This window comes from Octopus sinensis, linkage group LG4, assembly GCF_006345805.1.
Source record: "Octopus sinensis linkage group LG4, ASM634580v1, whole genome shotgun sequence".
Classification (NCBI taxonomy): Eukaryota; Metazoa; Mollusca; class Cephalopoda; order Octopoda; family Octopodidae; genus Octopus; species Octopus sinensis.
The window spans coordinates 36,647,682-36,719,770 of record NC_043000.1 but is presented as its reverse complement, the minus strand read 5'-3'; the positions used below and the strand labels follow the sequence as shown (position 1 = coordinate 36,719,770).

The 72,089-nt window shown below is 37.2% G+C and overlaps 1 long non-coding RNA gene across 1 annotated transcript; it reads right to left on the bottom strand.

The window, feature by feature from the left end:
* Positions 1-25,528: 25,528 nt before the first annotated feature.
* On the bottom strand, positions 25,529-51,326 carry LOC118763223. The gene is made up of 3 exons (XR_004998973.1): positions 51,234-51,326; positions 41,844-41,849; positions 25,529-25,540 (listed from the first exon to the last, which is right to left on the bottom strand). It is a non-coding gene; the product is annotated as an uncharacterized LOC118763223 (long non-coding RNA).
* Between the last annotated feature and the right edge of the window lie 20,763 nt (positions 51,327-72,089).

Genomic DNA, 72,089 nt, shown 5'->3' with positions numbered 1-72,089 from the left:
GCGAGTCTGCTGCCGTAACCACTGGGCCATTGCGCCTCCACTATAAACACATACACACGACGGGCTTCATTTAGTTTGTGTCTGCAAAATCCACTCACAAGGCTTTCATCGGCTCGAGGCTATTGAAGGAGACATTTTGCTCATGGACCCACGCAGTGAGACTTAACCCGGGATCATGAAGCTGGAAGCAAGCTTCTTACCACACAGCAACGCCTGCGACTATGGGTAACATTTTTCTGATGTTTCATTCTCCGTTCTCCTTCATTACCGTTAAACAGTTATCTATTTTCTTTATTTCCCTCTCTCTTAACCATATTTCTTTGATCTTTATGATGTCGGTCGTCTTTGTAGTTGCTCGACTTCCTAGAAATAGGAAACAAATGTCCATAAAATTACACTTTAACATCTTTAAATAAAACTTAAATTATCGTAACTGGAACATCTTTGATCACGTATCTGCTTAATCAGCGCTAACCTAGGGTCAACAACTTATCTTCCATATTTGGTCTCATTTCTCTCGAATCTTTCCATAATTAAAATCAATACAATGCAATTAATTTAATTACTGTGATTGCAACTAAGTATTTAATATTTATAGGTGTTGTGGAGTAATTAATATCAGCTCTAAAACCCTGTATTGGTTTATTGAAAGAGAAGCCGAGAGATCTAGGTCTGCTCGCTACTACTGTATACAATTACCAAACATATGGTACACACCAACAAGTCACCCACCTAACAGCGAGAATCAAAACAATGGCGCACATATTTATTCTGAATATGTTCCGGCAGATTTCAACTTTAATATTCAAATTGCTGCCGTATTTCGTCGACGTAGAACAGCTTTCAGACAAATGTGTTAATAACTTTCAATTCATTGATATGAAATTTTGAGACACTGGCGTTTCGTGTTGGTTGTATCTCTTCAGTCAAAGCTCTGCACAGATCAGTGAATCGTAACAAGAATTGTGCCCCTTGTTTTCTCTTTTTCTAGTTTCAGTCACTTGACTGCGGCCATGCTGGTGCACGTTCTTGAAGGAATTTTAATCGAACGAATCAACCACAGTACTTACTTTTTTGAAGTCTGATACTTATTATATCGGAATCTTTTACCCAACTGCTAATTTACGGGGACATAAACACACTGACACCGGTTATCAAGCGGTGGGTGGGTGTGACAAACACAGTTACAAAAATACAAATATGTACGCACGACAGGGTTCTTTTAGTTTCCGTCAACCAAACCCACTCAAAAGGCTTTGGTTGACCCGAGACACTTGCCGAAAGTGTCAGGCAGCGGAAGTCAACCGAGAAACATGTGGTTGGGAAGCATCTACAAATTAGCAAGCAAATTATTTACTGATGCATAGCTGATCTCTGCCAACTCGATGATAAATCGTTATATGCACGGAAACCAAAACCAATAATTTGCATTATCTTATTCTTAATACGTTACGCTATATTTAAAGGTGAATACATCGTTGTCTGTTGTTTATTTTTTGCAGATAACAACCAAGTCGAAACACCGCGGTGGTTTATAGTCCCCTCACTCCAGTGAATCGAGTCTGCTATGGACACACATCTGTCTGATGGGAGAAGTTCTCCAATGACGAAATACAGCAGCGATTAAGCCTGTCGATGTTCGAACCTGCTCGACTGTGTTGAAAACGAATATATACGTCATTTTCATACTAGCAATAGCTATCTGTAATTACGAATGCTTTGCGGTAATCTGATACCGTCCATTCTGAAAAGGAAATAATAAGAAACGCAATTTAGTACAAACATATACAAATGAGCGTAGCCCAGTGGTTCAAGTATTGGATCGATTACCATTAGGTCTTGAGATCGATAGTCGCTCCCAGTTTCATGTTATGTCCCTCAGCAAGCCAGCGTTTCATTTTATAATGCTCTAGTCGTCTCAACTAAAAACACTCAACTGAGCACTCGTGTTGCTCTCTTGCTCCTGTTATTTCATCCAGAATGATTAGCTTGCTAATGGCAGAAAGACAGAGAGGATGTCTACATCTGCTCGCGATGACAGACATCGAAGCTCTTTGTAAAAACACGTGACATACTTCCAAGTGACCCACGGTTTTAAGCGACACTTTTACTAGTTTAGTATCGTTGATGTCAACGGAGTTTATGTGGCACGAAAAAGTTATCTAAAAATATGATCACGTCGAGAATATAGTAATCAACGACCAATATTTCAGTTTTCCCAGGAAACGGAAGAGAACTCTGGGCATGATTTGGTAGTACGTCAATCGTGTATGCAATGATGCGTTCTTCGCCTCTTCGAGAAGTATACGGAAGACTTCACTGAGGAGATAAGAATGAGAGAGAAACGTACTGTGAATTGTATTCCATGTTTGTTAGAAAATTGCTATTATTAATCGAGGCATAAAACATACTAAAATGGTTTCAAATTCTGGCACAAAGCCAGCAACTTTTTAGGAGGGAGTAAGCTGATTATATAGACCCTATTCCTCAGCCGATACTTAATTTATCAAGCCCAAAAGTGATGAAAAGCAAAGTCGACCGCTGTGGAATTTGAACTAAGAACGTAAGGACGGACGAAATGCCTATTTCTTTATTACCCACAAGGGGCTAAACACAGAGGGGACAAACAAGGACAGACATAGGTATTTAGTCGATTACATCGACCCCAATGCGTAACTGGTACTTATTTTAGCGACCCCGAAAGGATGAAAGGCAAAGTCGACCTCGGCGGAATTTGAACTCAGAACGTAACGGCAGACGAAATACCACTAGGCATTTCGTCCGGCGTGCTAACGTTTCTGCCAGCTCACCGCCTTTAATGCCGCTGATAGTTTTCTCGGCGTGCTAATGATTCTGCCAGCTCCACCGCCTTTAAACATGTCAATATTAACTCATTGTTTTCTACATGGATGGTGTTTTTGAATTGGTTAATTAATAAGTCTGGAGACATTTATATTCGTCTAATGTAATCACGTTTTATCTCAAGAGTTTTCCTCTTATCTGATCTGACATTCAATCTCAACGTAAATCTATGCAATTTGTTATTCTAAAAGTTAACCAAACTCTTCTTACAGTAAAACTTAACGAGTTTGGATGATAAGTTCGTATTCCGTGGGGAGAAGTGAAATTCAATGTTTCGGGACAATACCAGCATTTCAAAGAATATAATTTTTCAGTGCACTGAACTAATTTTCGGCAAATAAAATCTCAAAAGAGCACAACGTTACCAGAGGCTAGTGTCTTGTTACTGAATTCCATCTGCTTGTACCACGTGATCGTAAATGTAAAGTTTTATTCTATCAAATTATGAATACTCAAAAATATGACGACATCCGAACATTTCTTCATCTTTATCAAAGAATATTCTCTGAAGTTGTCTTGATAAATATATGCGATGTCTAAGTTTATTTCATTACTAATTCATTATTAATAGCATATTAATTACAGCGTCAATTAATTTGCTTTATACTTAATATCTTTTCCCAGCTTATGTATTTAATCAGACTAGAACATTGTAGACAATATTTGGCAATCTGTGAGCCCTAATTAATTAGGCCTCTGTTCGAAAGCTTCATAGCAAGGGCCAGTCTGGCGTTTACGGAAGCAATTTGACGAAGACCTTCATTCACAATTTGCCTTTAGTGAAGGCTGGCTGTGTCAACCAGTGAGGTGTTTTCAGTTTCTTATTTGAAATAATTTATTTCCCATTTGTGAACAATTCCTTTCGTAAAGGCATACACGTCAAATCATCCCATTTGCCGCTAACTCCAAGATTGCAAACGAAAATCGTTTTTATGCTTAATAACCCCCAATGAAATTATATAGTTTGAAAGAAAATATAGCAGATAGAGTTTACACACCATCCTCCTTCCCGCGCACCATACTATCATCACATTTTTAATGACACTGCTCCCCCTACCCACCCATCCGTACTATCATTTCTCCAAAACATCACAGAGATGCTCTGCAATATAATTACCATTACCAATTCTGCTTTCAGCACCAAACACAACAACACTGATACAATCAGCGCCATTAACATCGCCAATACTTTCACAGCCAAAACCTGAAAAATCTTGCCAATATTTCGGTCGTAGCGTATTGCTCAAATTTCCTTCGTTTCTGCCACGCTAGGTCCGTTCTCTCTCTCTCTCTCTCCCTCCATTATCCCTCTTACCCTTTCTTCATTCTTCTCATTTTCCTTTTTTCTCTCTCAATCATTCATTATTCCTTTTCTTCCTTACATCTTTACCATGTCCCTCTCCCTCTTCATTCTTTCCCCTCTTTCATAGTTTTCCTATTCCTCTTTATTCATTAGTCTTTATCTCATCTATCCACCCACCCCTCTTTCTTCTTCCCCTATTACAAACACGTACATCATTTCCAACACTTCGCAGTCAATACGATCCGTCTTTATTCCATGGAATCTTCTACATTCTACAAACGTTATAACTCCAACTCGCATGCAATCACACCTATTAACACACTATTGATAATTTCAGGTAAAAATAATCTTCTTTTCAGTTGTTTTTCTTCTTTGAATTCTTACAGTTCTTCAGAACGGAATTAATTATGTTTGACAGATAAATTAACAGCTCTCTTTTTTCTTGGGCGCTACTGAGTGCTAAAACACATTTCAACAGATCAAACCTACCGAAAATTCCAATGCTACAAACGAATAAGAAGCACAAAATAATGTTCTTGTTGCTAATATTTAACTGCGGGTCAGTGCTGATCAAGGGAATATATAATCAAGTACATTCCACCGAAGAGAGCAACAAGTCTTTTGAGAAGGGTGGCATCTAGAATTGTATTATCTAGTTTTATATATAGTTGGAATTTACTAAGAAAAAAAAAAAAAACAAAGCAAAAGACGAGGACGGGTGTGTAAACAACAAAAGAGGTATCAGTTTAACGCTCGGGAAGGTGAGAAAGTATTTTACGTTTCGAGCCAACGCTCTTCAACAGAAAGGAACACAGGAATAAAAAAAAAAAACAGAGAGAGAAAATATAAAAACAAAAGTTTGTAACGAAAGGTTTCGATTCTTCTAATTTAAAATTATACTCCAGCGGTTTTGTAGATATATATATATCAGGGCATCTGGATGTGGATAATATATGAGTGTGCGTATATATATATGCAGAGGAAACATGCGGGCACAGAAGTGATGCTGTTCTTAACTGAGCCTAGAAAAGTATAGTACATGAAAAAGTAGTTTAAAATGACCACCACCATTGAAGTTGGGAATATGCAAATATTGCAGTTGTATTCAGTTCTTTGAAGTGTAAAGCAATACACCCTCTTTAGATTCTACGTGGAACTTCCTGTATTTTCTTCCTAGAGAACACTATATGGTCTATGACGAAAATGGTTGAAGTACATTAAATGGAAATGGAAATGAGACCTGTTTTTCAGCATTTGAAATTTTTCATCTACTTTCCTCTCGTGTTACTCCAAGTAGAGATGAACTGACGTTTAAACAGACAGAAATATTTTCTCATCTTTAGGGAAAGGTGACTAGGATGTACTTTAACTCGAAAGGTAAAAGTATAACAGGTAATCGTATCCCGCTAGCACAGATAAATGGTTAGGTGGACTAAGGGTGGGGTTTGTGATATTCCAATTAAAACAAAAAAAATTAACATCCTCTCTACAGACAAAAGCTTCGGAATCTACGCTCATAAAAGTTTGGAAGTCCAGTATTTCTGGGACTTTATACTTCCCAAAAGTACACAAAATTAAATTCATCTTCCACACACTCAGCATAAACCATTGGCTGGATATGAACACATTTAGCTAATCACGCATCGAACTTAACTAAATTACCAGCATACCGCCGAAAGACTTCTTGGTCATATTTTCCCTACTTTTTCCCATCCGAATCCAAAAGGCGTCTTTTAAAATTCGAATTTCAACCTGAGTTGCAATATTTTAAAAGCTTCCACTTCTTGTCCTGTACATTTCGAGATCAAATTAATTAAAAATATCATCATTACTGTATATTAACTACACTATTTACATTTGACGGATATTTGCCCTCATTTTGTTTGTTGTTAACACACCGTTTCGGTTGATATACCCTCCAGCCTTCAGATGAAGGCTGGAGAGTATATCAATCGAAACGGTGTGCTAACAACAAACAAAATGAGGGCAAATATCCGTCAAATGTAAATAATGTACATAATTCCTCATCTCTTAAATATAGAACTATATTATGACTTCTGGTCCACATTTTCCTGCTCACCCACTTTTGTTACAGGCAACACTTTTCCAGAGAAAAAGAGTAATTGTTACTGAGAGGAAGAACACCTTTTAAAAATATATAAGCTAAATATACCTATTTTCAAAATGTTTCAAAAAGTTTTAAAATAAATTATATGATTTAGCAAAAGTTAAATTAAAAATGACAATAAGGGATCCGAGATAAAGAAGAAGAATGTAAAATAACGCAGAATCAGAATGAGGCCAGGTAGAAAGCAACAGTTTGAGGTGAAAGGTGTCTGGTCCCCTTCACATATTCGAGAAACACCTAAAGCACAGTCATTGTTCTCAAAGATAAGGCTTCGAATGTGCTTAACTCCGTCAGGACAAACCAAACACCATTTGGCAAGTGAAGTGATGAGTTTCATGTTGCCAAGTAGTTGGTGCTTAACACCTCCCTTACTCCTCACATCGCATGCAGTGACAATTATCAGGAAAGAGTTAGAAAAAAACGAGCAGAGGAATAACAATAATTAACTTTGTATAAGAAATTAGAACAAATAAGATTTCGATGACTTAAATATATTTTGCGATTTTTTTGTTCCTTTCTTATTTAAATGCAAAGAATGATTTTTTCAAAATCATTTAAAAACATTTTCTCCATTAATACGTTTGACAATGATTAATTTTATAACCCAGTTTCATTAATTTATCGAAGTTTTATTATATGTTTATTTTTCCTAATGTAATTTACACACTTGAATTTAGCTCTAAGTCTTATTTACGTTTATTATTTGTATGGATTCATTTTCTGTTTTCTATGACAATAACCGCAGAAATTTTATATCTAACAGTTGAAAAAATAAATCCTATTCTGAAATACACTATTCAATGAGCTTAAATTGGTGTATGCTTCAAGAATCCTCTAATTTTTAAAGAACGTTGGGTATTTTTGAAATTGAATTCCAATGAAAATTTCTTTAATTTTCACCTAAACTTGCAATAAAACTCGCAAATTTTTGCACTTAAAATTCCCGCCAGGAAGGGTTTCTTAAATACACACAATATCGAAAATATTGGAAAATCAGAATTTTTTTTAATGGAAATGCTACAATCGAAAAAGGTTTTTTAAAATGCACACCATATATACATTGAGATGAACCTTAGGAGAAAGAGTAAAACTCCTTCCAAATCATATAGACTCACAAAGCCGGTTTCCCGGTTCCTATGGCGGTTTCCCGGGACGTCGGCTCATCGCAGGGTTGATGCTCATTTTTGAGTGGACTACAGCAACGAGAAACGATGTGTCTTGCTCAAGAACTCAACGCATTGTCGGGTCCGGGAATCGAAACCATAACCTTACGATCAATTGTAACTCAACCGAAAACAAAATATGGAAGAAGTTCACCTCTGTCAGCGCTTCTCTGCAGTTTTCAATTTATTTTTTAGAAAGCTCCCAATGTCACAAAATTTATGAGAGATTACCCTCAAAAACTATCAGTTTCTCTTTAATCATTATTCGCTTCTACCGAAAGAAGCATATTTTCAGTACCAGATTCCTCGCATTTCGATATTTTAAGAATGCTGTGTAGTCAGGAAGACACTGACAGAATAGAACCATACTAAAAATAAAAAATAAATACTGGGGTCAGTTTGTTCGAATAAACCCTTCAAGGTGGTGTCACTGCACAGCCACAGTGTAAATGGAACAGATTAAACAAAACTTTATATATGTTATTGTTTCCTAAAATAGCAGTGATAAGATGGTTCAAAGAAATTTACCTGCTACGTAATTACATATATATTTTAATGTTTCATAAAATAACAGTGATAAGATGGTTTAAAAACAAATTTAAAAGCTTAGTTCTTTACGAAGTGGACACTTTCTACTCTATAATTTTTACCTACGGTACCAATCTTGACAAGATTCGCTGCGTTCAAATATTTCAATTAAGCTAAATTATAATAAACGTTTCTTCACAGAGATATAATTTAAAGACAAATACTATTTATCCAATTCGACCATTTCTGGCCTTGTAAACTATTTCTACGCCATTAATTTTGAGGTTGACAAAATTCGGTTCCGCTTTTGGGCATCTTAGCCTATAATTGCATGTGATACACAAGAGGTATTTCTCTAGCGTCCCTGCACCATGTACAAAGCACATTCCCAATGATTTTCAACCACCAGGTTCAATTGTTTCCCATGAAAAGCAAGATTAATAATACTAAGAGTATGCGATACAAGTTTGAAAATAAGCATGGACGTTCAGGACAAACTCTGGACGGACAAACGGTTAAATTTTTAGATGTTACGCCCCAACATTTGGAACACATTTTATCATCATAGTGTATTTATTCGACTAATTTGCCATTGTAATATCTCAAAATATAGCAGAACACTGATCTTTTATCACTTTTAATTTGATCATGGATTGAATTAAACAGAATCCGTTGTGAAAAAGTAAACGTTGACAATGTGTGTGTGTATATATAAACCGAAACATTATATAGAAGAATGCAGAATTATACATCATGAAGTATTTATTACAGCATATTCACACACACACGTATATACATACATACACGACACGCTTCCACACAATCTACCAAATTTTCTCGCAAAACGAGTTTCTTCACCATCTATGTTAAACAGTATTTTTTTTATATTTCCTTGCTAATCGTATATGTTTAGTTTTGAATAAAAGGAATCTCGAATCCATTATAAGCCATAAACTTTCCACAACCTACTCAGTATCAACATCGAGAAGAATTGATTGTAACCTTGCATTCAAATTGTGGCACAAAGCCAGCAGTTTCGGGGGAAGGGGATCAATTACTTTGTTCAACACAGGAAAATAGACCTCTTTTGTAGTTTGAACTCAGAAAATAAAGTCGGTCGAAACGCCGCTAAACGTTATGGTCTGCTTTCTACCGGTTCCGCCTGCTCACTGCCTTAGAACTAATAGTAATGATCCTTTCTATTGTAGCCACAACGCCTGAAATTTATGGGGAGGAGGCTAGTCGATTAGATCGACCCCAGTGATTCACTGGTACTCAATTTATCGACTCCGAAATAATAAAAGGCAAAGTCGACCTCGGCGGAATTTGAACTCAGAACGTAGAGGCAGACGAAATACCTATTTCTTTACTACCGACAAGGGGCTAAACACAGAGAGGACAAACAAGGACAGACAAACGGATTAAGTTGATTATATCGACCGCAGTGCGTAACTGGTACTTAATTTATTGACCCTGAAAGGATGAAAGGCAAAGTCGACCTCGGCGGAATTTGAACTCAGAACGTAACCGTAGACGAAATACCACTAACCATTTAGCCCGGCGTACTAACGATTCTGCCAGTTCGTCGCCTTCGAATTGATGGTAATAATAGCGTATTGGGAAGGCAGTAAGTCGACAGAGACGTTACCGAGCCAGTCAAAATACCAAGTTGTATATCGTCCGTCTCTACGTTCTGAGTTCGAATTCCAGCGAAGTCACTTTTACTTTTCATCCTTTCGAAATCGATTAAATAAATACCAGTTGGCCATAAATTGCTGCCCTTGTGCCAAAATTTGAAATCATCATTAGCGTATTTTTCACGCGCTTTGCTCTGGATCACCGACGATCGTCAGAATATTATTCTAACAAATAAAATCGCCAACGTCATATTTAAAATGTACAAACTTTTAAAATTCCTAGTCGGCTTCGTGATGTATTTTTCATCTGCATTGAGGCTTGGTTTCACTTTTGGTATCGGTAAATATTCTTTCGATGATATGTCGACTTGAGCAGAGCTGACCTATACAGTATCGCTATCCCAGGGCTGTCTCCCCTTTTCCTTATTTAACAAAATCAGTCAAGATCATTTATTTTTCACGTCATTAAGAGTGTTGTATTATTTGATTTGAATCTCTTGCCTCATTACATGAAATTCTAGATGAAATATTCTGCAAGAAGATGGGGAGGTCACAGTGCATAATTTGGACCAGTGCATAATTTGGACCAGTGCATAATTTGGAGTTAACAACAACAGCAACTTGTACTTCTGCATCTCAATATGGCGCATTGGGGTTCGAACCGCAGTCCTTGTAATATATTAAATACTGTACTATTTCTGCCAATTCATTAAAGTAATAAAGTGAACAAAAGGACCAGAAAGGAAGGAAACGAGACCATTTATCCTCCTAGACGAAATGTTCTGCTAATCAAACAAAAGTTTATTTCAATTTATTTTTAAAGTTTAGATAACCAGACAGACTTATGATTGATCTTATAAAAGATTTCATACCCGCAGCTATTTAAACGATACGCTATTAACCATGCGCCATTTAATTAGGTTTCTTTTTTAATTTCTAACAGTGTATTTTAAATAAGCTGAGTGTTTTTTTTCCTCCCATTTGAATATTTCTGGTAAATATCTTTTGCTTTTAATATTTCCTTTTTCATTTCACAAAGTCTTTGAAACTAGAAAATTTTCGAGATATTAAAAACATAAGTAATTCCTAAACAACTATTTTTCTATATTTTTTGAAGACAGCTTGAACTAAATGACTCCGAAAACAGAATATAAAATATTTACACATTTTCAGTGAAAAATAAAATTCTTGGCGTCATGTAATTTAAAATTACAAAATCCACAACAAATATTAATAACATCATTATTATTATTATTATGTTGTTTTCAGACTAAACAGTGTTTCACGTATAATTCATATTTGTCACAGTTAATCCCTCGGGGCAATGACAAGTACACACGCTTTCAAGAATAATGACCGGTTATTAGAGAGAAAGATGGAAGATGCCTAGCAGGCAACAAAAGCTCATTCAATAAGATGCATTGTTTCACTCTAAAAATGTTAAGTTATTGAAAAACTAGTTAATAAGTTATTGTATTTTGTGGCATGGAAGACATTACTTCGCAGAAGACAAACCGGAGTTTTCGAAAGGAAAATAAGATGTTTTTTTTTAATATATTTACCGGAATCTCATTTAAACGTACAGTAACTACCCAGCGGGTACATGCTAATAGCCTGTTATCAGACAAAACTGGAGATTGAACCAGCAGACTGCTCATGCCCGTTGTTGCGTGAAGTTACCAGATAATGGATAACTACCCAGTGGCTTGCTGACGGGTATTGCAGTGCACGCCTGTGATTATTAATGCCACACATAAATGTACCCCTTTTGCCAATGCTATCCAACTCTAAGCCACCAACTTCGACTGCCCTCAACGACCCCATTAATTTCACAAAAGTACAACTTATCAAGTAGCGTCCTGAAAGAAGCATGGTGACTTTTAAAGCTTTTACGAAAAAGTGAACCTTAGTGGAATTTGAATCAAATGAATTAAAATATATTTCACAGTATGCTTAGCAGAAGGAGATGAAAAAGTTGGATGGAGAAAAATACAGTGAAGGAGAGAGTGCGTGTGAAAGAGATAGATAGATAGAGTTGTCACCATATTAACTTAGAAGTTAAAACGCGGGAATTTTGAGTGCACGTCTGTCAACACAACACAACACAGCTAAAAAACAAAATAGATTTTCGTTATAAAACATTTGTTCTGGTTTGGGCTGTGTGTGTGTGTGTGTGTGTGTGTCTCAACATTGAGACACTGCAACAAACACTTCAGAAAATTACTTTCGCTATGACAGAGTTTTTGGTGAGAGAGAAAATCAGAGAGAGAGAGAATGTATGTGTGTGTGAAAGAATTAATATTTATTAAAAGGTTGTTGTTGACAATGAAATACTGTGAGGAAGAAAGAGATGTAGACTGTTGTCACGATAGTAACTAACGTGACTTGCACTATATAACAGTCTACTACTACAAGAAAGTACGTGCATGACTGACAAATAATTTGATCGGCAGCGTAGCCACGGTTAAAGATATTATAATAATAATAATAATAATAATGGTGATGACTAGCCACAAGACAGATATTTTAGATAAAATTCGTCTGGATAATCCGATATATTTTACGTGATATATCGAACCACTAGAAAGATGAAATACAAATTCTACTGCGGTAGAATTTGAACCAAGAATATAAGCATGACATGACTAAATCTAAGAAAACAACTCTACCGCGTCTGTTATATAACATTCAGTTCTCAGTAGTAGTAAACCAGTTCAGCCGTAACCGAAGATTAGTAAGAATTTTTTCTTTCCATGAAATATTATAAGAATATAAACAATAAATTGACACCTATACCAGTCGTGGAACTGGACGGCACTGCATCATACCAAAGATCCAGTCTTTCCCATCTAAAATAAGAACACAGTACTGCAATAGTCTGGGTTTCAAGGTACCGCAATTGTTCAACATCCTTCAGGGCAACCTTAGAGATCTACATGGTTTTCAGGTGGAAGTTTTCAAGGAACGTCTGGACAGGTTTCTATCTAAGATACCAGATGAACCCACATCGCGGCAGGAGACGCAAAAACGAGCAGTTCCGTCCAACTCGCTACTTTATCAAAAACAATACCGAAAACAAAACCGAGTGGTGCACCAGCATAGCCTCGCCCCGGGATGAAACTAAAAGAAAAAAAAAAAGATAAGTAATTATGCCATTTTCTGTTAAAACGGTAAAGAGTAATTTCAGCAGGTTTAAATGCTATTTCTTGCAGATTTCTGTGCGACTGTGTAAAGACGAAGTTGTTTAATCTTAAAACAGACGAGTAGTAGATCACGTGGTATAGAGAACGTTGAGATATCGCTAGTGTTACAGTCGGTTCTCTTTACTGAGCCAATACTCCAGAGGAAAAGTTGAACGTTATTCAAAATATAGTTAATCTTCCTTATAATAATAATGATAATAATAATAATAGTGTAACAAGGCAGAGAAATAATATTAGAATATCGTTTGATCTCTTTGAAAGATTCGATTCTGATATTCAATATCGTTTAATATACACAATTTACAAAAGAACATATTTATCTCTCACTGGACGGAATGCGTTTGCGTAGAAACTACCTATAGCGAAGCGGTAAACACACACACACACACACACACACACACACACACACACTATACATGCGTGTGCATACATACACTATGTATATATATACACACACATACTCATGTATGTGGGCGTATAAATGCGTGCATACGTATATACTCACGCGTTATCGACATGTATATGGATGAAATACTTTGGATGTATATATATACTCTATATATATATATACACACACATATATACATACACATTTCACATGCACATACAAATATAAATACATAGGGATATACATATACGTATGTATATAAATATATATATATATATATACACATATATACGCACACATATATATATACACACGCACATATATATATATATATATATAATATATATATATATATATATATTATATATATATATATATACACACACACACACACTCACATATATTGTGGTTGTCTACTCCTTATACAGAGTTTGACCACCTCCTACACCTGCACCTTAGCACCATCATGGCATCTGATGTGGCTTTTTAAACCAGACAATGTTCTGAAAAGACACCCACACAGATTTCCCATCCGATTCGGACCACCTAGAGCTGCAGATAAGTTCTGATCTTTGGGGAACTTTAAATGTTTTTGACGCCTCCGTTACACATACACACGTACATACACACGCACATACACACACATACAATACATACACACAAACATACGCACACACACTCATGCATACATATCCATGCATATAATGAGAAAGTGAGAAGGAAGGATGAAAAGAACTGTTTGTTGTTGTTGTCCCCTTAAACGCACTGCAACGAGTGTCGTTGATATCAAACGATGGATGTAATGATGGCTGGTTATCTCCAAGTTAAAACCCTACTGAACTCCGCCTCATCTTCTGTCACTTTGGGTTTAATAAAACATGTCAAGTAAATCGGTATTTCTAACAATTGTCTTACATGTGCTGAGATTTGTTCAATTCGCAAAATTACATCGCTATTTATATATATGTGAGGAGTTATATAGAAAAGGCGGAAAGATGACTGGATAAGACGAGGACTTAACTTCAATCCGCCACTGAAGCTGTTTCACTTCGTATCCTTCAAGGGAGAAGGTATGAATGTCATATAATCATTTTCGTTCTCCTAAAATGTTGAAGATTTTGTGTCCGTTTGAAAAGAAAATTATCTGTTATCGTTTATTTGTTTCAGGCATTTAGCATTAACACACGAACACCAGTTGTCAAGCGGGGGTGGGGTACAAACCGAAGCTCAAAAACACACACACACAGTTTCCACGCACCAAATCCACTCGCAAGGCTTTGGTTAGCCTTAGGCTACAGAAGACGCTTCCGCTGCGCGGTACGTCTGAATTTAACGGCATGTCACTGTGAAGCAAACTCTTTATCTTGTTCTTTCTTGTGAGGAGTTTGCCAGACCATGCAAAATCGTCTAAGCCAGGACTGGCCAATCTGAGGCCCGCGGCCCGAATGCGGCCTGCGGACTTTTACCTTGCGCCCCGCATGAAACCTTCTTGAAATGGGTTTATTTAAACATTTTAAGAAATTTATCAAAAAGTAAATATTGTGACCAAAAGTAAAAGAAAGACTATTTTTGCAATGATATTTCATGTTGGATCAACAATTATTCATTCATTATTGTAATAATAGCATGAGAAAGCAAAATGCCACAAGCGGCCTTCAAAAAGCTTTATGTGATTAAAGTGGCTGGCAATGTAACTCGAGTTGGCCAGGCTTGGTGTAAGCCATGCTAAGTGGAGTCCATTTCACTTTTGGAGAAAGTAAAGGTGTTACATCTACCAAACCACCTTCCTGGTGAGTGGTCCTCCTAACTCGTGATTATATGGCCCCCGAATACCTTTAGTGGAGCCGATTGTTGCAAACCAGGTTCTTGGGCGGAGGATAATTTTTTTGTGTTGGACCGCAAAAGGTTTACCGTGACCTGATAACTATTACTATGTTTTCGTTAATTTGTTTTGGTGTTTTACTCTCACTAGAAAACACGGACAAACTCTCGACTCTCCTTGTCTTTGACCCAGCGACATATACAAGGAGGAACAGCTGAAAGGAGAGAGGGCAGCGCAGCACTCAACGGTACCCACTTTCAACGAAGTAGATTGGAACAACGTGAAATGCGGTGCCTTACATTAGGACACAATGTTGCACCCTACACACGAATTGAATCCACAACATTATGATCATAAGCAGTAAGCCCTAACCATTAGGCCATGCACCTTCACAGCCATATGTATTATTAAGGTTTTTTTAAAACTCATTTACCAGATTCTACCAGAATAAAGGAGAATTATATTTGAAGCATTGTAGTTAGTAAGAATTTGTTAGGGACTGGAATATGAGAAATCGGGTTTAAGAAAACAACAAAAAAGACATCAGAAAACCTGAGTGAAAAAGTGTATTGATGTAAGAGAAAGTGCGACTAACTAAATAAGAATGGTGAAATTGTAGAAAGATTATGTCTCGATGCACACACACACTGAATTTGAGAAGAACGAAGGAAAACCGGGTAAGAAAGATATATAAAAAAAAAGTTGTTTGATATTTGTACATCATATGCACACATACAGTGGCACAATCCACTGAAAACGATTGAACTTAAAATACAAGTTTCATTCAATAACGAAATGAATAGCTAGATAAATTAGAACACTTCTCAAGAAAGAAATCATCAAAGTGAGTGTATTTTTTGTGTCCCAGATTTATGAATAATGCAAAATAGGCGGTCGTGATTAACGTAAGTGGAATTACTTGAACAAAGACTAGAAAACTATGTCATCGTCTTCTGCCGATTCCGTGCTTAGTTCCTGCTCTGCGGCCACTTCAAGAAATCAATATATATTAACTCTACAGAATGCCCGTGTGTTTTAACCCTGATGACCGACGTGTTCTTAATCTTGCAGAAATAAAATACTATGATAATATTAAGAGAGAGATCTTTATTGATACAAGGAGAAACATAACTGAACGTAACTTTGAGCTGCTTAGCACTGTTAAACAGACAGCAAATCAAACAGAACCTCATGTGTTGCTTTTAGAATTTTCATGATTAGGATTACAAATATTGTTTGATTGCATAATGACAGCGAAATCGAAGACAATCAGGAGTGCACCAGACTAGATGTCTTTAACGTTATTTTATTGTAGTCTTTGAATATTCATCTCTGAATCCGGGTTCAGTCCTCAGCCTCGACAAATCCCTCTCCAAAATAGCAGACAAACCACCGACACCTTATATAACTGCCTGTGATTTGAACTCAAAATGTGATGTGATGTGTCGTAAATAATGCACAACAGTTAGTTATGTTAATAAATACTTTAAACGAATATCAAAACATTAACAGATCGATATTTCACGGCCACGAGAAATTCTATGAATCAATAACTGGCGCTTTGTCAATTACGATGACAAAGATTCCTGCCCGTGAAATTAACGTGCAAGTGGTCCAGAACTTCAGAGATACGCCTACTTCTAAAGTAGTTCTCAGGGCGATTCAGTGGGACAGAATGCGACAAAGCTGAACTTTTGACATAAAGGTACAACCTACTTTTGCCAGCTAAGTAGACTGGAACAACGTGAAATATAGTCTTGCTCAAAGACCCAATGCAATGCTGGAAATCGAACTCACGACTTTACGATTGTGAGACAAGTACCCTAACCCCGAAGCCACGCAACTTTACTACTATGAAAAATAATCAATAAATCAATTACGAAATATATCGATCTAAAAGAACAACTTAAGCATTGTTTACATATAAAATTGACATTGTTGTCTGGATAAGAATCTCTGTTCGCAATTGTGATTCTATGTTCAAAGCTACTGTGCGGCACCTGGACATTAACCTTGGGTCATCCAAGAGCATATTAACTGATAGTTTGTAGACGGAAGATGTTTGGATGCCTCGCTGGAAGGCCCTTTCCTTTATTTGTAACCTTGGGGCATAAAATTAATACGTCTCCCATTTTCACAGTTCCCTCGTGTCTCTGCTTGCCTATAGTAATGTCCGCTACTGCAAGCATTCGAGCCTGTGGATCACTGACTCACTTATCCCGCCAGCATCACAGACTCCAATTGAGGATCACAGAAGCCGCCCATTATCATTTGACGAAGCCATAAAAACAAACATAAAAATATCGGCTGCAACACATTACCTGGCTTTCTTGACGCAGAGTCGTTAGTAATTGCATTTCACAAATCACGGCCTCGTTCCGCGAAACCTTTCTCACCTTCGTCGTACATTAGTTCTCAGTGTTTATATAATTAATATTAGATTTTTATCGTACCATCAAACGGGATAATTCCAGCGCTATCCATGTCGCATCTTATAGATGAAGAGCATTTCCATTTTCCTTACTATCTGTTTGGTTATTCAGGTTTCCTTTAATTCTCATCTAATCAGATATTTCGAGGTTCTGTCCCGATTCTTGGAAATTCTGCCGTTAATGCATGTTAGCAATAACAATTAATATCGCTGATGTTTAACTCGGATTGCTGAAACGTCAGATAGCCGAGCGATTAATGTCGAGGTTGCAGGCGCTAATTTACGCTGGAATTTGAAAGAAAACATGCTTAGTTTCGATTTTCCGACGCAACGGTGAAATGTCTGTGCCTAAATCACAAGAAAACATTGGAGACAGATTTGAACTCGTGGCTCCTTAGTTAACAGCTCATTATATAATCGCCTGGCCATTATATTCCTTATTACTAGTTGGCCTCCGTTAGGCCAGCAAGGAAGTAATCATGAAAGTCAATATAGGTACAGTTGACGTCTAAAATTTAAATGAATATCGTTGGGTCATACCTGTTGACGGAAATCTATATCGCGCCGATGTCATTTTGAAAACTCTTCCTTAATAATTGCTAAATTTCATTTTACTCTCATTTTTACATGGCGCAGTAGGAAAACAAACGGAAATGATTGCTGTTTTTTAGGCGATAAATGGGACCACACACGAGCATTATTATCCACGTGTCTTCTGACTGCGCACACACACCCCATAAATACAAAGAGAAAATTTATTGAATAGTTAGCACCGTTTTATTAAATAACAAAATATATATTCGCATAGGCAGAGACGTAGCGCTATTTTAAAGAAATTTGCTTGACAACCACGTTGTTTCTGGCTCATTCATTTGCGCACCCCCTTGGGCAACTGAATTCTACTTTGGCTCGGACTTGACCTGTGAGTGAAATTGGTGAGTGTGCGTGCACACACACATTCAGTCGGTACACGTATGGCAGGTAAGTATTGGTTTCGACAGTCGATTGCAACCTACTCCATATACATTCAGTTCAAAGCCAGCTAACATCACTTACTAAGCCTTATAGATATTTTGACTCCCAAAATGTCAGTAGATTAACAAGATCTGTAGTGTTGAGAAGGCAGCGAACTTGCTGAAACGTTAGCACATCGGGCGAAATGCCTAGCGGTATTTCGTCTGCCGCTACGTTCTGAGTTCAAATTCCGCCGAGGTCGACTTCGCCTTTCATCCTTTCGGGGTCGATTAAATAAGTACCAGTTACGCACTGGGGTCGACATAATCGACTTAATCCGTTTGTCTGTCCTTGTTTGTCCCCTCTGTGTATAGCGCCTTGTGGATAGTAAAGAAATAGGTATTTCGTCTGTCTTTACGTTCTGAGTTAAAATTCCGTCGTGGTTGACTTTACCTTTCATCATTTCGGGGTCGGTAAATTAAGTATCAGTTGCATACTGAGGTCTATCTAATCAACAGGCCCTCTCGCCTTAAATTTCGGGCCTTGTGCCTAGAGTAGAAATGACCTGTAGTGTTGAGATATTTAATTACGGTACTTTACGTGGTGAGTTAAAACCTTGCCGTGGTCAACGTTACCTTTGCTATTCCGTCATGGATGAAAATGAGAAATTTTAGTTCCAAATCAACACTCAGTAGTCTTAAAAGAAAAAACAAATTCATTCTGTGTTTCTGTCATAGACTTCCTACTTTTAAGGATAAGAAGGTGTTATTTAAAATTAATGTGACTACAACATTTTAGGTAAGTCAGTTCTTAGTTCAAGCAAGTTCCGAATGGAAACTGGGGTCTGAATCTACTCAACTAATTGTTTTGTTCCTATATTAAAACTCAAAATTTTCACTTTCAAAATAAATAAATAACATGTGGAGCGCCTGAGTAAACGACCGAATGCATAGAGTTACGTCCCTTTGCATTCTGGATTCGAATCCTTCCAACTTCCAGTTGACAGTTTTATTCTTTCTGATTCGATAAAGTACTGAGGTTTGTTAACTTAACGTTCTCTGCCAATATGCTGGTCATTCATCAAAACTTATTATCCAATAAAATGTTACCATTTAGTCATAGATATTCAATTCTTCATAGCTCTATATCGTTGTTTCTGCTGCTTCGTAAACGGTTTCGTTTTGGTTGGTATGAAGCTTTCTTCCAGGTCTCATGGTTATGGGTTCAGTCCGTGGCACCTTGGGCAAGTGTCTTCTGCTGTAGCTTCTTGAGTGTATTTGGTAGAGAGAAACTGAAAGAAGTCTGTCGTTTATTATATAGATAGATAGATAGATGTGTGTGTGTGTGTACCTCACTATCGTTTTACAACCGATGTTTACATCACCGTAACATAGCGGTTCAGTAAAAGACACCGATAGAAGAAGTACCAGGCTTAAAAAAGAAAAGTATTGGAATTGATTCGGTTAACAATTCCAGGCGTTGCTCCAGCATGGCTGCAGTCTAATGACTGAAACAAGGAAGAGGCAAATCTATGCATTTTCATTTGTTTATTAATTTATTTTCTCGAACACAAAATTAAGCAACACACACACACACACACATCGCCAGACACGCATAAAAGAACACACAAACACATACAAAGCACACGTATACACACACACACCAATTCCACACAAATTTCTATGCTTTATTCCGCTATTCCATTTCCAAGTCCGTCAATACCACCGTCGTTTCGTTCCGCTAAATGCTGTGAAGTAATTTATTTTGTGAATTACCAAAAATATTTAGCTTTGATTTTGCTATCAGTTCTCTCTGGTCGGCTTCCCAGGCGATGCCAGTGATTGAAATGGCTTTTATTGTGTCTACACACTACACTTAGCCTCTCTCTCTTTCTCTCTCATACACATAAACAGTCTCCCTCCTTCCCTCTCTACAAATTTATTTTTTATGGTGGCCAACATGGTTTGTCTGCACCACAGAGAATTTCCTTGATGGCCATGCTGTTTATTATTTTTTTATATAAATGTTCCTGTTTTTCGTTTTTACAACAGCGATGTTGATAGAACAATGGATGGATGGATAGATGGTAATAGGAAGAGATTTTTCTTTCCTGCTGCTTTCCCCAATTATTATTACTACTACTACTACTACTATTATTATTATTGCCTCTTTTGTGTAAAAAGCGCAATATAGTTTTTTTTCTCTTTTACCATATATATATATATATATATACACATACATCAAGTGTGTGTATATAAGCTTTCATGTCTAACTCCAACCGTTCTTTGCTGTTTTTATCAATTTCTGACTTTGGGCTGTAAATTTGTACCAATCTGAGCAGGCCTTATAGAACTATTTTAGTTTGGTTCTCCGCTATAATGGTCTTTTTTTACTATCAATCAATCAATTTTTCTCTCTCTCTCTCTCTCTCGTATATATCAATCTACGTACCTGTTAGTCTATCCATACCTATGTATATCTAATCTATCTGTAGTTATAACTATCTGTAGAGTAAATATGTGCTTGTATGATGTAAAACATTCTTTTTGTAAAGTGTTCTCGTACATGATTTTGCTATTTGTCCACTCCCCGCCTGCTTTTATTTGAACAGCGCATAGTTAAATTAGCTGTTATATATTTTATTTCACGCTATTGGTTTCATGAATAACTTCACAATGTAGAGTCAATCTCTAAATACAAAAATTAAAAGAAAAAATACAGAAAACCTGGAAATAGAATTTTGGTCAGTTCTTCAAATTCATCTATATGTAAACCATGATATACAAAACTGTTGCGTCTTAGTAAATATTTCGGTATTTTTCAGCAACACACACACACACTACATATATATATATATATATAAATGTATGTGTTAGTCCACCCTGTTTGCATATTCAAACATATACTAGTTGTATATAGGAATCCTGAAAGTAATACAAATGTGAGTATAACCCTTTATTAGATGTCGCAGGTTGCTCAAACTGCGCATATTCGTAAAGGTTTCTTCTGTATATATTTAACACATAAAGCGCGACGGGCCACGACCGTGTCCGTCAGGCACTGGTCGATAGGCCACTATTGAGGCATTTAATTTATGGGCATTTGTTGAGGTCTAATATCACTAAGACGCTCCGATAACCTCCAGAATCTCATCAGATAATAGGTCAACTGATGACTTTTCAGATGATGCAAAGCTTGCCACCAATATATACTAAGAAGATATTTTAACTATTTTTTCTTTATGTGTGCATGGTAGTCTCATTTTCATAAAATTTGCTCAGCAGTCCAAACTGTCTTAAGTGCAAATCCCAGCGCTTTGTGGGTTAATACAAGTTATGTATTGGCGTCATTATTAAATTTAAATTTCGAATTCTCTTTCAAAGAATTTAGAATTACATTATTATACCAAATTCTTCATAGCCACTTTCACCTCACCTTTGTCCTCGAAGACCTATTTTAAATAGACAAAGCAGGTGACTGCTGGAGGGTATCAGGTCCGCGCTCTTTGGTGGTTGAAGGACCAATGACCAGCTCAATTTTCTGATTACCCGATTTGTTGTCAAAGAGATGTTTGTTCGCGCATTGTCTTCGCGAATGTTGATTGTTTTCAGTTTCTTGTTCGAGATTTTCTTTCCGGTGCCTTCTCTATGCTTTTCAAGTGTCTCAATGTACATCCCACAGTTCACTGTACAGATGCATTTCAAAACAAAAAAAAAATCTTCCAATACAGTCCTCACGATTTTCTCTTACGATCGCTGACTCCTGGATTTTAGGTCAGTGTTGCATCACTTCTCCATGGCTTATGGACTAATTTTTTATTACTGGATCAAAAATAATTACATCCCTATTTCCTTATCTGCGACCTGATCGGGAAAAACGCAACGCCATTAGTTTCAATCGTTTCAAGCAGATTGGTGAGAATTTCCATTCTTTTCTCATTTAAATGGGGTGTCCATATCGAATTTCCTAATTCGTACACATTCCGATACCTGAAATCTTCCACCATCTTTTGTATTGCATAATGACTGTGATACAGTTGCAGAGCAAGTTTACGGATTGCAATTCGTCCGTCAGCACTCATCAAGTCGCCCACTCGCTGGAGATTTGTGTGAACAGCCGCAGTTGATGGTCTTCCACTGAGTGGTTTATCTCTTCTTCGATGCACACCTCCAGACATAGTTTATTCTGTTTTCCTACAGCCAAAATGGTAGAGGAAAATTAATTGTCATAGAAATGGGGGCGTCACAACAGGGGTAAGTGTTTTACTGAATCTCTCTTTCTCTCTCTCTCACACACACACAGACTATATATATATATATATATATATATATATATATAAATATAGAATTTACGGATTTTTTCTCTTACGAGGTTTTTCACGCTGACTACTGATAATTTCTTTTAAAGATTTTATCCTCAATTGTTAATTTATATATATATACAAACACACACGCTTACGTATGCATAAATATATGCACACCTATGCTTAAATATACATATTTATACATCTCTGCATATTTATAAATATACAGTAATAGTAACAGTAATCCTTAAATGCAGTCTGTAAACTGCATCGCTAAGCGTGTTTCCACAAGTCAGATGTCTCTTGAGATCACAGGCCGTATTCCTTGGATGATTACGGTGTAGTCCGTAGTCTATGGGCGGCATAATGGAATAGGAACTGTATTTGCATATTCAAAACATTCTTCGTAAACAAATTTAGGTTATATATATATATATATATATATAGTTAATCCAAACATGAAAGCACAAAAAAACACAACAACGCGAGGACGTGGAACAAATATAGTATTATTGGACGCTCAAGAAAGAAGGAGGGTTCAACGTTTCGAGCGGAGCTCTTCGTCGGAAACATAGAAGGAAAGATCCAGAGAAGGGAAGACAGAGGAAAAAATCGCCAACGGTACACACGAGGTCACATTTTGAATATATATATATATATATATATATATATATATATATATATATATTTGACGACTCCACTAGAATGGATGAAAGCTCTACTATATGATATATAAAAACATGTCAGATACAAATAAATATCTGTAAATATAAAACCATCCGAATTTCTGAGTACGTCATTTCTTCTAATATAAAATACCTGTACATCATCTCCAAACCTTATATATATATATATATACATACATACATACATACATACATACATACAGGCACACTTTAAATATCATATGCATACGTATTTATATACAATATATATCTATAAACAAGAATATATAATAATAATAATAATAATAATAACTATTATTATTATTATTGTTCAATCCAAGGGAAAAATAATTTCCTTCAAGGGGATAGAAAACATCCAATTTTCGCTGGTTCTTCAGTTAAAAGCCACCACATAGTAGAGAAAAAAATCAGAACTTAAATGGAGATTTCAATATACAAATATCAGAGGAAATAGAGAAATACAATTGACATATTATAAATTTATTAACGATGTAATATAAAACTATATTATAAAAAGATATAACAAATAATTAAAATAAATATATATATATCCTACGATTTGTTTCAATTCATATTCACTATGTGTGTGTGTTTGTAGTGTATGTCCCAATTTTTTATATCTGTGTTGATGATTAGTAGTATGTCCAGGAATGGTAGTTGGGTTTTATTGTATCTCATGGTGAATCTGATTAGGATTTTGAAATCAATAAGTTCGTTCAAGTGTGTGCGTCCACAAAATCAGGTTTGTTCCAATGTGTGCGTCTACAGAATCAGTCAGTCATCAAAGTAAGATTTCCAGTTCTCTAGTAAATATTTGTGGAAACCCAAGCTATATTTTCATTTAGATTGTTCATATATATGAAACATCATGTATACCATGATTGGATTGGCGTAAATCTGAGCAACTTTTGTACCCATCGCAGTCGCAGATAGCTTGTAAATATCATCGAATTCAAATGTTGTTTTCGATAATGAATTTTAATGCTTCAGTGATGAAACATTTTTCAGTTCTGGAATTTTTATGAGGGAATTTCTCAAGCCAGAAATCTATTGCCTCTAGTTCATAATGATGTGGGATTGCGATATAGATGTTTAACACATAAAAATGATACAATAGTAAATAGACGTATCTTTGTTTATGGTTTTGGTGAATTGACATTATCACATGGACGTAGCGGAGAACCTACAAAGATGTTTAAGACCAGTCAATCAGGTCCAATACATATACTAATTTGAGCCATGGACTCCCAATGAAAATAGGACGAGCTTTCAGGACACTATTTAACATGATTATTCAATCAGATTAATAATCTATTGTCAGTTTCTTCCAAGGTTGAATTATCCATGACTGCTCGTAGCAAACCTGGAGGTGACATTCAGATCATCTTTTCGTATGATAAGCATATCGATGAACTGAACCCAACAGATTGGGTTTTATATCACGTGTTAGCATCATGTAAAATCTATTTCGGTACGCTTTACACTCTTACATTACGTTGTGTACACATGTATATAAGCGCGTACACGCACTCACACACACACCTCTCTCTCTCTCTCTCTATATATATATATATATATCAAAGAAGAGAAAAACCAGCTTACAAGATTTTCTGAAGGGTGCTAACCCCGAAATAAAAGATGAAAAATGCAATTTATTTCTTGTATCTTGCACTGTTTTGGCTTTCAAAAATTCAGATCATCTATATATATATTAGACAATACTTTATACAAACTATACTACAACACATAAAAACGCACGCACACATACTTGTGTGTTTTGTACATTATATACTTCCATGCAGCCTTCCTTGCCACGGCTATGAATCACTGGATTGCCTTTCTTCTTCACATGTTTTCTTTATATACAGACATCTGAAGAACGTTAATCTCGTGTTACTCTTAGATTATACATACCCCCAACTGTCTCTTTTCACCAGAGTAATTTAATCAATCAAATCGATCAGTGTCTTTCTTCTTTTGAGTAAAAGCCTTCTTTATTTTATTCCATCAGTTTCTGTCTCATGTTTCTAATTTCCATTCTGTGTCAGAACTATGTCGATCATTCCTACATCACTATTCGTTGTTGTCTGCTATTTATCGGAATCCTTTCTCAGATGTTTTGTGATCCCTTTCTTGTCTCTAGTGGAATTTGGTTGGGGCATGAAGACGATTTCAACGATTTCATAAATTTGAATATGTCGTTCAAATTATTTTTTAAGCCAATTTTGTGGTTTTCTTCAAAATAAAACCGTTTATAGCAAATTCTATGCAAAATATTGGCTTCAATGGATCAGAACTTTTTGCCATCTCAGGGAAGTATAGTACTTGGAAGATGGATGTTCGGTAATTATAGACCTCCATCAATAAATTAAGAAACATGTTGGTTCTACGCCATAACACGAGATAAACGATGAATAATTCCTTTGGTTATACGAGACGAGTTTATGTCTTATATAAGTTACTTGGCGTACAGCGGCTGACCGGAATTAGTGGATGGGATTAAAATTTGAGTGATTAAAGACGAAATATAGTTTGTCATCCTATGACAGATGAATAAGGAATATACTGAGTACACTTTTGCTTATGTGTGGTGGAGGAATAGATCAGAATGTAATATTTTCTATTTCGAACGACGTAGATGCTGCCAGGCACTAACAGTATCACTGAAAATGGTGACGGAAATTCTGTTGGATCAAGGACATAATTTCTATTGAAGCAACAACTAACCCAAAGTTGAAATAGTGAAAGTACCACGAAACACAGAGAGAAACCATTCCATCAGCTGCACAGTTCTAACAGCTGCATCATCTAAAACTTCAATAATGGTAGCAAAATTCCATATGTCGGCAGTTTGGGAATTGAAAACGATGATGTGTTGCAGCAGAGAAGAAACACATTCCCTACTCTTATAAACTGACATACATTTCACATTGGAGGGTAAATATAGGAATTCTCTTTAGAAAAATATTCTTTTAGAGTATCGTTTAGTGAAAGAACTAGTTTCTATGTACTTTATCGATCTTAGATTTTCCATTGATGGCTAATTTTACTAGAACGAATGTAGTCAAGATTGCTTGTTGACTTTCCCTTTCTGACACTTTTAGAAGAAAATACAGTAGGAACAATAGTCTAATTACACCTTTAAGCCGAATACGTTGTTGTTGGTGTTGTTGCTCTGGGTGGTGTTACAGTTGTTTGTTGATAGTAATGGTTTCTATTTTGGGTAATCATTGTTCAATAATGTTGTTGCTGATGTTGATTGATGAGAAAGCAATCGACGACAACGATGACGACAACCAAGATGGCGACTGCAGAATTTGTGAAGATATAAATGTTATATTGTTTCAGGAGCCATTGTTGTTGCTGTTAATCTTTACTGCTTTTATCACAGTTGCTGTTGTTGTTGTTTATTAAGAATAGTGATGTCGTAATTAAAATTGAGTGACTTCTTTTTTTCCCGTCAACCGTACGTGTTGTCGTTTCACTTTTCTCCTGTCATCAGTCACGGCTTCTCACATTCCTGCTTCTGCTACTGCAGTGTCGCTGCTGTTTCTATTAAAACACATGTCACTTACATTGAGAATTGTCGACTCTCATTCATAATTCTGTTACAGAAGCCGATGTTTAATTATACTTCCAGATACAAATATGTGGCGAACACACACGTTTAACCCATTATTACACAAATATATGAACATAGTTAAACCACACTTGCAATTACAACAGATGTTACTCAGGGACGAATATTTTCGTGCCGAAACACAATGTGAATGTTATTCAGTTCTGCTTGTGTTGGAATCTGTTTCCCTTGTTGCTCCAGCGTTGTCTCAGTTTGGAATATATATTAATATAATTTCATTTTTGTACTTGCAGAGAAACTTGATCTTCTTTCACTTATTTGTCAAGTGTATATAGCGTGAGGTGATGATGTATTTTTCTACGATGCTAAGGAGAAAATTCTGAAATATTTGAAACAAGAAGATACGTATTGTGTTCTAGGCTTTCTCCCTCCCAGATGCGCTTAGACAGGAACGTTACTTTCTTCTGTTCATGTTTCGGAACGACTTTATGTTCTTTTTTGTATATTTTATACACACACGCGCGCGCGCACGCACACACACACACACCTTTGAAGGGTCCGTTGCTTACTAGATGAAGTTTTCTTTTTGATCTGATTTGCAGTAGCTTTAGTTTTTTGCTTTATAGAGTAATTTCTATGCAGTTTACACTTAACACATGTAGACACCAATATCATCAACCACATGGTCTAGCTTAACACGCCACCTCCTCCGTCACCGCCTCAGCATGATCCTGCCACCGCACACTACGTTTGTAGGTAGGGCGCCTGTTGCTTTGATCTTCCTGGTGATCATACAGAATACATTTATAGCAGAAATAAAAGTGATAGCGGTGCTAGTGTTAATAATGTCAGATTACGTGTCAAATTAGCTGACATTTAAATAATAAATGGTGAACTGTAATATGTTAATATAATTCCGTGTACATGTATCACAAGATCAATATACATGCTGAATGTTCCATAATTATCTAGCTTTAATAGGGAAGATTAATATGTATCCCTTGGAATTTCCACAGGCGCAACTAGTTTATATTCACTTATAAACACCTTTACATTATAAAATACTTACTACAAAATTGATTGGGTTCAGATTGTTATTTGATTTATTGTACTAAAAATGATTTATTTAAAACACATCCGTTCAGGAATGTGTACAGTTCGCATTTAGCTAAATAATTGCTCATGCTAAAATTGCTTTTGAAATCCTTGCTAATGGATTTTGCATGCAGTGTTGATGTATTTTTAGAAATTCTCGCACCTGTGTACAGGTTGATGGATATTTTAAAATTTCGCGATTTTGTTCGTTCAGTTTCTTCTAACAACCGACGTCGTTTTACTTCGCATTTGGCATGGATAGCCTACTAATGTTCTAAGTATTTTCTTTTACTTGTTTATGTCATTAAGCTACGGTCACACTGGAGCACTGCTTAGAAATACTTTTAGTTAAATGAATCGTTTCCAGTACTTTTTCTTTTATTTTTAGAGTCTGATACTTATTCTATCTGTCCCTTTTGTCAAAACGCTAAGTTACAGAGCCGTATCTATACCAACAACAATTGTCAAGTGGTGAAGGAGAACAGACACACAGACACATACATATTGAGATTCACGCACACACACACACAACGATTTTCTTCTTTCAGTTTACGTCTACCAAATCCATTCACGAGTTTTTGGGTTCCACGAGGCAATAGAAGAAGACACTTGACCAAGGTGCCACCCAGTGGGATTCTGAACCCAGAACCGTCTGGTTGATTAGCAAGCTTCTTATCACACAGCCACGCCTGACCCTAAGTTATGTATACCTCCAGCGCTTTCAGGAGGTCGAAAGCTTAACTGTTCATTAGTCTGTGGAAGATTATAGAAGTTTACAACAATTGGTTACTGAAATGAAATTTTTGATTAAAGCGGCAAATATTCTTAACTGGTAATCTTGAGAAACATTGAAAGACCTTTTAATCTGTCGATAATTTTAGTTATAATATGCTGTGATTTTGCTTAAACCCTTTCGCTCCCTATGGAACAGAAGGCATTGCCGATATTTTATCAACAATTCTCGACGTTGGGCAGTCTTTTCCCCTCTCCAATTGGATCCCTTCCTTTTCAGCTTTCTCAATATTCCATCTCCGGCTATTTTCGGAGCATCATCTCTTCCGCCTCCCTTGCGGGTCCCATGTTAGAGCCTGACGTGTCGGGTTTCTCCGCGCGAAGACATTCCTCTCCCTGGTCTTGTTGGTTTTTAATTGTCATCAATGCGTCTGTAACTTTGGTTTTTGTTCTAGGTAGTGGTGTTAACCTTAGAAAACAACATTCTCATATTTGGGGAGAGGTGCTTCATATTATTCTACCCTCCTCCTTTTACCTGTCCGGCAGGAGACCCCAGAAGTCGCCTGCACTCCACTGGCAGAGTCCTCAGGGATAACTTTTGGGGCAATTTGAAGAATTTTCTCCGGAACATGCTTCTATATTACCAACATAGAATGTGCACCAAAAAGCAAGAACAGAGTAAACTTTGCAATTTCGGAGTGAATACCATCGAGTTCAGTTCAAATTATTGAATAAATTTCTTTTCGATAACAAAAAACAAAACAAAACATTTGATTCATTAGTCACATATTTGATTTAGTGATGGTCAGAATATAAATGTCTGAAGGTCAGGAAATTATTTTTATGTTCTGTGATTAAAAAGTCTGTTTCTCAAGACCTCCAGCTAACAATATTTGCCGCTTTAATCCAAAATTTCATTTAAGTAACCAGTGGTTGAAAATGAACAGTTAATGAACAGTTAAGCCTTCGACCTCCTTAAAGCGCCGCAGAACTTTACTTTTCCAATCGATAGAAACCATTTATATCTGCCCATTTATATCAGCGCGACAAACATCTGTTGAATAGGCATACTTGGCGAATATTGCACGAAAATAATGTAACAATCAGTTTTCTTAAAGAACATACCATGATCTAGATATTCAGTAACAAATTGTGTCCACCCGGTCTTAAACCACACTTCAGTTTGTTAAAAATGGAATCCTTGAACGCCTTTCTACCCAATTTTCTCTCAAGTACCACCATCTAAACCACCTGTCAGTTGTTGTAAAGTTTTCTTTAAACATTTCCATTTCAAAGTCTGGCATTCTGGACCATCAGCCGTCCATATATCGGAGCGTTCGCTTCACGAATATTGCCGAACCAAATTTAAACGCTAATTCTAATTAGTTATTTGAGAGCAGATTGTAATGTTAACTTTTATATTCTTTTCAATGTTTAAGTCAATAGATTTTCGGTGATTGCGGCGCTCAATATTTATCGATAATATCTTTTCCAATTCTTGTATTAAACTACTCTATATTTTACTAATGTCTAAGAATTCGCTAGGGTTCATGTATTGATATAAAGTGACACACCTTGATAAACCCATAAACATTCACAAATATGAACAGTCTCACACACTCCACTTCATACACACATGCACACGTATATAAAGATCCGTAAAAATCAGTCGTATATTAAAACTACAATATTCAATATAGCCTAAGTCGTATTATATGCGCAGAGAGAGGCATACAGAAAGAGACACATGCTTACATATGTCAGGTAGTCCATCGGTGTCCGATGACGACAAAGTTTGTGTTTTCAACAATGAGAGCGCATGTGGCTCCGCAGTTCAAAACTGGAAACACACAGGCGCTCACAGATGTCACAGCGATAGTCTATTGACTGCATTGATGTGGATGCTGCCCTGCTATGTCATTTATTTTTTTTTTGGGGGGGGGGGGAGCAACATCGAGGCGTTGTCAACGGTCCTCTTAGAAGGCTGTTGGTGAAATGAAGAGACCTGCACGTTGATCTGTCAGCGGCAGAGATTTCGAATTCGCGTGGACTAGTGCCGCCCCATTTGAGATTACTTTTCAGAGTGTCTTTGTACCTCAGTTTCGGCCTTCCTCGTTTGCGTGAGCCCTGTGTGAGCTCGCCGTACAACAGCTGTCAGAATAAACAGTTGTCAGCCATTCAGATGGCATGGCCAGTCCAGCGAGCCAAAACCTTCAACAGCATTGACTCAATACTTGTTGAACAAGCTCTCTCCAGCACTTGTTGGTTTGCGACACTGCCCTGCCAGCGAATATCCATGATCCTGCGCAGTACCCTTGTGTGGAATTGTTCCAGCTGTTTGATGTGCTGACGGTATGGGATCCATGTTTGACATGCATAGAGTAATTGAAGAAACGACTGCAGCCTTGTAGATCTTGAGCTTTGTCGATAGCCTGATGCCATTCTGCTGGAAGACTTTCACTTTCAAGTGTTTGGTTGGCTTTGTGGATCCTGGATAAAATTTCGCTGTCCAATGATCCATCGGCTGAGATTGTGCTACCAAGACACTTGAAACTCTCCACACACTTAATGGACTCCCCTAATGGAAATGTTCGGCTGGAGGCGGATTGTATTCGGTGCTGCTTGGACTAAGACCTCCGTTTTCTCAAGAGCGTCGATGCTTCTGCAAAGCAATCAACAATAGTCTGCAGGAGACTTTCCTTGTGTGCCATAAAGGCACAGTCATCTGCAAGTTGTGTTTCAATGATGATGTTTTTCAAAACAGCGGTCTGAGCGGTATATGATGTATATACCCAGGTCCTGGTCTTTCACTGTGTAAAGTAGGACTTGTGTGAAGAACAAGTGGAAGAAGACGTGAGCGAGTATGCAGCGCTGTTTCACGCCATTGGAAATGTTGAAAGAGTCGGTGCAGTCACCATTGCAAAGAACGAGACCGGTTATATTATCATGAAAGATTTTTATCAAGCTCGTGAGCTTGTATGAGCAACCCACCTTAATCAGGATGGTCCACAAAACTTATCTGATGATTGTCAAAACCATTGATCAGGTCTGTGAACACAGAGTACACATCAATACATTTCTCTTTGACTTCACACACATCAAACACCATATCTACGGTGTTATGGTCAGGGCGGAAGCTACACCAGGTTTCAGGCAAATTTCTCTCACAGACGCTAGTTATGAGCATGTTGAAGAGTCAATATTTTTCCAGCAATTGAACACCGGGAAATGTCCCTGTATTTCCCGAAGTCTGTGGTCCGTCCAGCAGTCCTCTCCACGCATTGCCCTGGTAAGAGTACATCGCTGCTGTCGCGCCGGTGGTCGATAATGTAATCAATAAAATGCCAGTTTTGAATGCAGATTCATCCATGGTGTTTTATACTTAGCATGGTTGTACTCAGCGCATTCGTTCAGCAAAAGCATGCCATTGCTTCTTCATTTTCCCACCTCTATGCTTCCCTATAACAGCTCTCCACCGCTCCTAGTCCCTGCCGACTCGGGCTTGGAAGTCGCCTAGTATTACAAGCTTGTAGGTACAAGTGTGTCACGTAGCGCAGTATCCTAGTCAGTATAGGACTACTTTCTGATCTCTTCCGTGCACATCACTGTAGGGGTGTACACGCTCATGATAGTGATGAAGCGTTTGTCGCTGAGAGGGAGACCAATTTTCATAGGCATTTCATTTACGGTAATGGGAAGGCTGGGAATCTCTTTCAGAAGACTGGACTTGATGGCGAATCCAACTGTGTATTTTGTCCTCATGTAGGGCCTTGTGTCTCTAGATGAAAGTGTAGCCGCTGCCTGATTCTGTAAGCGATCCTTCCTCAGCCAGATGAGTTTCACTGATTGCTGCTTTATCGATATTATATCTGGACAATTCTTTGACAATGAGCGCTGTTCTTCTCTGAGTTTGGAGACGTTGTATCGATCCATGTTCCATGTCCCAATGATTAGGTTATCTTCAACTGCAAATGGGGAATTCTGTCAGTCGCGGTTACCTGATCAAAATGTTTAGGACAAACGTTCTTTAGGCCACCTAATCTAGATCCCTCTCTTACTAGGGTGAGCAGTGCTGTCCAGTCGCCTGGGATGTTGTCGTAGTCTTCAGCTGTCCAATACGAAGAATCACTAGAACTTCTAGTGGTTACCTCCACCTGTCCCTTTCGCCACTTCCCTATCTCCGCAGAACTTGAGGCTGACAGACCGAGAAGCACACACATCTCTGTGTGAAGTTGTTTTAAGCAGGAGATCCGTTGCACAGGGGCATTTCCACTCTCTCGGCAGAAAGAATCTTGACCAGTAAAAGAACCTTGACCAGTGGCACAGAGAACCGTTACGGTTAGAAACCTTTCCTGCTGAAGTAGATGACCAGGACTCCATTGTCTGTCGTTATGCTCAAGGCGCTCCAAAACCCTTGTCGGTACTGCCTTCCTGACTGCTGGACCTCACTAGTGGGCTTTTCTGCCCAATACGCCAGAACCGGTTTGTGCAAGCATGGGTAGACTGTGCATGCTGCAGCTACATGGAGCAGCAGTCCTACTCGGCTGTAGAAATGAGTTGCGACGTCACAAGTGCCAAGCTGTATCGGCTTTTGCCGTTACCTTGGATAACATCGGTGGCACGGAGTGGGGAGGCTGGTACGTATGGGCGACTGCTGGTCTTCCATAAACAACCTTACCTGGACTTGTGCTTCGGAGGGTAACTTTCTACATGCAATCCCATGGCCATTCATGGTTCAGTATTTTAAGATGCTGAAACTGATTGTTTTATAAACTACGATGACAGAACTTGATACCTAATATCACAATATTACAATCAAGTATGTAAACTATTATATTTCTTCTTTTTGAAAAAGGAGTGTCTTACCCGAAATATTACAGGATCATTAAGTAACTAATATAAGGAAATACGATATTCATTCTTTTTTTTTATGTTTTGAACTTTCCTTACATGCTTTGCCTAATTTCTAACCTGCATAGTACGAAAGCTTCTTTTTTTTTATTCAAACGTTTATATCAAATGTAAGTTCAGATATAATAACAGTAATTACATTACCATGAAACAATAAATGATAGAGACTGTTGTGTTTAGGACGTGGTAAGTATCAACAAGCGAGAGAGATATATAAATCTACCGCAAACAAATAAACACAGGAGGCAGGGGAGAGTTCAACGCACGAAGCTAATGAAACACTCCGTAATTACACAGAATCTCTAATTGCAACGCTGAACCTCTAGCATTTGAAATTCTAAAGAGAAACCGTCAACTTCCCAAACCAGTCACAAATGCCCAAAGCACCGTCTACAAAAGAACAATATTTAACTTAATAAAACAACACCAAAACAATTAATGCAAAAAGAAAACAATAAACAAACACAAATGATTAGTCCTTATAAAACCCACCCCTAACAACCAGTCACCATGAAGTAATCTAATTAATCTATATTAAGCATTACCTTCCACATTGTTCCCGCAGTTTGGCAGATTCTATATTTTTAAATCCGTTCTAATGAAATATTCAGTTTGATCAACTATTGTTACAGCAAACCCACTGAACCGTGACAACGTATGCTTCAGTGGTTGCATATCAATAGAGGTCGCTCTTCCAATTTTATGTCGTATTTTTAATAATATTCCCATATAGTTTCCTTTACCGTTTTAGAACAGGGTCGAAATATATTTCCGATGATAATAATGGAGCATGGTAGTTGTAGTGGTGATGAAAATGGATGATGATGAGGAGGACAGCCATACAAAAGATGATGATGACGACGATCATCGTGTCTATAAAGACACCAAATAAAATGAAATGTTTCGTTATCAACCGGATCCTCCCCCTCTGTCTACCATAATTATCGCCCAGAACAATTAGAATTCTCTGCTACCAATTCATTGCCGTCACAACAAATCTCTCACTAACATTACAACGAATGCAATAACAGTTACGATAATAAGTCTTGTACTTCCTGCCGCATTTCCTCAAATGGCGTAGGTTTGTAATTTGGGATAGAAAAGTGCGCTGTATTGAAAATGAAATAAGGAAGATTTGAGAAAAGCCAGGGGATTGAAATGACAAACGGACAAACAATGAGAGCGGTCGAGAAAGGAGAGCGGTATAAGTACTTGGGAATACTGGAAGACGACGAGGTAAAGAAAATAAGGAAATAAGACAAATTGCCAAAGAATTGCAGTCAAAGCGAAATTCCAAAAACCTTATTGAAGCAATAAATTCAAGACCAATACCCTTAATCAGATATAGAGTTGGAATTATAGACTAGACGGGAAACGATATAAAGTAACTTGAGAGAAAAAACTAGGAAGTTGTTGACGCTGTATGGATCCCACCATTCGATAGCTGATATCAACCGACTGTACTTGAGTAGAGAGCCGGGTGGAAGAGGTTTAATAGCAGTAGAAGAATACGTATAGAGGCTAATGAAAAGCCCAGTAGAATATTTACAGAGCAGCACAGAAAAAAACTACTAAAGACAGTGAATAAAGAACAGGTGATGAAGCGCGTAATAAGAGAAAATGATAAGAATGAAATGCAGAGAGAGCACATGAGACAGATTGAAGAGAAACCTCTGCATGGCCCGTTTTGGAGAACCACTGAAGACGTATGTGGAACAAAATGCTGGGCTTTGTTAATTCTTTTAATTGCCATATTTTTTTTTAACTGAGAAGATCAAGCGATGAAAAACAAACAACTTGAGAAAAAGTATATATGGAGAGAATATGTAAGAAAAATGTAGAGTTTGTGGAACTTCGAACGAGACAGTGGCACACATTGTGGCAGAATACCCCAAATTGGCACAAGAAGTATATATGAAATGGAGACACGATCACGTTGTAAAAGTTGTGCACTGAAAACTGTGCCAGAAATGCCAGATTTGAAGCTGTAAACACATGGTACAATGATTGAGTCGAAAGAGTATTGGAATTGGAGAAATGTAAGATTTTGTGAGACTTGCCTATTGAAATGGATAAGAAATTAGAAAATAATAGACCAGACATAACAATTATAGATAAGAAAAAGCGAAGTTGCTTACTTATCGGCCCATCATTCCTGTCTGATTCCCGGATTGTAAAGAAAGAGAACAAGAGAACGAAAAACAAACAACTACAATTCCTTAAAATTTGAAATAGGAAAAATTTGGAGCAAGCGAAAAGTAAAAGTTGTGCCTATAATAATTGGTGAGTTGGGAACACTAAGCCAAGATATAGACAAGTGGCTGAAGGAGATGGAAATCGAATGCCCGGTAGATCTCCTACTGAAAGTTTGTCTCTGGATGACAGCAAGAATTATCAAGAGGGTTCTAAGCACTTGAAAGACTGCAGAAAACTTGTGGATACCTAAGGTTGCAGGTAGTAACCCGTTATCCACATAATTCCTACCAGGAATAAGACCGAACCTGAGCCAAACGAAAATAATAATACTTTCAGAGATTTGACACAAGGCCAGTAATCTTTTAGAAGGCAAAGTTAGTCGAGTTCTTCGACTCCAATACTCAACTAGTACTTATTTTATCGATCCCGAAATGATAATCGGTAAAGCTGACTTCGGCTGGAGTTGAACTCAGAACATAAAAACTTGGAAAAGATGCTGCTAAACATATTATTCGGCGCACTAACAATTTTTCGAGCTCACTGCTTTGATGGTGATGATGGAGATAATAATAATAATAAATAACAGTTTTGCTACTATAGTTCTATATTTAAGAGATGAGGAATTATGTACATTATTTACTTTATTTACATTTGATGGATCTTTGTCCTCATCTTGTTTCTTGTTAACAAATCGTTTTGGCTGATATACCCTCTAGCCTTCATCAGGTGTCTTGGGGAAATTTCGAACCTGGGTTCTCATTCCTAAGGCATACGCCATATGCCCGTGGGCATAGTGGTTAAGAGCGAGGGTTACTAACCCCAAGATACCAAGTTCGATTCCAGGCAGTGACATGAATAATAATAATATTAATAACAATAACATCGAAAAATACCTTAGGAATGAGAACCCAGGTTCAAAATTACCTCAAGACACCTGATGAAGGCCGGAGGGTATATCAACCGAAATGTTGTGTTAACAACAAACATGATGAGGACAAATATCCATCAAATATAAATAATGTACATAATTTTTCTGATTGGAATCGAATAGTTGAGGCATCTCAAGACGGTTACAATACCAGTGATTGTAGGAGCATTTGGAATGATCAAAAGAGAAAGGGAATCACACCTATTGAGAAGAGCATTGTCACTGTGAATTTTCTTCCCCCCTTTATTTTCTTTGTTTACTTTATTCTTTATTTTTCCTTTTCCCCCCTTTCTCTATCACATGTTTTTGTAAATGAACAATCTGGTGTATTTATTTTAATGGCCTACTAATGTATACAGTAAGTTTATCTGCCCTAGGTGTCAGGAAGACACTCGGCAAGAAATGGAACAGAATTAAAAGATGCTAATGAAAATAATAAAAATAAATAAATAAATAACAAAAACAATCCGTTATAATTAATGACCGTTGTCGGTCAATGATTCTTTTCAATATTTTCGTTTCGTTTTGATACTTTCTCTAATTTGCAGTCACGCTATTTGGCTTGTATTCTCTGCTACTGAATATCGAATTTATTTATAACGAGGTTGTATCTTTCTTACACGACAAAATGCTAGAATGCTAATATTAATAATGAATCCTCCCCCACGAAAATATAAATGAAAAACATTAATAAAAACAATATACTGAATAAAATTTAAGGTAGAAACATTTTAAGACATTCCCGAAAATGATTAACATTGAATCTTGATTCTCATATTTTTATTTATTAATTAAAATATAAAATTTTTCAGTTTTATCAAACACGAAAATATCGAAATCTTGGCATATGCCATTTGCACACGAAATAGGTCACAGAATCAAAGCAAAACACACACGTGTCAGATGAGTATATCGAACTCTTTTAAGCGATTTATACATATCACCCCTGCACGTTATTAAAATTCCACAATTTCCACTGTAAAACTTCAACCATAAAGAGACTTGACTAAAACCAGAAGACCCATGCAAAAACAAATAAAACTAAAATGTTAAGACTTAAGGTAAAAAGAAGGTTCTTTAGTCACGGCAATTCACTTATTTTGCTTTAGGAACAGTATACAAGGACGGCGTTATCCTTTGTCTCCTATTTATAAAACGATAGAGTACTATCAGAGAAAACTTTGGACCCTCACTCAAGCAGTTCGATCGATCTCGTAGAGGTTCCGATATTGGCTTGAATAAATACCAGTAGTTTATTCGGGTCGATTTTATTCGACCGTTTTTGTTTTACTCTGCTATGTATACTCCTTGTTTTAATACTAGAAGCTGGTATTTTGCTAAATAGAAATACTTTCGCTCATCAGTTAAATTCTGATCGTTCTCGAGCATATTTTGTCGGTTGCTGGTACTTGAGTAACTAATATCCGTATAGCTACCATTAATACTAACAATTACTAACTAGACAGTAAGTAACTCTCACGTAGGTAGCTAGTTAACCGCTCTCTTACACGTTAATTACCTGCTCCTCTCACACCATGTTCAAAAGCTATATATATATATATATATTATATATATATATATGCACACGCTGCTCTCATATACTGCAGCAGCAATAAAACAAAACCAAAATAAAATAGCTGTATATAATCATAAAAATGCCAGCTACTCACTATCGTCTCTCCCCCTCTCACCCCTCAAAAAAAAACAACAACAACAACAAAGCAACGGAGAAGTCCTAAGTAACTGACTACCAAGCAACTATAACTAATATTGGAGAGAGAAGAAAATGCTTAGAATATGGAAAGAGAATCTCCTTAACTCACGGGGGTGGGGTGGGGGGAAACAGAGTAATGAAATAATAAAAAGTAAAAATAATTTAAAAACTAGAATGAAATAATAAAGCAACAAGGCCAACACAAAAGATGTAGATATTTAATGGGACAACACAGCATGAAAATATCGACCGGTTTAAATATATTTCTCTCGCCATGTTGCATGCTGGAATGCAACGGCAGCTACCTCTGGCTCGATTTGCCGCACCAGCTATGTTCCTAATAACACCACAAATGTAATGAAATCCGCCGAAAGAAATAATACCCAAAGAGAAAAGCTTTTGTAGAACAGCAGCAGCAGTACACCGAAATCTTTGTAAACCCATTCATCTGAACGAATTCTTATGTTTTTAGCGTGTTGCTTTTACTTTAGGCACTTGCCAAAATTTACCAGGTTTCAAAGCATTTCTGTCTTTCTTCTCTTCAGCAAATCTTCCTCTTCTTTTCTCTCCCTCTTTCTTCTTCTTCTTCCTATTATTATTTATTATACAACGTTCTATCTGCGGCATTTATTCTTTCTTCTCCCCCCCTCTTCGTTTTCTTTTATGAATTCTTTTCCTTGCTCTTTCTATTCCTTCTCAAACTGGTTATATGTTTCGTTTTTTTTCTTCTCTATCCCTCTCTCCTTACACTCCTTCCCTTTCCCCCCTCATTACCAACATTGTCTCCACATGATGCCTCCATAATTTTCATTTGCTTTCATTTTCTTCCTATTATTCTCTTCCCTTCAATATTCTTCATCTACAACAGTTTTTTTCCTCGTCATTATCATCACTGTCATGTTTTTCTGCGCCATCATTCCCTGGGCCATATATCTTCCGACAAGCCTTTGCTGGTGTTTTATTCGCTTTACAAGCCATCATTTGTCAAAAACTCCATCATTTTTCGAATGTTGCCGAATTAAGGAGCAACATTTACAGCTTATAAGCAAACAGGGAACGCGTTTGATAATCTCACACATGTTTCCAATATAAAGATCTAATTATATACGATCAGCTCATATCTTGAGATGAATCGCATGATGCCTCTGATACGTTCGAGTCGAATATCAATTCATAAGGATATATGTACGTAGGCATGTTACGTTATGTGTATATCCTTTTATATATATATACATATATATATATATACATATATATATATATATATATATATATATATACACACACACACGCATATATATGAATATACTCACACACACGCACGCACGCACGAATATGCACACACACACGCACGCTTGAATATGCTCATACACTCACACATATGCTCACGCACACACACACAAACATTCTATATATAAATAAATGATGGAAGTAAAGGCTTGTGGCTAAGTGGTTAGGGCTGTCTGTTAAAGATCCTAAGTTCTTGAGTTCGATACCAGACGGTAGTTATACCCTTGGGCAAGGCACTTTATTTCACGTAGCTCCACTCGACTGAGCTGGAGGAAATGAGTACAGCAGAATAGGAAAAGGCTGGTCAGAGGACCAGTCTTATTCTGTATCACGCTGAATGTCCCTGAGAACTACATTAAGGGTACATAAGTCTGTGGAGTGCTCCGATCAACTGGAACCCACGTCATTGTAACAGACGGAGTGCCAGATATATATTATGTACCCTTAATATATATATATAAAGGGGAAGCAACAGATTGCTTAGCCACATACCGAAAAATCAGAAATAGCAGTCAAAGACTTTATTTCTATTTTCTACAAAAATGACTCCACATACAACATATCCATGTAAATCACATATGTAAAACAGAAGGAAAAAATAACGAAAACAAAGTCTAGGGTTAGTTACGGACGCGTTTCTGGATTAGAATTATAAATCAATTCATTTCCTTTCTCAGCGCAACATTCCACTCAGATTTCTCAAATGCTATACATACCCTCCGCTTCCCGAGCCAGCGTCATCGGAATAGTAGAAGAGCATAGGCCAAATCCATATAGACGAATGAATTCGTACTTTCCCTCCAAAATTTTACTATGTGCGTCACAAAAATAGTTCCTTAGAAATAGAACTATGAATTGTCATAAGGGAGTGAAAAATTCCACACTATATATATATATATATATATAGTGTGTGTGTGCGCGTGTTTTTACGCCTGCATGTATATGTATATATATATGTATATGTGCACGCCAGCACGTTTTCCGCTCGATGTGTTGATTGAGCTTATGTCTATCCTATATTGATATGCGAGGGGTGGGTGAAAAGTCTTCAGCCTCAAAAAATCAAAACATGGTACAAGACTTCTGATGAAGGTACAACACTTCAAGTCTCGAAGGCCTTAAAGGCTCAAAACTTTTCATACACCCCTCGTAAAAATACGTCTTTCTGTTAGTATATATGCGTCTATATCCATGCATACGAACCCATTAACACATAACAATAGTGACAGAGACGGTTGACATTCAAAGTAATAACAGTGCAATCTGCTGCCTGTTGCAGTCGGGTAGGATTTGGTATTAACATCAACCATGTTTCCTGCTAAAGTTTTGGGAATCCATGGAATCGAGAGCAAACAGAACCATTTTGCACCCTCACACGCTTGACCCCACAGAATATTCCAGACGTAGGAAGAGAGAGATTTACACTACAGTAGGAAAATGGGGGAGATTTTATCGACGTCAGAATAAAGTTAGAAGAAAGGCAGCGAGCTGGCAGAATCGTTAGCACGCTGGACAAAATGCTTAGTGGTATTTCACCCCTCACTACGTTCTGAGTTCAAATTCCGTCGAGGTCGACTTTGTCTTTCATCCTTTCGGAGTCGATGAAATAAGTACCAGTTAGGCATTGGGATCGATGAAATCGACTATCCCCCTCCTCCAAATTTTAGGCCTTGTGCCTATAGTAGAAAAGAATAAAAGTAGAAGAGATGAATGTATGAGCGAGTTAGTGAGTATAAGTGTGCATATACATAAAGTCACTGTCAACAGCTTCCTTAAAAAAATCTCTAATAATAACCGCATTAAATGTTGGGTGATTGATCGATTGTTTGATTTATTTCTCCAATCACGCTTCACTTCAAACAGAGAAAAAGCAAGAGAAAGAACCAGAGTGAGGTAATGTGAACATAGGGAAGAGGTTGAGCTTCTCGTATCTTGACAGTAACTTCGAAAGTTTTATGTATATGCACACTTATACTCGCGCACTCATACATTCAGCTCTTCTGCGTTTACTCTTTTCTACTATAGGCATAAGGCCACATCTTTCTTTTAATGAAATTTAGCCGTGATAGATTTTCGATGGCGTAGACTGCGATTATGTTGAAGAAATTTAGGGGAAAAAAGTAACGTTTATTACAAATATACAAATGAGGAATTTGTTATATATATGTCGTATTGAATGTGATATTTTAAGGCAACAAATATTATTCTATGAAAAACTATTATTCATTTCATCACTCTGTATAAGCACCAAGAAATTTGCTAAAATTCAAATTATAATTATTGCATGAATATTTCCTGGTATTATCCATTTATTCCAGCTCAATTATGGCAATGGAAAATATCTGGAGCATCAATGAGGGTTACATCGTAGCAAGCGCAGTCCAAAGACCTCCAGCAGAGACACGTTCTGCATTGTATAAAATAGACCGACAGATTAAGTACAGGGCTTTAAAAGATTATCTTGAATCGATTCTTTCGACGAAAATCCTTCAAGGCGCTGCTCCAATATGGCCGCACTCTAATGACTGAAACGAGTAAATGATGAGTAAAATGATATATTACACTATTCTGGAGCTAAAAAAAAACGCATTCAATCAGTCAAAAAACAAATATCATTTAATAAGCACGGAAAATAAATGTGAACTACTGAAAATTTCATGCTGAAAATTTAAAGGCTTCAGGCTGAAAAATAAACATGTCTTTCTGCCTCAAGTACCGTAGGATAGTACATAGCACACTGTTACACGCCATTCTCATTACTGTAACTATCCGAGCTGGGAACATGCAGTAGCTCACATTTAAATTATGTGTTTATTAAATGATATATATATATATATATAAACGAGACAGACAGACAGAAGTTTGTAACCCTACATCTCTGTATACAGGCATTATTACTTTTACATAGACATTATATTATACTTTATTTGCGCACACAAACATACATACATACATACATACATATAATGCGTGTGTGTGTGTAATAAACGGCCCCAGGAGTTTATGTGTACAACTGAGATTGGATTGAATATCAGAATGGAAGAAAAACTAATAAGCTGCTGTCTTCAAGTTTCTTCCTTCGGATTCTGATTCTTAGCGAACGTTGCACGTTAATAATTACGCTCTCTTCTCTTATAATTATATATATCATCATATTTCGACATGTGGTAGATTTAATTTCAGTTTGGAACGCCTGAGAGAATGAATTAATTATTACATATGAGACCAGCCTCCTTCCGAGAAAAACAGATTCATATTTGATATATGGAGAACTAGAAAGGAAGCATCGAGATAAAGGAAATGAAAGGCAAATTAAACTCGCTGAAAGAAATAGAATAGGAATATTTAAAATCAAAACAACTTGTGAAGAGCTAGATTTATTTGTTAAGCAGTTTCAATTGTTTTTCTAAAGCAACGAAATGATTCCGTAATTATATGAATTAGTGAGATACCCTGAGGTAGAAACACGAGTATAATTGCCAGGATGGGTGGCCGTGTCAATAGCGATGCGGATATTAACAAGGAAATGCAGCTTTACTATCGATATCGTGTGCTGTTGATATTGTTCTCGTCTAGCTCAAGGTTAACTAATAGAGTGGATTTATGATGAAAGAATTCCAGTCGTGACCACCCCATTTTAAGGGTGTGGATAGGACTACCTTTATCTAATGTTCTTCTTATTTTAAGCATCAAATAGAGAGAGAGGGAGAGAGGATGTGATAGAGTTTTCAACACTGTTTCTAGCAGATCGATCTTCAAGTTCACTTTGCAGTCTTTTGTACCTCTGGTTCAGTTCCGCTGCGTAGCATTTTGCGTTGGAACTGATCGAGGGGGAAAAACAACTACCTCCATTCCGTTCGAAGGCAATACTTTTTGTATTTTAACCTCAAGGAAAGTATCTCTGGGTGAGTCATTGTGATGGTATTTGCGTTTCACCTCTACCATAACAATCAACATTATTTCTTTGTTAAGTTTGGAAGCTGACCCAACGGAGAGTAGTTCAAAGTACAAGACATCTTCAAGCGGTTTAAATTTACAAGTCTCCGATATCCAAGTGGCTAAAATATGTCAACATAAGAGCACTCAGAAGTCGTGACCTAGATGTGGCCCGATCCCCTAAGAGTGTAAGAAGGTAACGGCCAAAACATTTGCCTGAGAGGGGTTTCGTCTGTGAAGAACTTATGCTATTAAAGCGCTCTTGAAAGTTTTTTTTTTACGATTCAGCCATGCTTTCTGAGAGAAATTTCGTACAGGGAATGTTTCCGAAAGCGTGCGCACACACACGACGAGCTTCTTTCAGTTTCCGTCTGCCAAATTCACTCACATAAATTATGTAGTGCCACTCAATGGGACTAAACCCGGAACCATGTGGTTGGGAAGCAAGTTACCTGCTACACAGACACGCTTTCACCTATGTATAGATTTCTAACGGAATTTCCTGAATCTTCATCTAAGGACACTCATTCCTAGCGATGGCGTTGCATGTTGTTTTAGCAACATCATAATACTACAGTATGTAAAAGACTTGATTATATTTTGGTGCAGCCTCAGAGCATAATATGTTCCACTGAATGGTGACGTAATCGACATTTTCTTTTACATCTTGAGATTTTTATAAACGTCATTGCCCCTTTTGTTCATTTGGAATTTTGTAGCCATTTCTGTCCTTAGCTTCACAAAGAATAATCTTTAAAATATAACAACTATGATTCGATGACAGGCTTTCAATTCTTGACACAAGGCCAGTGTTCAAATTTTGACACAAGTCTAGTGATTGGGACGCTGGAGTGGTGCAAGTCGATTACATCGACCCCAATACTCCACTGGAACTTGTTTTTATCCACTCCGAAAGGACGAAAAAGCAAAGTCGATCCCGGCAGAATTTGAACTCAAAACGTGAAGATGGACGAAATGCCGTTCATCATTTTGTCCGGGGCACAAGCGATTCTGTCGACTCTGCTTCCTGTTAATATTAGCATCACCCAAAGGGCAGCGAACTGGCAGAAGCGTTAACACGCTGAAATTTATGCTTAGTGGCGTTTCGTCCGTTTTTGCATTCGGAGTTCAGATTCTGTCAATCGGGGGGGGGGGAGTCTATAACATAAGTGTTATTTGAGCACTGCGATTGGTTCAATCGAACGACCCCCTCCTCCAAAATTGCTGATCATGTGCCAAAATTTAAATTCAATATTGGCATCACTGAAGACTACACCTTCAAAGACCGTTTTAACGAATTCACTTGGAAATGGAGAATTTGTGGTGGTTGAAGGAATATACAGCATTTAGCTAGGGATGTAGAGTGTTCACTTATACAGAAAAAGAATTGCTCTGTAATCTACGATTGAACACGTCAAGATGAGTCGTTTGGTTTGCTGAGAACACGAATTGTCACAATCATTTATTCGTCGCTCGCAAATGACGGTGGAGTATGATTTATCACGTTTAAAATGTGTCAGTTTCCTTCTGAAGTAAAAAAACAAATATCGTGATCTGATTTCATTGTTACTGAACCGTTGTAGGAAAGCAGTGATTAGATCAGAATAATTAATGGTTGATTGGCGTCTTCATTTTATTGACCTCTAGAGAGATGAAAGGCAAAGATGACCTCGGTGAGAAGTTAACCCAGAAAAAACGCACACACAAAACAAAAAAAAATATTCTAGAAGCGATGATGAAAATAAATGAAGTCATGGTAAGTTCATGCGTAAAAGTATTTACATTCGCAAATCATATACATTTCGTATTTTAGTTCTAAAATGTACAAAAATCTAATTAAAAGATATTTAATCGGTGAACTGCTTTTGGGTTGAATTGGCAAGTTCCTAGTTTTTATTGTGGCTGTTTAATAAAAAAGAAACTGCTCTAATTTCAAATATTTCGGTCAGCCTTTTGACTGCTACTTTCGATCCCGAAAGAATGAAAAGAAAAGTTAATCTCCAAGGAATTTGAACACAGAAAGAAAAGATCCAGAAAAAATGCATAGAAATTTGTCTGATATAAACGTTTCTGTGAGTTTGCCACAATAATAATGGTTTCAAATTTTGGAATGGAACCAGCAGTTTTTGAGGGGAGGGGAATAATCGAACCCATGGACCCTAGCATTCAAACAGTACTTATTTTTTCGAACCAAAATGATGAAAGGCAAAATCAACCATGGCAGAATTTGAACTCAGAACGTATAGACGGGCGAAGTACCGTTAAGCATTTGTCTGGTCTTGTAACTGTTCAGCCGGCAAATATGGCATAATATAGTTTCAGCGATGTAATTGAACTTAAACAATGCGGCTTTCGGTAACGTAATAGTCTAAGGCAAAGCACGCGGCTTTGAACACTTTCAGTAAATTTTTTTTTTAACAAAATCAAGATAATCAGACATAAATATAACTAAGACGATTAATCTGTAGGAATGTGGAAATTGGCTGTGGCAACTAAAACGGAAGGAACTGATACAAAGAACTCGACGTGAATTACGAAAAAAAATAAAACCTTAGCTTTGGAAAGCAAATCGTGTGACAGTTTTTCTTTTCAAAGAGACTGCGTGTTGTGAAAGAATATTCTGTCTTAATCTCAAAAATATTTATTAACAGAAATAGTTCTTTAGATGTTTGCCAATGGCATTGTTCTCATAATCGAAAGGGAACTCTCCTGCTGTTAATTTTTATGTTAATTTTATTGCATGTTGTTTGTTTATTCAGCACCCATACCACCGTGTATCTGTCTCTGTTATTGAGGAAAATAGCAACTAGTCACGACTTTGAAAGGTTTTAAAATTTCCAGTGTACAAGAAGGCATATAAATGAAAGTGTTATAAATATTCAAGACCTATTGTTGTACGAGACATTATGGGAAGGCGATTCATAAAATCTTTATTATTGAAAAATAAACAAACACCAAATAAATTCGTCTATGAGGTTTAACCAAACAGAATCACAGAGCAGGGCATGCTCTTACCATGTCCTAATACGTCAGAATAATATAAACGAGTTATTTTGAAATGGATTGGCCCAAACGGTCAGAGATTGAGATAGTTGTCTTTACAGTAAAATTAATCCCTCACGCTATACCACAATACGCAGAAATAGAGCAGCGTAGACTTATTAAAAGGTGGGAAGAGATATTAAAATAAATATGAGACATTCGTATCCCGGCAGCTGAACCAGAACATCTAAAATGAGAAACACTTTTACGAAATAATATAAAATAACTTAGTCACACTATAAAAAAAAAAACAACTCGCACAAGGACCAAAACGGATGATATAGATTCTATATTATAGAATTAGTTTACAGGAAACATGCTGCAAACACGAAGCACAACCGAAAAGAATATCAAGCCAACCCGCGTTACAAAAGAACACACTCCAAACACGGACTACAGTCGACAAGAATATGAAACCAACCCACGTTACGAAAAAAGAAAAGCGCTCCAAACAGCCGAAAGTTAGACTAATTTTTTTTGATTTTGTGCAATTCCCTAGTTTAAACAGAAGCATATGTTTATAAGGAACGGTGTTTCAGGGCAATATACGTACATACACACAGAGATGTACCTATACGCATATGTATAAAGACTTATGCAACTATCCAGACCTGCATAATCTCATGTTTTTATATCTGATGGTTTTATTTTAATATGAAATAAACTCCAAATGATAGTCAGTATGTGAAGTGGTGGGAAATATTTATGGAGAGATTGGTTGTAACTGTAGTTTCACCAATTAAGACTTCTTCAACTGCAGTGTGTGTGTGTGTGTGTGTGTCTATGCGCTCACACACATCTAACGTACTAACGTTTGTGTACACGCACACAAAGAGTAGCATCTGTTATACAACGGGGTCGTTTGTAACTATACTAACCCTCATGGGTAATATCAGAAAATACAACATACCTACATTAATTATATTTTAACTTTTATCGAATTTCTTGGTGATTATAGAAAGCGATGAAAGGAAATACTAATTTTAAAAAAAGTATTTATTTCCTTAGAATTACTCTTTCATAAATACTCTTTCATTTACACCTCCTCCTCCCTTGTCCCTACGATTCTTTCTCTCTCACTGGGTGTGTGTATGTGGGTGTGTTTATGTGGGTGTGTGTAGTGTTTTTTCCTCTGCTCGACACCAAGCTTCGTATATGTACTCATCCTGCACTTCTTATGTTCACTCTCTCTCTCTCTGTCTCTTTGTGATGAGTTTGGATATTAATTTCCTTATATTAATAATAATAATACATTATTAAAAATATATGTATATATATATCGCTCGTATTAAATATATAAATACTTTAATAGTATTAATATTTTTATACAACGGAGCACTCAATATAATTTCAGTACATGATATTCTCATTGACTATATTTAACTAAAGTTTTGTATCTCTTTACGATGTAAAGAGAGACTGAAAAGATCAATAAAACATTTGTATTATATCATATATATATATATATATATTATATATATATATAAACACACACAGAGAGGGGGGGGGCTGCAAAGTTCCTGGCTTTAAGGGTATCGAGAAAAATCTATTTGGAGATAGAAACATTTACAGGGCTTAGAAAAACTGAAGGGCCGCTGCAACGTGTGTGTGTGTGAATATCTTAAATAAAATCAATTAACTGAACCCTTGTATTTCCTTTTAGTCATAGCCAGGAGCTTTTCAGCCCCCCCCCCTAAACACACACACACACACACATACACACAGAGAGTGTGCGACAAAAGTATTTTGTTTATTAACTTTTATTGATGGAAAATAGATTACAGTGGTTTAAGAAAATTTGTAAATATTAAAACAACGTGGTGTGTTATGATTATCAAACTATTTAACAAGTTCAAAACGCGCCCCCTGGCGATCAATACAATTCTGAACCCTACCAGAAGCACTTCCACAAACCATTTGACATACTTCTACGTTAATTGCAGATAATTGAACCGGTAAACATCTTTCAATAGGCCCCACAAGCAAAAGTCAGGTGATGTTGGATTTAGTGATCATGATGGCCACTAAATTACTCTGAGTCATCCTCTCCACCTCCGTACAAAATTAAGATTTAACCATTCTGGGACGGTTAAACCATTGTAGGTGCAATAAAGAAGAAACGATGTATGATAAAATACAAAATTATCTAAAATTAAAAATGCTTGAAATTTATGGAGTAGAAAATCATAAAAACATATGCAAAAGGGTCGGCGTTGCTTCTGTCACGCCCTGTGAGTGTTTGTGTGTGTATATATATATATATATATATAGGCGAGCTGGCAGAAACGTGGAAGGCGGCGAGCTGGCAGAAACGTTAGCAAACCGGGCGAAATGCGTAGCCGTATTTCGTCTGCAGCTACGTTCTGAGTTCAAATTCCGCCGAGGTCGACTTTGCCTTTCATCCTTTCGGGGTCGATAAATTAAGTACCAGTTACGCACTGGGGTCGATATAATCGACTTAATCCGTTTGTCTGCCCTTGTTCTTCCCTCTATGTTTAGCCCCTTGTGGGTAGTAAAGAAATATATATATATATATATATATATATATATATATATATATATATATATATATATACATACATACATACATACATACATACATATCACCGTGATCACCGTGACTGACCAGGCTATCAGATGTTACTACACATCGCTGGTCACAATGCACTTCACATTGTTTTCACCTTCAAATGACGCCACCCCGCTGGCTAAGCGAGCAGGCCATATATATATATCTAACAAGCTGACCTGCCAATACTTGCTATACCAGATTGGAGGAGATGGCTGTTACAGCACTTTGAACACACCCAACAAAATACTGTTTGTCACAGCTGAATAGTTTTCAGAACGTGAAGGAAACATTGGAAGCTCATTACGAGGTAATATCAAAGATTCCCGCATTAGTTATGTTTAGTAAAAATAATTTACTTACCTAAGTTTTAGCGTCATCTCCTTGGAAATAGTCACCTTGCGCAGCAATACACAGGTTCCGGCGTTCCCGCCACTTTTCGGATCAGATTTGGATGTTGTTTTCTGTTCGTGAGTCGAAAACCTGCGATTCGTTCTGGATCTTGACAACGGAAATGAAACGGTGGCCTTTGGTCTGCCTTTTCATCTTGGGGGAAGAGAAGGAAATCTGCAGGGGCTAAATCTGGCAAATAAGGCGGGTGCGAAAGCGATACCATGTCGTTTTTTGTTGGCGAGAAACTCACAAGCGAGGAGAGCTGGGTGACAGGCTGCAAGTGACAGGATGCAGGTGTCATCATAAAGAATCCAATTCTTCGTAGATCAGATCTCTTTTGCCGAATGTCCTCCATCAATCGCTTCAAAACATCGTAACAGAACCCCGGGGGACTGAATCCTCGATGCAATATCGCGGATGCCAGAGAAAACGATGAGCTTACTCTTGATTGAGCCGCGGCTCTGTCGTGCCTTCTTTGGTCGTTGAGATGAAGAGCTCTTCCATTGTGACGACTACTGCTTCGTCCCAGTGTCGTACCTGTAGACCTAACTCTCGTCACCGGTGATGATTCAAGACATGAAGGATAGGTCATTAGCTGACAGAGACCTTGATAGCCTTCGACGTGTTAATCCTTCTGCTCAGTGGTCAGCAGGAGGGGGACAAACTTGGCAGAGACAAGCTGCATGTTCAATTCAGACGTTAAGATTGTCTGCACGGACCCATACGACAGATGAACGGCATCAGAAATGTCGTTGGTTCTCCTCCAACGATCCTCATACACAAGCTGATGAAGTTTCTCCACATTTCCAGGTGCGGGGGTAGTGACACTCGTGGTAGGTCTTCCAAATCGCTCATCCTCTTCAGGAGAAGATCTTCGGCTTTTGAATTGCCCTGCCACTTGAAACATTGCGTGCAACCCATTGCCGCGTCGCCGTAAACTTGCCAAAGCATGCTCAAATGGTCTGTAGAAGACTTCCCAATTTCAACGCAGAATTTCACGTTGGCTCTTTGTTCCTGTCCATGACAAAATCGCAGATTACAGCATACACGTAATCACAAACACAAATTCCACAACATGCAAAGTCAATACAGTGATGCCACTCTGCACATTTCCTCATGAGGTGTGCACTGGTAGCTTTCACTGCGCAGGCAGCCATGTGCTGTCATCTGTTGGCGTGCTACAGAACTAGTCCTGGAACCTTTTGATACCAACATGTACGCATTAAACTGGCCTAAACGCTACAAAGTACTTGTGAAATGACCCCGGCTCGTTATAGATTATCTTATTTGAGCCGAACATGTGTTTCGCTGGCGCAAGAGTTTCAAGGACAGTACTGAGGAGGTGAGAAATGATGACAGGTACGAGAGGAACACCATAACAGAACTGGTAGAGAAAATTGGCAATATTCCGGATGAAGATAATCGTGTGTCTATAAAACTGGTTCTCAACCCTTTTACTTAAATGAGTTTTCTCACGGGCCCCTTTTAAAATGCTTATCCTTTATATATATATATATATATATATATAAAGTTTTGAATTTTGTTCTCTGACTCCCAGACCTTGGCGGACCGCCCGGGGTCGGCAGACTCCAGGTTGGGAACCACTGGTCTATAAAGACAATAAACACTGTCTGAAGTTGCTGTCGCAAATGTACACTTATTTATGAAGATCCGAATATGCAGGGTTTGTGTGGTACCTGTTTCCGGGATGCTCAGTGACGACCAGAAGGAAAGACGCGTTTCTGACAGCAGGGAAAGGTTGAGCTCATTACTTCCAATCAAAGAGTACTGGAGTCTCCGGTGACCTCTGACGAAAGTCCTGAAAGCAATGGACTTTAAAACTATCCCTCACTACAGTCCAGATCTTTCTCCTTGTTACTTTGGTTGTTCCCCAATCTGAAGTAGAACCTCAGGTGCACTCGTTTTGAAGTTGAAGAGGTGATTACAAGAATCTGGGAAACTCGGAAGAACTTCAATGGCGCTTTCACAAAGTGGCTACAGCTCCATAAAACGTGTATTGAGTTCAGCCGGTCCTACTTTGAAGGAGATTAGTTTTGTAATTAATTGAAATTAAATCTCTTCTGAAAATTTCAAAACTTCTGGAATGCTCAGTGAGGGGGAGGGAGTGATTGAGTGAGGGAGTGTGTATGCACGTGCCCACACACACACACACACACACACACATATATATCCACTTTATTTAAAAGCAGCAGAAATATAACAGAAGCTGTTACTCGGAGTTGAAGTAAAGCATATTACTCTACCTCTAGTATTTGAGTACTCTTTTTTCCACCTTGTTTCACATTTAAGTGCTTATTCCGGTATATATATATATATATATATATAATATATATATATATATAGAGAGAGAGAGAGAGAGAGAGAGCTTGTAAGAGTTTACTGTAAGCGATGGGGTGAAAATACTTATAAAAATGTAATATAACCAGTGGGGATGGGCAATGTGGGATTCTGTTTCATACGGTTTACATGGGAATTGCGATTATTAGCAGAAATTTAAGAGATGTTCTGTAGTTGCTTCTTATCCTCTTGTGAAATGTTTAAGACGAATGGGATTTGCCGATAATATTCGAACCGGAAATATGAAATATCGGAATTATAAATTTAGAATTGGGTTATTTTAAATATAATCTAAGGATTTATATTTCTAGTAAAAGTTTTATTTTATATAATATAAGTTTATAAAATTAAAATATAGTCATTAGCAACGTGAAAATGTAACGGATTCAAAAGTGTCTCTGTTTCATAAAAGCCGGTATAAGTGTTTATAACTGTTTTATTAGCCAATACAAGTGTTTTATGTAAGTGTTTTATTAGTTGATGTTTCAGTTATGTTTTTTTTTTACATATATGTAGAGAGAAAAGCGAGGGAGTAGTGAAACGTGTTACATATTTAACATATTAAGTATATCAGAAGAAATATATATAAGTCGAAAAATTTTGGCATTTTACTGTTTTCCTTATTATTTATATAATATTATGTTATATATATTGTATTCATAGTATTTAATGTAATATTGTAATATAAATGAATTATTGGATTTTCAATAGAATATCTCTATATTTAATTTATCTTTATGTATATATACACGCATGAGGTGGTATCAAAGAATTTCCAGACTAGTTCTCTTTAATAAAAGAAAAAAATAACTTATTTACCTAAGTTTTAATCTCCTGCAAAATAGTCTCCCTTCTGCAGCAATACATCGTTCCCGGCATTCCTGCCACTTTTGGAATCCGGCCTGGAAGATGTTTTCTGTAATCGAGTGGAGGGCTTTCTGCGATTCACTCTGGATCGCAACAACGATATTAAAGCGGCAACCTTTGAGCTGCCTTTTCATTTTGGGGAGAAGATGGAAGTGTGCAGGTGATAAATTTGGCGAATCGAACGGGTGTTGAAGCAATACCATGTATTTTTTTTTCTTTTGGTTTTCCTTTCTGGCGAGAAACTCACGAGTAGAGCTCCTTGACAGGGTGCATTGTCGTAGTGAAGAATCCGGACGTTAGAATCACCTGCTCGCACACATACGACAGGCTAACAACATCAGCAATGTCATTGTCTTCAGACAATCCACATGAACAAGGCGATGAATTTTCTCTACACACCCATGAGTGGCACTCGTGGCCGATCTTCTAGATCACTCATCCTCCTCCAGGTACGTTCTTCCGCTTTTGAAGCGGCCGTGCCATTCGAAATATTCTGTGTAACCCATTGCGTCTTAAGCTTACCGAAGCATGCTCAATGTCTCTGTAGCAGACCTCCCTAAATTTCACGTTGGTCTTTGTTCTGGCTTCTTGTCTATGACAAAATCGCTGACTACAGCTTACACGGGATCACAAGGACACAAATCTCACATCTTGCGAAGTAAAAACAACGATGTCACTCGGCCCACAGCCCCATGAAGGTCATTGGTAGTTCTTATTGCGCGCGCAACCGTGTGCTACCATCTAGTGGCACGCTACAGAACTAGTCCTGGAACTTTTGGGTATCATGTACATTTTTATTGATATTTAGCCGAAATAACAGAGTGACTCAAGGTCCGAGGTCTTCGTGCGTTAGCACTTATCGAACTAGTCTCTTCAAACTCCAATGCAAGAAACTCTCGGGCGTTGAGTCACTCTGTTATTTCTGCTGAATATTAATAAAAAGATACATATCCTCATATTTTGAATTTTATTTTTCCTGTTTGCATCAACATTCCTGTCCCATATGAAATTTTCAGTATTGTTTATTCAACATCACTTGTGTTTCATTTGTTAATAGGAAATACAAAATTGTACATGTAGAAAAAAACATGTAGGATATCTCCTCTTAGAAATTCTTCAGACATAATTTTACATTATTTTGTGGAGTGCAAATTTATTATTCATAAGAAAGAATGTTTGTGACAGTGACTTCGTAATGTTCATCAGTTAAGCCATCGTCGGCCTTCCTATGTAAATAATATTCAGACAGACAGACAGATAACTTTCTTTATTGGCCACACGGGGATGAACACAGAGAGGACAAACACAAATGTAGAACTTTTCTTTTCGAAAATGAAAAGCAAAAGGAGGGAAAAAGGAAAAAAAGTAAAATTCCGATCAAAAGGGATAGGGGGAAAAGAAAATGATCAAAAGGGATCAGAGAATAATTTTTAAAATGTAAAAAGCAAGATTAGGTTTATCCGTGGAAAGAAAAGCTTACGGAAAAGACCACGATAACCTCAAGCAAGGAGGGAGTAAAGACATGAGAGCAAAGTGCTCTATCTCTCTGTTTTTTCGATTTACAGGATAATGCTCAAAGTGGTTTCGTCACTTGCACGTATCATCTTTGCTATATTCACCCACCTTTTTTTGAAACTTGTACGAGACAAAATCTGACTCTCCATTCTCACCGTTTTTTTTTTCAAGTAGTATTTGAAAATGTCGATGAGCGACCATGGCCACCAGTACGATGAAGACTGCCTTGCCTTCTCAGTTGAGGGAAGGTGGCAGATCAATTTTCACGATTGACCCAGCTGACAGGTGGACTCGTCCCACACGTGACAGCAGCCGTTATAGACAGATAGATAGATAGCTAGATGGATAGGTATCGGTTTGATTCATCAAGAAGCCGATTCCAACTGTTACTGAATATGTGCCTCCTACCAAATGTGCTCAGTGCCACTTTTTCATAGTGTATATTTTTCTAATATAGGTGGGAAGTAAGGCTTTATATATGTAATTCCTTGAATAAGAGGCAGAAACTTGTATAGAAGTCTGTTACAAAACTTTGGAGAAGAGTTTCATGGCAAAACAACTAGTTAAGTTGTATTGACTATTTCTCTAAATGGAAAGCAGAATTGATGTAAGGAAAATCATAAATTATGCAGGCAAGAGATTTTAAAATAAACCCTCTGTATTTAAACATTGTATTGTGAAGAGTCTCGCCAAGTCGAACTAGCAGATAATTGTAGTATTATATTCTACCATAAGTGCTGGAAAACTAATTTATTCTAATTACGGAATATTGTGTATATACATAGACATTAACGTCAGGTTGGATTGATGAATTCTATAGAACTGTATCTTTGGATTACTTCAATATCTGACGAATAACATTCAAATATGTATAGAGAAATAAATATATAATATAGTCATCTTTCTTTTAAACAAATGGTTACAGAAGAATATAATTATGTGAGTGTGAACGTATGTTTATGTATTAAAGACATGGAAATAAAAGCATTTGATGCAACTGCTTCAAGATTTACCTGCGAAGATAATTTCTACATACTTAGCTAGACAAAGATATAATTATACGGCATACGTAGCTTTAAATACCGTTATCTTTGGCAGAGTCGTGTCAAATAAATATGTCTATATGGAAATTGTACGTCGTCGGTGGAGATAATGTAGTATGAGTTCAAACATTGGTATTATCTAATCAAATAGAAAATGTCATATTAGGAGAAAGTGTGCGAATGTAAATACATAGAAGTAGGCATTAAAATACAAATTATTGAAGTATGTTAAAATGGAAGCGGTTGATACGAGGTAGGGAAATAACAGCTTTGTTTGTCTGGAATAGTTGTTTGTGTATTGGATCAGAAATGGCTGAAAAAATGAATATATTAAGAGAAAACCTTGGGCAAACTTAAAAAATTGATGCTTTTAAAAGGAAATTGTAAGATTAATAATTAAACATAATTACATGATGTTAGCTGAGCCTTAGGTGAAACAAAATTAAGAAAGAGTGGAAAGGTGTAAAATGTGGGAGATTTTAAATTCTAGATTATGAAATGCAATTTTGTTTATTCTATAATAGATCAGTACTGCTATTGCAATGTTAAAATAACAGAAATTGGCCTCCTTGTTTATTAGTTTCTTCTTTTATAGAGAAGTTACAGTATCAACAGGTGTGTAATACGCACTCCCGCATAAGACGCACCCCTGTTTTACGAGTTTGTGTTGCGACGGGGTGAGGAATCAAATTTAGCAGGTTTCATCGTACATGTATTGAAATATATCTTAAAGTGGGTTTGTGGGGCGAAACGTATGACTGCATGTAAATACACCGCTGAAGCAGTATCACAGCATACTGGAATACAGTATGAAACCGGAAACTCGTAAACTACATTAAAAAAGGACTTTATTTCAATTTCTTTCTCTGCTTCTAATTGTACTTTGTTCAAAAGCATTTCTATTAAAAATCTCTATTTTTTATCTATGCTATTTTATTTACGTTTTTTATCATCACGATCGGCCACAGGCTGGCCCACCCTCACTGTGGTTTTCTAGTCTCCTCTCATAGCGAATACCTGGTAAGCGGATCAAAGTTCAACATTCCTTTTATCTTTTTAGAATTTTCATTTCTAGTAGTAAAAACACCGCCATCAGATTACGTAAGACATATGAGATGTTGATTCTGCGCCCTGAAGACGGATATATGAGATGATGGTACCACACACCTGTCGACTTACCGGAAGCAATTTTACGGTAAGTTTATGCGAACAGACTGGGATATTTTGGGCTTGTTTTCAACATTTCCTTACTAGTAACTGTTATTGTGTCTAGGAGACTTATGCTCGTCAGTATTCTGCGGCTTCAATACCCGGTCTCTCGTCCGTTAGGCTGCATCAAACAAAGGGAATTTACTATTTTTCCTGTTTTTTTATCTCTTTGAAAGCAATTATTAGCTTCCAAGCAAAAGCAGCCTGTGTCGCCAACAAGAACCTGATGAAGAAGTGCAGGCTATCCGACATCCACAGAAGTCTACAGATTGTTCATAGAGGTGACACCATTGATATAAGCAATATGTAGAGAATGGAAGAAGATGTATAAGGAAGTAGAAACCAGTGTTGAAAACAAATGATGCAGCGAGAGACCATCAATTGCGACCAGTGATACGAATCTCCTGCAACTGAGAGAACTGATTCTCGCAAACAAACTAGTTACAGACCATCATCTTACTGGACGATTGGACAGGGATCACATTGTACTAGAAAAAGAAGTTAACTCGGTACCTCTTGACACAGACTGAATTTTTTCCCAGTTTATCAATAAATATACGACCGATACCCATTTATAAGCGGTGGTTTCTAGAGCGTTGCACAGGGAAACTTCGAACTTGTTGCGAAATTTAAAGAACATACACCTGTGTTTGGATTCACCTGATCTAGATTCACTGTTGGTGTCCATGTGATTCCTGCCACTGGTAAACATATAGCCCAGTATTACCGACATATGCTGAGATAGATGACTGTAGAAGATACGTACGTACCCAGCAGGATTTAAAACTAAACTTGCCAAAAGTGGATGAACTATTTGAAAGCCGACAGAATCCATATTTTAGGGAGATATTGGCAGTTTTGTAATTTCCAAACATCAGAAAATTAAATATTTAAATGGTGGCGGCGGGGGACATTATATAAGTTTATATAGACTGTTGTGTTAAATTAATTTCTCAGTCAAGTGATTCCGGATTAGATCTCAAAGAGTAGAACTTTGTGACAGTCTCTCGACCCGGTTTCACCAACCAACTCGAGAGATGGAAACTTTGTGGTAACCCATTATGTGTGTGTACATGTGTGTGAGTATAAATGGGTTTGTACGTGGGTCTCTGGGTCTGTATGTATGTATATATGTATGTATATATATAGTTAATCCAAACATGAAAACACAAAGAGAAAACAACAACGCAAGGACGTGGAACAAGAATAGTGTTTTTGGACGTTCAGGAAAGGAAGGAAAGAAGGAGGATTCAACGTTTCGAGCGGAGCTCTTCATCAGAAACATAGGAAAAGGAAAGATCCAATGAAGGGAAGACGGATGAAAAAAAATCGCCAACGGTACACACGCGGTCACATTTTATATATATGGCTGTAGGTTTGCATCTACCCCTATTCATACCAGTCTAAAAACTTATGTTTCTTTATGATTGATAACTTAGCGGCACGTTAAATACTCATAAGAATCAATGAATTTGGTAGCCAACATAAATGGATCGATACCATCAACTCAAACGCTTGAACGTGTGCCCCAGCTAGGTCGCTGAACGAAAGCAATAAAATTGCATGTTCGCGCGCGTAACTGTCTGTGTCACTGAGTGTGCACTCTTATGTGGAGTGAAAAGATACAGGTAAGCAATATTACAGGAGCTTAAATTTAAACATCATTGTTAACTCAACTATTATTTCGCCTCTCTCTCTCTCTCTATACTCTTCCTCTCAAATATTTTATTCATTTCTCTTTAGATTACGACTTGTATAATTTTAGAACAAACATCCGCCCCGTTCGCCTGATGCCTCACATCTGAATGCTATCAGTTCCGCGCTAAAACAGTAACGAAATTACATATTTACTGCTTATGTTCTTCAAGTATCCAAAACTATTACGAAACGACAGGATTTCCTCTTTGCAGCCGATAATGTAATTCACTCCCGAACAGCTGTTTACCCAACACACAAAGTGCAGATGCTTCTTAGACAAGAGTGCTGCTAACATATTTGTGATGGTGGAGCTACCATTCTTTTTTAAACAACATATTCACTCATCAGATCGCTTCCAAGAATATACAGACAACATTTCAACCGTTGTATCTTCACATCTACAAATGACAAAGTCATATACAACTCCACTGCGTTCAATATTAATCAAAATATTCTATGGCTGCTGCTCTGACAATACCGTCCATTCGACTCGGAGAGTATTGTCACTATAGTAGCGGTGTTAATACGGGATGATTTGACAGCTATTTCCTGCAGGTGTGGCGACTGAGTTCGCCTGTGAAGAGAAAGGTGCATGTAAAGATAGAATTGTAAATGAAAATCACTTGATTGCTTCACATAGAGAAAATATATTCAATGTTTTAATGCTGCTTTCATTCTGTTTCCAAAAAGTATGTAGAACATAACTCCCGCTTGCTAAGATCAAATGACCCTAAATAGTCCTCACTGCTATTTATTGGCTAACCGTTCTTTGCCCCGGTGTTTGTGGGAATGAGGGGGCAACTGTTTATCACTGTAGTGTTTCCTTTCCAAAAAACTTCACCAATCACGTTGTTCCATTTTTTAAGTGCAAACACACACTAAATCATATAAACGTCTCCATTCCGACATTGTGTCGGAATGGACACGGATGAATCTCCCCTGAATACAGGTCTGCTGAGTTAGAACGAACATAGGACGATACAACAATTACAGCATTCTATTAACAAGGCCCTAAAGATCATTTGAAGTGAGTCTAAATTTCCAAACACCGATTTACTTCTAATTATCTCCATTCTTTGCTCTTTTTAAAGATTAAAAAATCTTTTTTTTCCTTATTGTTCCTCTCCAGTCAACCCTGAACACAAACATAGGATTCACAAAAATGATTACCAAATTAATCCACTGCAGCAATCGTGAGGCCGCTTCAGTCGTTACTCAATTACCTTTCTAAAACGTTATTCTTGAAACCTTTAACTAGTTTATGCATTAGATTTCATTCCCCTTTTGACACCTTTACACAATGGCAGTCAATGGATATATTCGCATTTTAAACATATTTCACGTTTCTTTATCGTATTCCATTGTATGTGGTAAATGTATAATGAGTCTAGCAAGCCTTTAATTCCCTTTCATAGCTTAATATTTATTTTTACCATTTAGGTTTTCCCCGCTCTTAATCAGCTTTTGTTTACACATTTGAAGAGAGTCATAAAGGAATAAACAGCACCGAACTATTATTATAACCAAAAAGAAACTGTAATCACAACTAAACAAAAGAGATGAATCACAAATACACTAACATCGCCGCCGCCGCCGGTAGTATATTTGAAAAGTTATTTCAAAACATTGAATTGTTTCTTGAATATTTGCACACGGTAGTAAACTTTATATATGTGTATATGTAGGTGGATGGATATATATATATATATATATATATATATATACATACATACACACACACACACACACACACACACATACACACATACATACATATATATATAGTGAAATTATTAGTATGTCACATGATATGACAAATAAACCGAACGGAATATTGGTTTTTACTTAGCAAAGAGTAGAAAGTCGATTTTCGGAAATATATTGGAAATAAGTCAAGAACAGCTAAATCATTTAATAAACATAGTGAATATATTTCGTGCAGCCAGTAATGAACGACAAGTATGTGAGACGGATCGGTGTCGGGGTTGGTGGTTCTTGCTTGCGGTTTGTGCTATTCACTGATTATACAATGTAAGCATATCGGAAGTGCTAGTGTCAATAACAATATAGTTGGTCGACATTATGGAGATTTATGTGAACCTCACCCACACCGTTCCACCCTACCTGTATGATAATAATTGAGTTGACTGTACAGTTTATTGTCCAGCCATGACATGGCGTATTAAATCATTATAAATTTACTAGGAGATAGAGAAAGTCGGGGAGAATTCGCTAACTTTCTAAAAGACCACAGTGGCAGCAGTGCAGTTCTGTTCATGGAATATATATTTTTCATTTCCAAAAGCACACGTTTGAAATATGTCTAGAGGAAGATTGAATGTTTCCATCGAATTCTAAGAATCTTTTGTTAAAGTCGACAATGTAGCTCCTACCGCGACTGGAAGACACGAAATCTAGGCTAGCAGGGATTATTCTAATTTATGAGATTTTTCGGTTTTACTGTTTCTTTTTTTTGTAAGATCGTGTTGGTGGTACGGTTGATGAGAACTTTCTAGATCTTCCACGATATATCAAACTGTGATTCCTTATTTTATGGGAACATCATTGGCGAAATCATTGAAATATTGTATATTAATTGTGTACTAATAGGAAGCGTGTGTGAGTAGGAAGTTAAATTCATAGCCATGTTTTATCTCAAGTAGTTTACGGTTGTCAACAGTTCGAATTGACTTTGAATCATTTCAGGTTGGTATTTGAATGAAATTTGTAAACGAGGAAAGCGGTGTCAGAGGGGGGAGAAGGACTTAATATATTTCTGTTTCAAGTGACTTGAGAGAGAGAGAAAGGAAATATGAGTGCACCGTGGGTGTTTGAAAGTGAACAAAGATTCAGAGATAAGAATGAGCAGAAAAACATCTCTTTCAATAAACAAATTAATATTATATCTCCCTGTATTTCTAAAATACTTTTTTTTTATCTGGCTGATTACTTTGTTCAATGCTATCCGACAGACAGGAAACTGTAACCTGACCGTTAGTTTTCTCTTTGGATGAGACGCGAGAACCTCAATCGTTCAAAAGTATCTAATTAAGCAGTTAGAAAGAAATCATTTTGATATATGGAAATATAGGTTTTCTTGAACAGATATTACACGATGATGTTAGGTTTATCAGGAGGTAAAAAATGTGTCCGCTGCTGGGGAGTTATACATTACGGAGAGGTTAAAATTTCATTGAAATAAGAGATATTTGCACACTGCAACTGACCTTCCGAATTTCAGTCTTTCTTTGACACTCGTATGTGGAGCAGGGGATTGATCCATTTTTGAATACCTTAATAAATCATTAAATCTCAAAGATTAGTTTTTTTTTCGAAACTTCTTTGTAAAATATTATCACTAAATACTTCACGAGAAGGCTAAATCGCAAGTGCGTCGAACAAAATGCTTAGCAGCATTTCTGCTAACTTTCAAGCTTCAGAATTTAAATGCTACCAAGGTCAACTTTGCCTTTCCTTTTCTGAGGATAATAAAATTAGTACCTTTTGAAAACGAGTGGGAGGCGGGTAAACACAAAACCCCGCCCCTAAATTGCTAGCCTGAAATTTTGCTGGAGGGGGTTAATCGATTATGTGACCTGTACTTTGTTTTATCGACCCCGGAGTGGTAAAATGCAAACATGATATATACATAGGCGCAGCCGTGGCTGTGTGGTAAGTGGTCGGCTTACCAACCATATGATCCGGGGTTCAGTCCTACTGCGTGACACCTTCGGCAAGTGTCTTCTACTATAATCTCGGGCCGACCAAAATCTTGTGAGTGGATTTGATAGACGGAAACTGAAAGAAGCCCGTCGTATATATATATATATATATATATATATATATATATATATATATATATATATATGTGTGTGTGTGTGTGTGTGTATGTATGTGTGTGCTCGCGCGTGCGTGTGTCCTCCATCGCTTGATAACTGATGTTGGTGCATTTCCATCCCCGTAATCTAGCGGTTCGGCAAAAGATTCCGATAGAATAAGTACCACGCTTACAAAGAATAAGTCCCGGGGTCGATTTCGCCTAACAGGTGGTGCCCTAGCATGGTCGCATTCAAATGACTGAAACAAGTAAAAGAATATATATTATGTATATATATGAGAGAGGGAGAGAGAGTTATTTGGTAGAGCGATAAATATTCGCACATCGTGCGTTTTCTGGTTTAATATATTATCCACGTGGATGTATAAATACTAACACACACGGGTAGCAGGTGGATAGAGTTAGTCTTGAGACATTGATATGGATCGCACAATACAGATTCTAAAATGAAGATAATATAAAGTCATCTCGACAGCTGGGTCAAGATGGCCATAACCTACGTTATGAGTCTTGAAGCGATGCGGAAAGTGGCTAGAAAAGTCAATTATTTCGTGATGATAGTTGAGGAGATGCTCAGGTGAACACGAGGAGAAATCGTGTTTGCCATTCTACACTTCAAAATAGATGTCTAATATACTTGAACAATTTCAGCTGGACTTGTCACTTATCGCACACCTATGATGCCAAACACCTTTTACTCATCAATATGGCAACCTTAAAACACTATTCTTTTATTCTTTTACTGGTTTCATTCACTTTACTGCGGCCATGCTGAAGCACCGCCTTTAGTCGAAGAAATCGATCCCAGGACTTATTCTTTGTAAACCTATTATTCATTCTATCACTCTCTTTTGCTGAACAGCTAAGTTACGGGGACGTAAACACACCAATATCGGTTTGTGGGGCACAAACACAGACACACAAACACACACACACACACACATATATATACACACTACGGTTTTTTTTTCAGTTTCCGTTTACCAAATCTACTCACTAGGCTTTGTTCAGCCCGAGGCTATAGTAGAAGACAATTGCCCAAGGTGCCACGCAGTTGGACTGAACACGGAACGACGTGGTTGGGAAGCAAGATACTTACCACCCACCCACTCCTGCGCCTGTCGAGGTCAAATTTTACATAATCTTTATTTTATTATCTGAAATTTGTGCTCCATATATCTGTCAGAAGCCTAACTGTATCCACCTAACTTACTACCTCCATAACAACTCAGCAAAGATTACTCTTTCAGCTAACATTCGAGACGGAGATGCTGACCCTGGATGAAGGAGGTGGAATTTAAGCTCGCATAAATTCATTTGGACACCTCTCTGTATGATCACTCTGTCGGTTACGACCTCTTCTTATTGTAAGTGTATTTTTGAACGTGTATTGAGTTGTATTGAAGGGTTGATTTGGGGACTCCTTGGCAGCGGTTTACCGGTTGTGCTTTCTCTCTGTTTCAAGAGAGAGAGCGATGGCTTATGAAAAAATGTTCTATTCGGACCTTTGTGTGTCGGAATTGTCTACTTCAGAGGATGAATTAGTAAAGGCAGTAAACAAAATGGACAGAACTCTTGAGGAAAGAAAGAGTTTCGCTAAGGTAACGGAGCTAGAAAGGAATGATATAGACTAGTCTAAATTGGAACAAAAAAATGGCTCATAAAGTAAGTGGTGACGTAAAGATGTCGCTTCCACAGAACGTTATGGAGGACATGAAGAAGAGAACAATAGTGTATAAAGTTTATTCAGTAGAACAGAAAAAGGTAGACCAAGTAGAAGCTGAAACAATTGAGAAGGCGTTGTGCGCGGTATCTAAGGATATGGTATTTTTGGCAAGAGGAAGAAAATATGGGACGGTGGTGGTCCAGTTCAAGACGGAGGAAATAGCGAGGAGGGTGGCTGTAAATACGGTGAAATCGAATAAAGTGGTCCTTCTAACCATGTATCTTGGAAGGAGGACACCCAAGATCAGGGTAGAGGGAATCCCGCCAGACATAGAAGGGGCTTGGGTTGCGGCGGCTGTCCTCCTCGGAAGTGAGGAGGAAGTGGCAGTCCTCCAAGCCACGGAAACGGAGGAGGTGATGTGGAAAGGAAAAATCATTAGAACTTATTGTTCAGACAGAAGTAGAATCCTTGAAAACGGTGACTGTAGGATACATAATCTTGATAGTGTGGGTAGAGGGCAGAATCCCGAGCTGTTTTAAACGTGGCCAAAACGGCCACATTAGAGCACACTTCCCCTCTGCTGAAGCATAGCGTACAAAAGTGGTTAAAGAGCTCGAGAAGAAGCAAGAGGAGGTACAGATGAAAGAAAGGAAAAAGGAAGAATTATGGACAGTGGCAGAGGGAAGAAAAAGGAAAAGAAAAGACAGTGTGATGCGGAACATCCTAGCCATCCCCACTCACACATAACCCCTCAGACCCTTCCTCTCCTCACAGACACCAAATCCATCCATTCCCTTCCTTCACAATGTTTTACATTGTGAGAGAAACAGACGTCACAAGATACATGAAATTCCCATCCCCCGTGAAAATAGTTATGTATGTGTGTTAAGAGAGGTTGTAGACGAGGAACTAATAAATGAGGTAACAAGGTGGAAGACAGCAAAATTTGTGGATGTGGAGGGATAGACGAATGTTGTGGGTTGACACATGTGTGTACTGGTGTCTCAGAGCCAGAAGCAAGCGATTGCAAAATATATAAAAATAGGTTATTAGTATTGGAAGATTGATGTGAACTTGAAAAGGATTCCGGTAAAAGCAGGATATGAGGAACTGAGAGAAAAATTCAGATTGGACGTTTTGAAGGATCGGCATTCAGAAGGAAGGAAGTGTTGCTGCTTGAGATTGAGCTAGCAGCTCATTTTCATTTTCATAATGGAGTTGATTTTGATTCATTTTTAATTCTATTTTTGTGTTATATGTCCCGGATTTATACCTTTTGACCTACAGATTTAAAAAATAATTTTTTGTAACTAAACACTTTCAAACTTTGGACACTGGTAGAATGTGTCATATAAAACATCTTTTGCTCTTAGCATTTTTGAGAAAAACTTATATTTACGAAGTTATTTCACGTTAAAGTTGTCCTATTTCGGTAATTTCAACCAATCAATGACGTGTATTCAGCGGAATGAAATTACTGCCGTTGTTTGTCAACAACAACTATCGGTGGTGTATTTTTCGTTTGTCACTGTTATTTATGACATCGTTCGTGCATGTGTACTGGTTTTAAGGTTAGGGTTGTCATAAATAACTGTGACAAACGAAATATACACAGCCGGAAGTTGTTGTTGACAAACAACGGCAGTAATTTTATTCCGCTGAATACACGTCATTGATTGGTTGAAATTACTGAAATACGAGAACTTTAAGGTGAAATAACTTCGTAAATATAAGTTTTTCTCAAAAATGCTAAGAGTAAAAGATGTTTTATATGACACATTCTACCAGTGTCCAAAGTTTGAAAGTATTTAGTTACAAAAAATTATTTTTTAAATCTGTAGGTCAAAAGTAAAGATCCTATGCCCCCAGATGTGTTTGTGTTGGCCCCTTGTGCGCAATAAAAAAAACTACCTCTCAGTATTATCTACACTGGATTTATCCCCACCAACATATATACACACACGTGTAGATTTAGAGGAGGAGGTAGAGGAATGCATTAATGTGTGTGTTTGTACATGAATGGAAGTACTACTATATACAGAATCCACATTTGTTTATAGACGAAGTAATAGTAGTATAGACTAAACAACAACATTAGTAAACGATGAAGAACAGGAATAATTTACTACAACAGCAGTTACAAAAGCGAAAATATACAAAGAATAACTGGAACAGAATTAAAAACTTTATAGAAGCAAGAATTGCACTAAGCAAGGACGGAGCCTATTCAACAATAACAGCATGTAATAAAAACATTTTAAATGATTATCCCGGAGCATATTCACCATCTACTTCAATTACCGCTTCCCATTTGCTTGGCAGACGGTCAGACCGTCATTTAAAGATGCTTTTGTTAAATATTGTTATTGTTTTTGTTGAATAAAATTTGTTGAAAAACAGCCACAATAATCATGCACCAACCTAATATATGTGTGTGTGTGTGTGTGTGTAGACACTTTTATACATCCAAATATATATGGAAAAAAGCATAATGGGCTTAACAAATTTGTGTATCGTTGATATGCAACTCCTTCTGATATGCATTATAAGTTTGTTAATGGTTCCTTTTACTCAATCGGTCGATTATACCAACCGGAAAACCTTTTGTTAAGTATTTATATGGACAGAGAGCTAAAGAAGTATTTTGTCCAAATTGATAATCCCTTGTTAATAACTTTTTTATTACATACATATTTGTGTGTGTAAGAGAGAGAGAGAGAGTAAAAATCGTATTACACAGCGCTTTTACTAAGGCATTTTGTGACTAAACTCACATTTTGATTATATTCACTTTAAAATTGGAACCAAAATTTTAATATTTTTAACTTTCGGTTAGTAAACAGAACGCCGTTTCTCAAATAACAATAAATATTAAATACCTTCTAAATTAATAACTGATCATTCCTAATGAATATTACACAAAATATTATATTAACATTACGAATAATTAATTAATTAATAAATCAGCATTAAAATCTCATAATATAAACTGAAATTAGAAACTTTTATACATATGTATAAGAAATATATTCTTAATGTTTTTTTAATAAATAATTTGTTTAATAAACAAAACAATATTAAAATATAAGTGTGATAGGTTAGTCAGACTGTTCAAATGTATTAAACAACTATTGTAATTACTGGGATTAAATTACACGGGTTAGGTTTAATCAGGATAATATATTTATTGCACAATCGCGTTAGTCGTTACCAGAAGTCACTGTATACTAAATCGTTACATTTATATCTGTGATTTCCAAAAAGCAGCCAACGGCCTGCAACAAGGAGAGGCAATATAAAAAAATGACTTACTTTGCGTGAAGCGGCCAACAGAGAACCTCTTTACCATTCCATCAAGATGCTCTTCCCGTTATATTTTCCGTGTAGGTCCCGATACTCTCGAAGATAAACATACTCATATGAAAGCCATGAAAGCAGTTACACCTTTTTAGCTTCTACTTCCATGCTAGTAGCAACCAATTCGGTAAATTCTGTGTAAGTAACATTTGGTTCAGTTGATACCAATTCGGCATTGGCCAAAAAGGAAATTATTTGGTCGTAAGAGTTCACCGGACAAACAGAATCCATTGTGCCAGGTTCCAAGTCGACAAAATAACGCGTGATACATACTTCCGGTACTTCATTATATTAGACGTAGTCAATTTAAATGTAAGTCATTATTACCACAATAGATTCCATTAGAACTGATACGGTGTTCATAGAAAACAATAGTATTAAAATGAACGATCTCCCCTCCTGACAGACATTGGAATCGAACTGTCGACCGTCGAATAAAACATGTTCTTCGTGGATTGAAGTTCTCTAGTCATGAAGGACGTCGCAATCATTCTTTAGGTAGAACGTGGCAAAATTTTCATGCAAGATTTTTGTGAAAATTTCCAATGGTCTATTAGATATTAATTTGTATTTTCAATAGAAATACTAATTAATTCCTCTCGATGGTGCAGGACTGACGGAATGGCTTTAGCGTCAATCAAATATACGGCCGTATTTCTTCCGAGTTCAAATCCAGATGAGGTCAAATTGCATTCTATTCTTTTGGATCTAAAATAAAAAATAAAAGAATATCAACCAGCTACCAGGGCCTTTTATTCGATCCCTATTCGTGCCAACATGCATCGGTCTAACATGCTGCAATATACCTAAATTCCTGCTCAGCGTGGGTCTCTGGTTACAGTAAACAGCTCTCACATAAATATCAGGTTATTACACTTTATATTCCTCCGGTCCATAAACGGAACCCTTTCAACATACAGATCTATACACAAACATGCATACCATTTCTTTCTGCCTCTCTTTTTCTAGACGTGTATTCCAATCAAAAGGAGTAATCCAAAAGTAAGACACACATTATTTGTCCATACATAGGCACAGGCACGGTTGCGTGTTTGTAAGAAGTTCACCTTGCAACAACGTGGTTTTGGGTTCAATCCCACTGTGCAACACCTCGGACAAGAATATTCAATTTTAGTACTGGGCTGACCAAAGCCTTGTGTGAAAAGTTGGTTTGTTTACGCCCCCGTAACGTAGCGGGTTGGCAAAAGAGACCAATTGAATAACAGACTTTTAGAAAGTGCATAGATCCTGGAGTCGATTTGTTCAGTTATAACGCTTCAAGTAGTTGCTCCAGCATAGCCACAGAATAGTGACTGAAACAAGTAAATGGTAAAAAAAACATATTTTGAATATTAGTTGCTTTCTCCCACAAGCTCAAAGACATAAACGACATATTTATAGAAGAGTAACATAATTAATTGAAGTCCTCATAAACCATTACTAACCATTCAACAACTGAAAAGGCCATACTTAAGCGTTACTCCACATTTGGTTCCGTGCTTCTGTATATGTCAACATTACACATCCCTGGCAGATTTCAAATATTGGTTATTTAAATTTATACAGTAATTAAATGGCCAAATGTCTGCGATATGGCTTCCTGTTAATAAGGTTATAGTTTTTTTCCGATTTGTTAATTGATTCACGAGAGATGAAACGTTTTTGATATTTCAATCGAAATAAAACTGTGGAATCTGAGGAAAGTAATGACGGCATCTCTCAATCAAAATTGATTTCGTAGAAAGAGGCACAAGGCTGGGAACTAAAGGGAAGGAATGGTCGATGATATCGACACCAGTGCTTGAGTCCTACATGATATTATCGACTGCCGAAGAGCAAAAAGCGATTTGATTTCGGTTGGATTTGAACTCAGAAATATCGGCAAATATTAAGGACAAAATTTCGTTAATACAAATAAATTACTTTATTTTTTTTATACAATTTAGTCTTATTAAAAAGGAAGGAAGAGTACACGTGACTGTTTTGTAGAATCTGTGAGAATGGTGTTAGATAGGAAAATATGTTGTGATCAGGTGACCATAGGATACTAATTTTTCAATAGAATAGGAGAGACAGCACCCATCAGTACTGTCTGCAAATTATATCTGGTATTAAAAGACATTAGTAAAGCAAGTTAAGCGGTACATATTAAAAATTAAACCTTACACCAATGACACGAGTGTTAAGACTAATACTTAAGGGTGGCTGTAATGTAGGCTGACGGAAGAAGGCAAAGCCGATATTGACAGGAGGAAATAACAAGGACTCTGGCAAATTTAGAAGCAGGAGTAAGGATTAACACCAGGTGAAAGGAAAGTATCGGTTTCAAATTTTAGCACAAGGCCAGTAATTTTGGTGGAAGGAACTAGTCGATTACATTGACTCCAGTTATCAACTGGTACTTATTTTAACACATAGAGCGCGACGGGCCACGATCGTGGCGGTCAGGCACAGGTCGACAGGCCAATCGTGGTCCAGATAGATGCATTTAATCTATGGGCGTTTGTTAGGGGTCTAATGTCACTCAAACGCTCCGATATCTCCCCAGAATGCAAGACGACTAATGACTTTTCAGGTGATGTAAAACTTGCCACCATTGTATACTAAGAAGATATTTTAACTATTTTTTGTTTTCATAAAAATGTGCTCAGCAGTCTATGCTGTCTAAGTGCAAGTCCCAGCACTTTATGGGTTAATGAGTCGAAAGCATAAAAGGCAATGTCGACCTCGACAGAATCTGAACTCAGAATCTGAAGACGGATGAAATGTCGCTGAGTGTTTTTTTTCCGGAAAGCTAACGATTCTGTCTACTCGTGAGAATATTACATATACAAACAAATATATGAGAAAAATGCAGACGCTCGAACCTGCGTATTTGTTACTTTTAGTACATCTTCACACGGAGATATAAATGAACATATCTCGTTCATATTGACCTCTCTGCACTTATTCATTAAACCTTCTGTCTACAGCATTCTTATCCTCTTCATGACTCTTTATACGCGTACGTATATACGCTAAACACACACACATACACATTTATATATAGTGCTAATGGAATTATAAAACAGAGGACAAGCTCTCGCATGGTTGGACCATCGGTTACTAAACTGAAAACTTAACCGAATCTGCTTGGCAAGGTGTGTGGTAAATCAAAACATGCTAAATAGTGGATGGACAAAGTAGAATTAACGGCCATTCAACAGCTTCTCCGCTGTTGAATAATGAGAGTCCCCTAACCTTTTCTTAGACCTCTTCTTCTAAAGGAAAGAAATCACTGATGTAACACCTGTGACATCATTTGCATCGAACGATGGGGAAAAGTTCGTCCTTTTGGGAAAATGCAAACGTTGTTTGTAGACTAGGATTGTCCCCGTGAGAGAATTTTTAACCTTAAAAACCACCAGGCACAGGTGTCGCTTGACATCTCTGCTGCGTGTCGCATACCTTGTCTGGCCGTAAGTGAAAAAGGCAAAACCTCCAATGAAAAATTCCGTGATTCAATGAAGGCATGTGAAAGTGTGGGTAGTAATCTCTATTAACACCTGCTGCAAGAGGTGCCCATCGTTACTGCATCTGTCCTAGCAGTCTGGAAAGTCACATGCTACCATGGCAGGATAATGTTTTACAGGGAACAAATATACGTAATAATAAAGTATAACGAAAAGTAGCAGTTTGAATATAAATGTAGTTATCTTGTTGAAATGAAAACTTTTAATGTTTCACTCAACAAATCATTTATCGAGGAAGAGAACTGGGAGTTCTGTCTGTCGAAGGTCATCCAGGGTCAACGGTATTCTAGCCGTGACATTATTCTTAATGGATATCTTCGTCTATATCACCGAATGTTTCCGTCGTACTTCAGGCTGTAGGATATGATTAGAGGGAGATTTCGCGGTTATTGCAATCAGATGCGCTACAAGGAAGGGATTACCTCGCTATAAAAAGAAATCGCAAATAACTTACATATGTCAAACTAACAGTGTTTAGTACAGCCACTCTATAAAAGTAATATTTCATAGTTACACAAACTAGAATCCAGGACACAAACCTTCTAAGAGATATATCTTATGTATATTTTGGCTCCACACAATGCTTTTAATGGTTATGTCATAAAATTATCACTAATCAAAATAAAATTCAACTCTTCATTAATAAAAAAAATTATTTCCAATATATATATATTCATGGTGGATGTATATTCATTATACAGAGTTTGACCACCTCCTGTACCTACACTTTAGCACCATCATGGCTTCTGATGTGGATTTTTAAACCAGACAATGTTCTGAAAAGACACCCACATAGATTGCACCTCTGATTTGGACCACCGAGACCTGCAGATAAGTTCCGCTCTTTGTGGATCTTAACATGTCTTTTGAGGCCTCTGTTGGATATACGAGGAGGTGCTGAACATTTCCTGGCTTTAACGTTATCGAGAAAAGGCCTGATTGGGGACCCAACTTTTAGAGGTCTTATAAAAACCGAAAGACGACTGCAATAAGTGTGTGAATCTGAGAGAAGAAAATTGTTGAATAAAATCATAATTAACTGATCCTCCTTTATTTTCTTTTACCCAAAGACTTTTCCTGCACCCACCTCGTATATACCCGACTCAATAATTTTAATTGTACTCTAAAATCTGATCGACTTTAAGACATCAGTTGACAAAGTTCCACACGTGCAAAAATAAAATATATCAAGCATCAATTGCATTGTATTTCTGATGGTAATCCTGGCCTTA